The sequence below is a fragment of the Neltuma alba genome, unplaced genomic scaffold, assembly GCF_004799145.2.
Source record: "Neltuma alba isolate B1F8T4 unplaced genomic scaffold, ASM479914v2 tig00011615_pilon, whole genome shotgun sequence".
Classification (NCBI taxonomy): Eukaryota; Viridiplantae; Streptophyta; class Magnoliopsida; order Fabales; family Fabaceae; genus Neltuma; species Neltuma alba.
In genome coordinates this window covers 42,187-103,351 of record NW_021636266.1, presented here as the reverse complement: position 1 = coordinate 103,351, position 61,165 = coordinate 42,187, and the positions used below count along the sequence as shown (strand labels likewise).

Below are 61,165 nucleotides of genomic sequence, written 5' to 3'. Positions count from 1 at the left end.
TATTTTAATGTTTTTGGCAAATATTACATCTTCCCGAAAATTTTTGAAGCAAAATAATTTAAGAAGAAAAAACACGATCATGCCTCTGTGTGAAATCATTTATGGCATAAGGTTTGAAGTGAAAATTGCGTCTCAGGAGGTCAAAAAAATTATATAATGTTCTTATTAATACCCAAAAAAATTATTTTTTCCAACAAGAAGAAGCAATAACAATAAAAACCACCAGGCAGGTTGCTTTCTTTGTCAAAACTGCAAGACGAAGGAAGGACTCTAGTCTGTCCTTGCAAGGGAAAGTCCCGGTAGCCATGTCCCGAGCTTTCTTGGTCAATGCATTTGAAAGTGAAATAGATACAATTTAATATGTTAATGATAAAGGATATTTCTAATTTTATTATAAGTTAATATTAGGAAAATATTTCAGCAAATTTTTTTACATTTATTATGTTAATTTTTTTATTAAACATAATAAAAAAATTTTTCAATTACATATAGTCATGTATCTAATTTTTTTATGAGTTTATTAAATAATAATATTTTAAAAATAGGCCAGCGTCTCTGTGGTACACTAGCATGATAGTCGTCTATTGGTGGCCTTTATCAGAGTTCAATCCCGCCTGCCTTGCCTACTTTGAAAAAAATATTTTTAAAAACAGGACAAATAATTGACATAATAAATATAATTAAAAAACTTGGTTTCGATACTGTCCTTAATATAAAAAAATCATTTTTTTGAGTTAATACAAACTTTGATATTTTAAGTTTGTTCTTATTTAGTTTTGGTTTCTTGAATTTTTTTTATTTAAAACATTAGTTCTTATAATCTAATAAATACTTGTACTATTTTACTTCTTGAAAGACCAAAATTTATAATTTAAAATTTGAAGAACTAAAATTAAAATAAAATAAATTTAAGGAACCAAGATTATATTAATCTTAATCATTCTCCCTATTTTACATTCTCTTTCAAAATTATGTATAAATGTATAAATATTTTTTTATAAATTTTAATTAAATTATATTATTTTACTTATGATTAAATTGAATCTGACTAAACAAGTGCTGTGAGATTTTTTTAAATATAAGGTTGTGAGTTTAAATCTCTCTAAGACGCAATAAATGCGAGAAAAAAAATCAGTCATCTAACTCTAATTACTTTACTCAACCACTGTCTTAACCGGTTCAGTGACTCGCTAGAATCTTCTAAAAGTTGCAAGAGTCGGTTAAAATCCCTTCCCACCTCTCCCTCTTCGTTCCCGCTCGGTAAGTCTTCAGCGATTCTGACGGTAACGTTCTGGTGACTTTTTGGATTTCCATTTCTCCACTCCGTATTTTTATTTATATACGCCCATTTTGTGCTTATCAGTGAAAGGAAGCTGTTGGGTTAGCAAGAAACAGTGGGTAAACAAAGAAGTGTGAAGTGAAGGTACGCTTTCGGCAATCATTTTCTTTAATCTGTGTGGTTTTTGAAACCAATTCGATTTGATGAAGGCAAATCAGTCTTGGTTTGTCTGGCAGAAAAAGAGAAAGAAGATAGTTTGGGTATTTAAGGTTTTAGACCCAGCTATAGCTGGTCTAATCTCACTTCTAATTTTTTCTTCAGCGTTTTATGATGTTTTTGAACTCTGTGTTCTAAACCGCCTTTTAAATGGTTGGTTTTCCCTCCCATTTTCTCCCGTTTAAACACGTTTCACTTGACTTCTAGCAATCTTTCCTTTCAAATCCATGGGCCTGTTTGGTTGGCGAGAAAGAGTAGGCAAACATGGGAATATTGTGTTGAAGCAACTGAATATTGAACTACTTAATCTGTTATAATTTTTTCTGCCGCTATTTTAGGAAATGGAGCTTCAAGACTCACTGACCACGAACAAGCTCTTAAATGTTCTATCTCATCTTCCAGCGAAGACTTTGCTTGGTTTCAAGTGTGTTTCTAAGGAATACTGTCAATCTATTTCTACTGATCGCCTGTTCATTAAAGCTCAGATAGAGAAGACGGAGTTGGCCCTATCAGGTTTCATTTTTCAGGAGAAGATGTGGACTGATGAAGATCTGAAAGGCCAAAGTTATATAAACATTCACATTTTCGATCATCGTCATGATAATCACAACAGAAGACCAAAATCTGTAGTTCACCGCAATGTCTTTAGTTTCCTTCCTGAAGATGTTGTTGTGTTGTCTTCATGCAACGGTCTTATATGTTGTCGTAGTTGTGGCTTCATGACTTGTCCTACGAAAACAACTTTTTACATTTGCAACCCAACGAACAAACAATGGATTCCTCTGGATTGTCCTGATTTTGACAGGTTTGGAAGTTTTGCGTTGGCTTTTGACCCTTACAAAGACCACGTAGACATCTCTACAAATTCAAATTGGTAAGAGTCAAGCAAGATGCAGTTGAGAGTGATGAAGATGAGATACAGTTCCATACATACTTTGAAATATATTCGTCAGAAACAAAATCATGGAAAAGATCAAAAGCAAACTGCCTTTATAATCACGAGGTAACGGGAGAATGTCCCAGGAATTTACATTGAGGGTGTCTTATATTGGCAGGCTGATATTGGTGACTTCCTTACTTTTGATGATGTTCTCACTTTCGATGTTGATAAGGAGTCCTCTTTAGTAATTTCACCACCAACTTCATTCCCAGAATTCAAAGTCACATGTATTGGAGAATGGAAGGGGATTCTTCACTATGTCATGATAACAAAACAAGGTCTTCATGTGTGGTTTCTTGAAGACTATGATGAAGCTAAATGGGGACAGAAGGCTTGGAAGTCCTTGGAAGAGGTTGGGTGTGGAAATTCCGAGTTTAGTGACAATTTGAAGAAACTCGTTTTGCAAGGTGTAAGCTGGTGGATAGGGCTTTTATGCTTCAAAGATGGGGTGCTAATGATAATGCTGCAAGATGAAGTCTACTTTTACTACATTGAAAAAAACATTGTGTTGAAAGCTTGCAGTCATGTAGATGTGAGTTCTAAGCAGTTGCCTTGTTTAGTGTTTCCTTATTCCATGAGTTTGGTGTCTTTAAAATAATCGTGGGTGGTTTTCTTCCTTTCTCTTTTGCTAAGTGGTGTAGCAAATATAGAGTTATATAACATGTTAGAGTTCTAAGGGTATGAAAAGTGTCTCCCTTCACCTATAGTTTTGGCCTATTATAGACTATTATGGACTATTTTGGTTGATGAAACGCCTCTCAATATTTGTCATGATTATACAGAAGTGAAACAATAGCGTTTATAATATTTTCATTTTGTGATATTAGTATTGAAAAAGTGATTCATAGACGAAAATGTGACTGCATCTATTTTTAACTTTCAATCTTTATGTGAGTAGCTAATTAAAATGGTAAAAGGAGAATGTCGGTGGGATTAACTTGCATTAAAAGGAAAAAAAAAATGCTGAGGTTGAGGATGTGAGGGAAAATATCTCACGTTATATAAAATGTAGTTATTGATAATAAATAAATAAATATGAAAATGACACATGGATTCAATCTTTGGAAGCCATTAAATAACTTAATTTAGTTAATTTATTTCACTAAAGTAAGACTAAAATAAAAAATATGAAGAAAAGTTTATTAATAAAAAATATTTAGGTCAAGGTTTTATATTTTATTATAGCTTATTTTTTATGTATATTTATAATTAAATAATAATATTTTAAAAATAGAACACATGATTATTTATGATTGAAAATTTTAATATATATAAACATAAAAAATTTATGTAAGTATTGTTTTATATATATAAACATAAAAAAAATTGATGTAAGTATTGTTTTATAGTACCACGTTAGCATTCCTTCCTTTTTATTAATTCAAACTCATGATGAGAGCAAATTTATTTATTTTCTTAAATAATAATAAATAAAAAATAGCTATTAACATATAAATGTGAGCATATGAATTATATAAAAAATATTTAGTGAGGCTTATCTTAAATTTTTGTGTTTGGTATTGTGTGTTGTTTTACTCAATAAATAAAATTTTAACTAAACTAATGTAAGAATAATTTATTGATCAAAATGTAGTTTTGGTTGAGGATCAACGGATTATTATGTGATCTATGGTTTTTTTTTTTTTTTTTTTTGGGAACAGAAAGATTTAATCAATTTTTTGGATTTAATTGGAAATTTTTTAAATTATTTAATCTAATATGTACTAAAATTAATGTGAAATTGATATTTATGTACTAATTAAATTTAAATTTCCTATTTAAAATTTTTTATTTATAATTAATTTTTCTAAAAATATGATTTTCAATTATCACTTTTTATCTCTATATTTTCTCCTTTTATTTTAGTACTATTTTAGCATTGCAATGATGATATGATCAAATAGCACATTTCAAGAGTTGAGGTGAAACAAAGCTAACAAGGTTTAGGAATTTTTTCTTGGTATCAGTGAAACATGTTAGAAGTAAGTTATAAATAGAAGAAATTTACATTAGATATGTCTGATATTGGCAGGTTAATATTGGTGACATTCTCACTTTGATGATATCCTTATTTTGAATGTTGAGAACGAGTTTTTTTACTGATCTCATCACTAATTTCATCATCAGTTGTCAAAGTCACATCTAGTAAAAAATAGAAGAAATTTTTTATTATATCATAAAATAAATCAGGGTCTTTATGTAGGGCGTCTTAAATGATTTTAAAGAAGTTAAATAAGAGCAAACAGTTCAAAAATCTTTGGAGGAGATTGGGTGTGAAAATTCCAAGTTCAATAATAATTTAAAAATACTCATCTTGTGAGGTGTAAACGTTGGTGGGTAAGGATTTTAAGCTTCAAGGATGAGGTGTTATTTTGATGATGCATCACTCTCACAGCATTAAGAAAAAAATTGCAGTTGAAACTTGCAATTATGAAGACATGAGTTCCAAATAGTAACCTAAATTAGAAGAATCAAAATATTAATATCCCAACTATATTATTGACTAGTTCTTGAACAAAATATGATATATTGTTATGGTATCAGAGCCTTCTCGGCCACATGCTGTTAGAGATGTAATTATTTGATCATCTTAGTGATATCGAGCAACGTCTTGGCCATATCATGATTGTCATTAGACGTTTACTATTATACAAAATATAATGGATATCAATAGCTTAAGATTTCCAATTTCATAAATTAAGCTTGCCTCGACGATCTTGTGAGTTATGATCAAGATTGCTGGTAATAATTGCACCAATATTCTTCTACCACTCTATATTGATAATATCATGTTTCTCAATTTCGCGCATCACATTAATATACTTTCAATAAAGACAATCAGATTGAGTTTTCTCTTAGTGGTACAACAGGATGATTCGGGAGGAATAATCTTGTGAAATGAAATCTCGGTAATCAAAAGAAAGACCAAGTAAAAATATGTTTTGTGTATGTGTGAGATTAACCTACATTAGGGGGAAAAAAAAGCCAATACTATTAAGGTCAAGTGTTTAAAGAAAAAATATCTCATGTTATATAAAACTTAATTGTAGACATAAAATAAACAAATAAATAAATATGAAAATGACAAGTGAATTTAATATTTAAGAGAAACCCCCTAAAAGTAACAACTTACTTAACTAATTTATTTCAAGTTAAATATGAGATAAAATTGTTGTGTATCTGTATAATAAGATGGTATAATACATCGGGAAAAAAAAGTTGCTACGGCATTCTTTCTTTTTCTTAATTCAAATTGACAATGACTGCAAATTTATTTATTTTTTCAAATAATAATGAATAAAAAATATTATCATATAAATTCAAGCAAATTTATTTATTTTTTCAAATAATAATAAATAAAACAATATCATCATATAAATTCAAAATTATATAAAAATATCCAATAAGGTATATCTTAAATTGATAGGGAGAAAAAGCTTGAATGAAATTAATTAATAAGAAATTCAAAATTCAATTAATAATCATTCTTACAAAATTTTCTGTTGGTCTTAAACAAAATTGTGTGTTTAGTATTGATTTGTTTTAATCATTTTAATTTTAACTAGTTCCAACAAGGATCTAGGAAATAATTTCCTCCCACAGCCCTCAACAATACAAGTTCAAGGATTTTCACAAAACGCGCAGCAGAAAGAGGAGGACAAGTTCGAGCCGTTATTTCATTTTGTGATACAAAGGCAAGCATCAAGCTTAAAAGGTTAAATAAGAGGGTAGCAAAAATCACACAACACAGGAAGGACAAAACCGTGTTCCCTTCGTGCGCCTTCTTAACAAGGCCATCAGCACACTTCAACGTGATCCGTGGAAGAATGCCTCGGTAGAGTAGACCATATTTCAATTTGATGACCTATTTGAAGTAGCCCAAAGTAATTTACTTGGTGTAGTGGTTTCAGCTGGGTGTGCCGACAGTGTAGAGACTGAACTTGAGCTTCTTTTTCATGGGCAATCTTCTTTTCTATGTCCATATTGCCAAGAAACAGAACATATGAGCCCTGAGCCTTCGTACTCCACGTTGAAAAGATCTGACACACGAGTAACTCAAGGCACAAACTACTTTTGCAAGTCAATTTCGATGCAAATACGTCCAAACCTCCTCGTTCAACCTTGGTTATGCTATCCTCCATATTAGCTATGGTGTCCATATCTACTTTAATGGTAGTGCCCATCATATTTCCAAGTCTCCAGATGATCCTCTTCGTGTAGCAGTGAAGGGGTATGTATGGTATTCGCACCCAAGTGGCAATCCTACAATAAGGATGATGAAAAGGATCAAAAGAAGGGGATCATCGCTTCGCAAGAACGCTATGCTCAGAAACTACCCAAAGGCCTTCAAATAAAACACGTTTATACTTGCTTCCCCAGTTCTCATCATCACTGAACTCGACGTCACTTAAATTGCTCTTTTAGCTTATGTAGGTGCAATTTCATGGTTTACATTGAACTCCTCAGGGGGAACAAGTGGGTGTATGTCCATAAGCTTGAATTCTATTTGCTTCATGTAAGAGTTCCAACCATTATTTCAAACTAAACAAGTCAACATCAGCCAATTTCAAACCCAATTCTATGCTTTCTCACGCGACCCTCTCAAGTTCTCACTTCTCAGCTCCCAATTTCGTTGTCATTATTCATTTTTCATTCTTTCTTGCTAACCAAACAACAGACCCTTGCTAATTTGCAAAGGAGGAAAAGGAAAGCGATTATTTCTCTCATATGAAAGAAAAACTCTGCCTATATGAGGTTTAAACAAATGAAGGAGGAAATGAAAGAAATAGTTCACCGTTGAGCCACATTTGTACAATGTTCCTGTACTTTTTACTCTCCCTTGCGATTTCAAACAGCCCTTGTATATTTGAAAACCATGCAAACTCCGAGGAATGATTACATGAACTCATACGAAAAGCATTTGAAGGGAAGACAAAGAAATGGAAAAGCAAAATCATGGAAGCCGGATTAAAATGCTGTCTAGAAAACAGAGGTCGTCCAGAAACACTGACAGACACACAAGTTTGGAATACAATACGAAAATACATTAGCACAAATTAGAAAGTAAATTGTGAAATGCGAGAATTCCCTCTTCTTAAGAAAAGTTCTTCCTTCCCTCGATTCTTACAGAAAACACTCGAAAGAGTACCTAAACTGGGCACATGATAGACAGTTTGGGACAGCTGAGTTAAGTTTTAAGAGTTGAGTAAAGAAAAATGCAGTGCTGAGTTAAGTTTGATCGCTCATTTACGGCATAATCCAGAAGAAAGTGGAGTCAACTTAGGCATAGTAACTTATTTCAATCAAAAACTAATAAGTGCGTGATTGATTCAAAGCAAATTGAAATCAGACAACACAACAAAAAAAAGCTAATGCAAACATCCAAAATGGAAAAAAGAAATGCTGCTTCTTGTTCAAAAGACTTCAATTTTCCTTCTACTTTGGACCATCCTTCCCAAAATGTTATAACGATAGATTAAATCAAACATAGGAGACAGTGAAGACTCAGGTCTAAAACTATCATAACAATAAGAATATCGAAAACTAGATCGTTTGTTCATCAGGTGATTGTTGACGGCTCGAAGCACATGGCATGAAATCTGCCCTATCCTAATCAAATAGATAACCAGAAAACAGAATCAAAAGATTCCAATTTTCAACCCTCACAGTTTAAAGCAAAAACTTCATTTGGCAGAGGTTTCCTGAGGCGTTTTGGCCACAATAGAGAGGGCGTGCAATCCAGATTGAAGCTCATCCGCGAGCAAGTCGTAGACCATACGGTGCCGTTTCACGAGACTCTGGCCGTCGAATTTGGGGGAGACGATCTTCAGGTTGAAATGGGTCTCCTGCCCGGAGGTTCCTTTCATGGCAGCATGACCCGCATGCTGGTACGACACGTCTTCTACCTCCAAAACTGTGGCTTCCAGTGCTGACTGTAACTTCGTCTTTATCCTATTGGCCCTTGATAGCATCATGTTTGCTCCTCTAGAAGCCATCGCCCTTATGGAGACGTCGGAAGCAGAAGAGAGTTAAAAGATCAAGAGGTATTCCGTACAAATTTTTCAAGATAGAAGCGGAAAATCGAACGGAGATTGGAGAATCAGGGTTTGAGGGAGGGCGATTCGGATTTGTGAAAATTAAGCGAAAATCGAACGGTTTGGACGTTCGGGAATGAAAGCTAGGAAAGGGGAATTTGGAAAAGAATTTCATCATTGGAAGATTAAAAAGGAAGATGCGGTGAGCGTGGATCGAACACGCGACCTTCAGATCTTCAGTCTGACGCTCTCCCAACTGAGCTATCCCCGCGAGTTGACGTGGCGCCATCTAATTGATTACTAATTAATAAAACAAATAGTTAATTTTAGGCCCAATTATCTATTTTTTAATTTAAATGTGTAGAAAATGTTGGAACATTCTATTTCTCTTTGAAAAATTAAAATTGCATTTAGTTTTATCTTTTGTAATACTTTCATACTCCACGAACTGATTTTTAATAAATATTTCTGTCTTTAATTTTAATTGTTCGTGTTCCAATTTTTTTTTTTTAAAAATATGTTTCAATTTAAAACTGTAGGCTATCTCTCCTCTGTTGATGACCTTGCTTATTAACACTCAAGATTTACTTTATCTTAAACCCAAGTCAGAACACTAAGAGAAATCTTAACGTGCAATTAATGGCCCTTCGTCAAGTATTGTCTTACGTCTTAACACCCTGTGTATCTCCTGATTCTGTATACAGCATTAGGCTAATTAAGCATACTCATATTAAGGCACTGCATAACCGAAATATCAGGAAAAGCATGACAGGTTTTTATTACAAAGAAATTATTTATCATCAACTTTTTCCCCCCACAATCTCATCAGCACCTAAACAGTAACTGAAGATAAAGTTTTGGGGTTAAAATAATTTATTGTTTTTAATATAGATTTAATCATTAAACTTTTAATCAGAGATCCAATCATTATTTTCAATAGTTTAATAAAATAATAAATTTAATTTAAAATCTTAACCTTTTTTTGGCCGAAATTTATGAAAATAGCTAAGCGTTTGGATATCTAAGTATTTCGAAAAGACAAAAGTATGATCAAAGCACCTTAACTCATTAATGATTGACATTTAAAATCCCAAAACGAAGATGATTAGCAACAATAATAAATCTAGATGAATAAATAAAACAATCTAATCAAGACATCTTAAATTCTTAACTACTACTCTGTTTCTTATTATAAGATCCTTTTAACTAAATTACATAGTTTAAGAAAGCAGTTAAAATTAGTTAAAATTAATTAATATGTAGCAAATGTAATTTTTTTTGTCAAATATACCCCTATATATAAATGGGTAAATATAAAAAAGTAATAATGAGATAAATTAAAAAAGAAAATATATTAAGTGCATTAAACTAAAAATAAAATAGATAATAATACATTAAATATTCAGAGAAATTTAAAAGAGATATTATAAAAAGAGAGAAAGTGCTATCAACACAGACAACACACACATAATCATAAAATGGAAAAGAAAAAAAAGAATTAAAATTCTGACTTTTTTTTTTGGCTCACACCATTTTGCTGCAGGCCACTCATGCACCGGACGTCGATTCAGATTCTACAGTCCACGTTTATATTCCGTACTCCCATCCCACTAACGCCCTGCCATTCGAATTGCGGTGCCAGTGTTGTGGCGAGCCGAAGTTAACAAACTAACGACGCATTTTGGATTTCTCGTTCTCTGCTTTGAACGCTCTTCGGATGAGCTGCGCTTTAATTATTCATTGTTGAGTTCATGGTGTTTATATGCAAAAATGAGTGTGGTTGGTTAGCAGGAAAAAAGTGAGTAAAAGGGAATTAATGCAAGTGAAGTTGTGCTTTGTGGCGTTTTCTTCTTTTGATTTTTATACTTCTGATCGGAATCTCAGGAAGGTAAGGTAGTCGAGATTTAGCTCGAGAGGAAGATAGAGAAGAGGAAGAAGACAGTGTAGGAACTCAAGGATGGAACAACAGCAAAAACAGCAGGTTCAATGTCTTTCTCTAAGCTTTTTACCTTTTTCATCAATATTTCTGATTAGCACGAGCTTTAAATGGTGACCCCTGGTTTCTGGACATCTTCTTCATATTTCTCTGCGCTTTGGTTTTCCAACTTCGGGCGAGCTTTTGATGACCCCTGCTTTCCGAAATCTTTCATATCGCTCTGTGCTTTTGGTTTCCGTTTCTTCGCCTGCTCTTCAAATTTTTTTGCGTGAGCTCTTGCGATTCCTCCTTTAAGTTCTGATGTTCTTCAGATCGATGAGGTCCTGTCCGGTTTATGTGAAGAATTACTGGTATTAGAGCAGCTAAGTAGTGAGCTATTTCTTTTATTTCCTTTCTCATTTGGCCGACGCGGAAGGTTATAAGAGAAAGAGGATTGCTTGCCTTTTTCTAATTTACTAAATCTCAAGTCGATATCTGTTTGGTTTGCTAGAAAGAGTGAAAAAAGAATCATCGTAGCGAAACTGGGAGCTGAGAGCTCGAGAGGGTCGGGTGTGAAAGCATAAGGGTAATGTCTCATTATTTTGATTCTTTGTTTCCATGCATAGGGTCTGTAAAATGGAGGAATTGGGTAGTTATGAAGCTGTGTTTTTGGGTTTGTGTGATCTTCGATTAGCTGTTCTTAAGACTATTGAAAAGAAAAACTAAATAGAAGTAAAATCAAAAGTGAATAACATAGGTAAGAACAAAGCAGTAGTTTTGCCTGGAGAGGTAAATTCTCTTCAACTGGTTGAAATAATGACTAGAAGTTCTGCTTATTGAGGATTGTGGAACGAAAATATTTCGTAGATACTTGTTGGAATTAGGAAATGTTTGCTCAAGTTGGAAATTCATCTGCAACACCTGTATTAGACAGGAAAAAACTGTTTCCGGAAATTGAATTTAAGCAAATTTATTGATGCAACTCAGTGGTGAAATAAAGTTGCAATTCTTTCAAAAACTAGCACCGACTTGATTCGGCACATAGTCTAAAACGGATTTGAATTGAGCCTGCTTCAATTTTCTTTGGTGTTGTAGGATATGAAGAATTTTCATGGGTCGTTGGACATTGACAGCCTCTTTAATGTTCTATCTCGTGTTCCAGTGAAGATCTTGCTTGGTTTTAGGTGTGTTTCTGAGGAATGGTACAACATTATCTCTAACAATCGTTCCTTCATCAAAGTTCATCTGGAAGAGACAGAGCCAACATTGTCAGGCTTCATTTTTCAAGAAAAGTTCAGGTGCAGCAACGAAGACATAAAAACTATCAGTTATATGAACATTACCTCCCTTGATCGACATCATAATGAGCAGAGCACAAGGTCAAAATCCATAATTCACCACAAAATGTTCAGTTTCCTCCCTGAAGATGTTGTTGTCTTGTCTTCATGCAATGGTCTACTTTGCTGTCGCAGTTGCTGTTTCTTATCTTCTTCTACGAAGACAACTCTTTATGTTTGCAACCCCACAAACAAAGAATGGATTACCTTGGATTGTCCTGACTATAACAAACATGAAAGCATAGTGTTGACTTTTGACCCATACAAAGACCCCATAGACGTCTCCACCAACTTCCACGTGGTAAGGGTGAAGCAGTTTGAGATTGAGACCGAGAATGAGGATGAAGAAGATGAGGACAAGGTTGAATTATCGCAATACTTCACATTTGAATTATACTCATCAACAACAAAGTTATGGAAGAAATCAAATGAGATATGCCATTACGACCACGGTTCAATCAAGAAGCAAGGAATTTACATTGGGAATGTCTTGTATTGGCTCACTGATGCAGATCATATCCTCACTTTTAATCTTGACAAGGAATTATCTTTGGTAATTTCAACACCAATCCCATCAGGAGAGTTCAAGGCCATACCTGAAGCTTGTATTGGAGAGTGGAAAGGGATCCTTTGCTATGTCATGATAACAGAGAATGGTCTTCACGTGTGGTATCTTGAAGATTACTATGAGGCTAAATGGGAACTCAAGTTTTGGAAATCATTGGAAGATATTGAAAGGGAAAATCCCAAGTTCTTCTGCAATTTGAAGAACCATGTTTTGCGAAGAGCAGGTTTGCACCAAAATCCATGGATGGATCCTTTAAGCTTCAAAGACGGGGTATTGTTGATGAAGGTGTTTGTTCATGTCTACTTTTATGACATTGAGAAGAATTTGATGGCAGAAGCTTGCAAATTTCAAGACCTGAGCACTAATTCCTTACCTTGTCCCATTGTGCTCCCCTATTCCATGAGTTTGGTGCCTTTATAAACTAATCAAGGAAATGTTTCTCTTCACTCTTTCAACTTTCGTTGTCGTTCCTTAATCTAAAATTCTAGCAAGCAATGATATTATTGTGTGGTTACAATACTAGAAATTAGTTTGTCCTTGTTAGCAAAGGACTTCGAATGGGATCTTACCCAAGGGATCGGTATGGTAGCGAATTTACTATTGCAACACATCAAAATAGTTATAATTATTTCATTTATATTTTCTTAACATACAAAATATTTACTTATAGTTTTATTCGTTATTTTTTCAATATTCTTTTTTTAAAAAGTTTTTCACACAAACATTCATATTAAAATACTACCTCCGATTATTAATATTAGTAGTTTGCAGTATAATTAGATCTTATATTAATAATTAGAGGTAATAGTTGGTTAGTATATGTTAAAAACTAACTATTTTAAAATATATTACTTTGATCAGTTGCAATCAATTCAATAACAACTAGGTCATGGTTTGATAATTAAATGTTGTCGATGAATATGAGTAATACTTTAACCGGTTCAATCGTTTGTGATTTTTTGCTATGTCAACTTTTTTTCTTTTTTACCTTGTGTACTATGTCAAAATTTGAACTCATTGAGTACAATGATTTTGAACATAAGAAATCTTATAAGAAATTTTCATGGTCCGAAATATAACTCATCTTGCGAAAAGCCAATAGCTTTAGTATCTTATTTTTCATAAATGTCCTTATTAATTGTATTATAAAGAGACTATGTTAAACAAATTAAAAGAGAGACTATGAAAAAAAAAACATTAAAAGTAATTAAGATATACTAGTACATTGATTTTCATTGGAGTAATCTTGAAAAGTTGTAATAATTTTTTATCATTTTAACCATAAAAACTACTTTTAACTACGTTTACTAGTATTGTGAAATAGTTTGAAGTGTCTTGTAATAAAAATACCAGAGCAATATATCTTGTCTTTGCTAAAAAAGAAAACACACACACAGATATATAAATATATATATATATATATTTTTCCTATGCATTTCATCTGTCATGTACCTTGATATATTCCTAATCATTAATTATGTCTTCAAAAGGTCATTCAAAAAAAAAATGTCTTCAAAAGGCTTGAATTGGCTCACGCCTCTTCTGTGCTGTGCTGTTCCGCTTGCGGTTATGTTTTCACGTCTACCATTCTGAACGTAGCACCGTGGCCAACCAAATCAGGTAATAAACTAACAATGCATTTTGGATTGGATTCCCTGTTCTTTATTTTTCTTTCACCCTGTGAAATGTGAATGTTCATGAGCTGCATGGGTGATTTTTTATGGTGTTAGTTCCCTTGCATGTTATTGTGGAACCCCTAAACCCTCAAACCCGGGTAGCCTAGCATCATTTTTGAAAGTGATAGTGGTAATCATTACAAAAAACTTTGTAATTCCATTTGAGGTGATGACATGATCTTCTATATTTTCCCTTCAAGTTTTTATTTTAGCATAAAACATGTTTATCGCCTTCCTCTTTACATTTTAAATTTGATTTATGATTATGATCCTTCTTCGTTTTACATTGGCCAATTATAATGTGTATCCTTTTCCACATTCTTAGTAATCTTCTTACCATAGAGTTGAAGACTCCCACTTATATCTATGATCTGGGCGGTAGCATTTATTTTATTTAAAACCACCACTTGCAGCTTTAGTACGTAGTGTAAAATGAATTTGAACTAAATCCTCTACTATTTTTTCTGCTATTTTAGGAAATGGAGAAGCTTAATGGCTTTCTGGACAGGAAGAACCTTTTAAACATTCTATCACGTATTTCGACAAGGACCTTGCTTGGCTTTAAGTGTGTTGCTAAGAAATGGCCCAGCTTTATCTCCTACGATCGTTCCTTCATAAAAGCTCTGTTGGAGAAGACAGAGCCAACCCTGTCAGGCTTCATTTTTCAACAGTCCTTCATATGGATCACCGAAAACGTCAGAAGCGTCCATTATATAAACATCCCTCTTCTTGATCACAACAATGATGATCCCAACACACGATCAAAATCCGTAGTTCATAGTGACATGTTCAATTTCCTTCCTGAAGATGTTATAGTGCTGTCTTCATGCAATGGTCTGATCTGTTGTCTGAACTACAGTAAGATGTCTTCTTCTTCAACAAAAACAACTCTTTATATCTGCAACCCCACAAACAAACAACGGATTTCTTTGGATTGTCCTGATTATGACAAAACTGACAGCATAGTGTTGTCTTTTGACCCATACAAACGCCCCATGGATGTATCTACCAAGTTCAACTTGGTAAAAGTCAGCAGCTTCAGATTGAGGATGATTGGGAAGGAAATGAAGAAGAACCATTACACTACTTTACATTGAAATATACTCATCAGAAACTAAATCATGGAAAAAATCAAATGAGATTTGTCGCTGTGATGACAGTTTAATCCAAGGAACTTACAATGGGGGTATCATATACTGGTTAACTGATTCTGATCAACTTCTTACTTTGGATCTTGAGAATGAGCTATCTTTGTTGATTTCAACGCCAATTCCAGCCCCGAAATTGAGAGTTACACCCGCAGCTTGTATTGGAGAATGGAAGGGAGTGCTTCACTATGTGATGATAACCGAGCAAGGTATTCATGTGTGGCATCTTAAAGATGACCATGAGACTAAATGGGAATCAAAGTTCTGGAAATCATTGGAAGAGATCGAAGGGGAGAATTCTAAGTTCTTCTGCAATTTGAGGCATTCGGTTTTGCAAAGAGCAGGTATACTTCAAAGGCCATGGATGGATCCTTTAAGTTTCAAGGATGGGGTTTTATTGATGAAGGTGGGTGATAATATTTACTTTTATAACATTGAGAAGAACATCGTGGTTGAATCCTGCAATCTTCGTGACCTGACTAAGTCCTTACCTTGTCCAAGGCCTAGTGTGTTTCCTTATTCCATGAGTTTAGTACCTTTAGAATAATCATAGGAGTGGTCCTTTTTAACTCTCTCTATTATATTTCACGAAATCAGATGGAACAAACATGTCAAATATGTTCACAATGGTGTAACAGTTATCTGTTAGTAACTGACACTTGAACATCTAAATTCTTGAACTAGGTTTTTCTTGGGTGTGTGGGGGCCGTAGGGCCTTGTTTTTCTATGGTAAACTATTTTGTTTGGGCAGGCCTCAAAGAAGATTGCATATTTGGTGGGGTCAAATGGGAGTGGGAATATGAAAACTTTTGTTAGAATCCATTTTTGTCAATGTTGCATTTTACACAATGCTTCTTCCCTCCTATTTCTTACATCATGGTTATTGGCACCAGCATCTGAACCCTAAACATAATAATCGTCTAATCATTACTGTCTTACCTTGGATACCGACTTTGATAATCCTCTTGCTTTGCCTTTTATGAGCAACCTATGCTTTCTGAATATGTTACTAGATTAAAATGGTTTTTTCAATGTTATGTAAATATATTTCTTGCACAGATTGATAATCATAAATTCTTATACTTTCACTGATAATATTTTTTCTTCCCATATATTTTGAGCTGTTATATTTTTTGAATTATCTTTTTTATGATACTGCTATGTGGATAGTGTTTTCTGTCATATCCTTATTCAATATTACATGAACACTGAGCATATAGGGAATTATGCTCTTATGGATATTTTAATTGTAAAAATTTTGATATTGATATATTTAAGAAATTGCTTTATTTTCACCTTAAAATAAATTTATTTCTAAATTTTGGAGAGAAAGACAAAAATATTTGTAGCGGCTAATTTGAATACTTCGGAATATTTTTTAAATAATACTACTTCTGATCTTAGTTATAAGATCTCGTTTGATTAAAAAATTTCATAATATATGAAATTTTTAATCAAATACATAAAAATTGTGAAAATAAAAAAATTAGTTGACGACCCAGATTAAAGCTGTTGCCGTGTGGGGCCTACCCTGGATGAACACTTCATGTTGCAAATACCTTGCTTGAAAATACGTCTTTTATCTATGATATTTTTCTTAAGGGTAACGTTAGGACAAATAAATATCCTCTCAAGTCTTTTTAATAATAATAATAATAATAATAATAATAATAATAATAATAATAATAATAATTCCGGTCCAAAAAAAATAACAATAGTAGCAGTAGTTACGGGTATTTCCCTCTGCAAGTTGCAAAGTATCATTCGCCGATGACTTGAAGCGCGAACTTGTCCCACATCGGAGCTGTCATAGAATCGTAATATGCTAGAAGGTTCTGGATCCAAATAATTTCATCTCATGAAAAATCATATTTATTTTAAGGAAAATCACTTCCAGGCCCACACAACAATAACAAAAGGGATCTTAACTTAATATTATGATGTTTTTTAAATTCTTCCTATTATTTGTACATATTAAGTATAAATAATTAAAGACAAAAACCTAGTCCAAAATTTAATATTATCTCCGGTCCTAATTATAAGATTTTGTTTATAATCTACAAATTGGATCTTATAATTAAGACCAGAATTAGTATATCAAATATAAAGAAGCGAACTTTTTTCTTAACTTAATATTCTTAATCTCCATGTATGAAACAATAATGACTAACTAACTTTGATTAAAAGTTGTTCATTGATTTGCAAAAATTAAGTTGAATTTTTAAGATGGACAGATTACAAAATTACAGAGTTGAAGAGCAGAGACAAATCCCAAGATATTTATTAAAAGCAGAGTAACTAATCTGCATTTGTCCCTAATAATCAGCCCAGTGTCAAATAATAAATAGGAGTTAATATTTCTAGATGGATATGTGACTTTTGCAGAGGCTAGAGTCAACTACAATTATTTATGGTTCATGTGGATTGATAATGATTGATGGGAGAGTTCAAAATATTAACCAAGAAAAAAAAGTAAGTAAAAAATTGAAAAAAAAAATATTTGAGTAGTTTTTTAGAATACTTCTTTGATCTTATTTATATGGTGGAGAAAGAAAATATTTTTAGTCCTATTTATAAGGATATTAAGAGAAATTTTTTATATGGATGTACAACTTTACCTTTCATTTATTATTATGTTGACTTTGTTTATATAAGGTATAATATATATTAAATAGGGATAAAGTTAAAAATTTATTAGATTTTAAATGAGAGTTAGTGAAATTTAAAATTTTTTTAATCTATATAAAACATGTTGAAAATGACTTATAAATAGAATTAGAAGAATATTAATTACTGTATTAGGACACCAAATTTTCAAAAAAAGAATCAAGATTTTGGTTGAAAATTGAAATCGACATTTTTTTTTAGTTGACAACACAGATCCATGCCCACCAGCCATCAATCCATCATCACCACTAACTGGCATCTTTGTAGTAGGGGTGTTCAAGAAGGATCCGTCCCGATCGGCCCGTTCCGATCCTGGTCTTATTGGGACGGGATGGGACATGGGACGGGGTCGTCCCGTCCCGGTCCCGTCTCGATCCTTTTTTTTTATAATTTTTTTATCCCATTTATATAATATTATTTTTTTCATATTTTTTTAAGATTTGAGACTATTGTATGGAACTATGGATATATTTATTTAGAGTTTTTATATTTGTTAATGATTTGAGATTATTGATGATTAGAATTTTTAGTAAGTTTTTATTGTGTTAAAAGCTTTTATTTAGAGTTTTTAATGATTATTATATGTAATATTTTGAGTTTTTGTTTAAGAGTGTCCAAACAAATAAAAAAGAAAATAAAAAGATGTTTTTATAAGGTTTAAGCTCAAAAAAACAAAATTAAAAAAATCAGATTTTATTTAAAAAATTTTTAAAAAAAAAAATTAAAAAAAAAAGAGGTTCGGGACGTCCCGGTCCCGTCCCGTCCCGACCGGGATCGGGACAACCCCGAGACGGGTCGGGACACGGGACAGAAAATCTGTCCCGTTACTGTTCATCGGGACGGAACCGGGACGAGCCTGTCCCGATCCCGATCCGTCCCATGAACAGCCCTACTTTGTAGTATTCATTTTTCATTTCTTCATATTCATTTTCTTATATTTTTACTTTACTTTAATCATTTTATCTCTAAACTTTAATTTTTCTGTACTTATTTTTTAAAATTTTTTTAGTATTCACATTTAATTTTTTCTTGTTAAAAAGGTGTTACCGGAAAAATATGCATTTGAAACAGAATACTTCAGCATGAAGTGTATATAATTAAATGTTGCAAATATAACAGAAAAGTACCCATTAAATTTTAAAATGACCATCGGTGATTTTATCATGTCAAGAGCTTTGCAAGAATAACCAATACATTTGCACCAAATCACCAATACCAAACTTTACTTATTTGTTATTTTGAAATTTAACATGTATTTTATGGTTATTTTCCTAAAAGTTTTTTTGGCCAAATTAAATTCGTAGAATAAGCCAAATATGGATTTCATGTAGTGCAGAATAAAAAAGGATTTTACGTCCAGATAATGGCTTGATTTTATTTTGATTGAGGTTTTTTTTTTTGTCTTATAATTTTTGCTAAATTTCGCTCACCGCAATTTTATGGCTCCGAATGAAAGATCTTTTTTCCCCCATTTGTGGAAGATATGATCCCAAATGCGTAATATATTCCCTGTTCTAGATAATTAAGTTATGAAAAAAAAATAACGTAGTTAAATTAATTGTTTAAAAAATGTGTGCTTTTTTACCAAAAATACCTTTTTAATAATTTGTATTGAAAATTACTTCATTAATAAACATTTCTTTTTAATATATCCAACAATAAGAATAGCTTAAAAAATTATAAATTTAAAAGAGAGTAGATAACATTTAGAATCACGCATGACAAATATAGAGTGGGAGATAATATATTGATCTAATTTATAAAGAGTTAAGTAAAATCCTATCAAAACACGAGCTCTCCACATTAATAAGGATGAAGATTCAAATCTTGTTAACAGAATTTTATTATTCGATAATTTTATTGTTTACTTTAATTAATTATACACACATATAGATTTAGTCTTATCATTATCGTCATCATTAATTTTATAATTTAAAAATAAACTCAATGGATAATCGATAATAATATTATTCATATCATCAATAAAGAAAAACAGATAGATATAATTTTAATTTTAAAAAATATATAAATAATTATCCAAATTTTCATTTTTTTTGCTGTATTTACCTCTTCTCCCAAATTTTAGTTAATGACATAAAAAATTAATTTCGAAAAATAAAATAAAATAGAAAAATCTCACTGCACACATTGACAATCGAACACTTATTTAAGTTAATAAATTTTAAACAGAATTTATAAAAATTAAATAAGAGCACAAACATTTAAATGTAAAGATAAAATACAATACATTGATTTTCTTTGATTCTGCTTACCGTACAGAGTCCAGACTTGTGACGGAAAAAGTGTAATTGTCAAATAAATGAGTCACCGCCCAGTCGCACACCTACCAATAGCGGCGCGTGAAAATCGGCGCGTGGGATCAGTTAACCATCTCTGTACCATCCCCCGTCTGTTTTTATTTTCACATTTTACGGCTAAGCTATCCTCTCACGCAGTTGCGCTACGGTCTTCCTCTCTCTCCCCTTCCTTTCTCTTGACACGGGTAATATGTCGTCCGCCGGCGGCGACGGTGGAGGGAGCGGCGGCGGGATTGCTTTCAGCGGTTCTTCTCAACTCTATTTTTGCCATGAGTGCAACGCCACCGTATCCATTAGGACTTCATCTTCCTCTGATCTCGCTTGTCCCAATTGCAACGGCGGCTTCATTGAGGAAGTCGATAATCCCGCCCCTAATTTTTCTAATCCCTTCTTTTCGTTTACTTCTGAGTTTGGCGGCGGCGGTGCCGGCTTTCCTCTAGTATTTTCCACCACTTCCACCGGCGGCGGTAGTGGTGCTGGTGCACCGATAATCGACGATCTCTCTACTCTCTTTGGTGGTGGACCTAATCGATCGTCTCCGTTCGGGGAAACTGATGCGTTCAACCCTTTTGTTTTTCTTCAGAACTATCTTCAAACCCTGAGAGCCGGCGGTGCTAATGTTCAATTTGTGATAGAGAACTCTGGAGACCCCGGTGGAACCTTCCGTCTGCCCGCGAATCTCAATTTTGGTGATTATTTTTTTGGACCTGGCCTCGAGCAATTGATTCAACAGCTTGCGGAGAACGATCCTAACCGACACGGGACGCCTCCAGCTTCGAAATCTGCCATTGAGGGCCTTCCTACGATTAAGATTTCAGAAGAGTTGCTGGCTTCGGAATCATCGCAGTGTGCCGTTTGTAAAGATACATTTGAGCTCGAGGAAGAGGCGAAGCAGATGCCATGTAAACATATATATCATTCAGATTGCATTTTGCCTTGGTTGGAATTGCATAATTCTTGCCCTGTTTGCCGTTACGAGTTACCAACGGATGATCCTGACTACGAACAACGAGCTGGTGGGACATCTACACAGGAGAATCGAAATCAATCTGCAGGGGAAGGTGAGTCCGCTGGTTCTTCTGAAGGAGGTAATGGGGGCAGCGGTGACGGTGGTAGTGCAACATCTGGAGAAGACACACCGAGAGAACGCAGGTTTAGGGTTTCTTTGCCTTGGCCTTTTAGGCAACTAGCTTCCATAGCCGAGACTAGCAGTACTGGGAATGCCAACGTCAGCGGAAATAATAGCGGGGAATCAAATTCCGGAAGAAGTGGAAACCAGAATTTTGAGTCGGAGACCAGACAAGAAGATCTCGATTAAGACCTGCGAGTAATTTTTCTGTAAGTTTGAAACCTTCTGTTGTTCTTTGGTTTTGAATTCCTTTTCTTTTGTTAGATTGGTTGAAACTTATGCTTGTGTGTATTTCCATGTACAACGATCTTTGTTTTGCCGTCACAACTCACAAGTAATATGATCGAGAAGTACTGAGGTGCAGCTTAATTTTGGAATCTTCTTGTTATTACCCTTGCTTTCCATTTTTTTACTTACTGTTTGATTGTTCTTTAGCCACTGAAACCTCCCACTGAAACTTCCTGAGCAAATTAACTAGCTGACTAACTGTGTTTGATTAGAAACTTATTGGCTGTCATTGTTTACTTAGCTAGAGGTTATGGGCATTAGAGGAGCTCACTTTTAAGAAATAATTGATCTTTTTGGTTGGAGGCATCTTATTGTCTTTTTTATGCTTTACTGGCGGTGAATTGGCAGTAGCGGGTTGATCATGGTGAATCTTTTGGGTGGGGGTACACATTGATCCAAGCCGGAGGAAAATATTTTGGCACGTGTGGTCAGATGTTTGCATGGATGGTGGTTTTCATCCAATTTTAAAGGAAAAATACCAGCTCAACAAGAGCAGCTGTTTGTCTGGTCATTTTTTGGCTTATCTTGCATCTGACTTATCAAAGGATGTGAGTTTGGTTGGTTTTATTCAACATGCATAGCCCACAAGAAGATGAAGATGAATGTAAAAGGAGTTTATATCGTGTCATTAACTCTGAGTTTGATGAACAGCAATATTGTCAGTGGCATATAACGGGAAGCCCCGAAACTGCCACCCCATTTTGCTGGTGACTGTTGATGAATATTAGTTAACTGCAATTGCAGCAAACTTTATTTTTTATTTATTTTCTTTGAACCTTGTTCAGAACTTTTGTAAAGTTGGGTTGCTAACTTGCACATCTGACTGCAACTTTGATGTGTCCTAACTAATGGCCCGTGAGTTTTGAGATGTTAGAGTGAGAGGAAGTGGTTGCATACATTGGTTTTTTTTATTTTTTGGGTGTGTGTTTTTTTTTTTGGGGGGGGGGGGTGGGGTTGTTGGAGGCCAGAAGGAAGAGAAGCAAGCAGCCAGTGGGAGAATGCGTTGGGATGCCCTACCATCTCAAATGGTGGAACATTGTGTTCCTTGTGGGTTTTCTTGCATTTTTATTGCTGTTTGTGCCTTAATCCGTTAGACTTAACTCTGGCTGGATTGTTCTCTTTTGAATAATGCATTTCTGGAGCTGATCCCATCATTATGCATCATAGCGGTACAATTCGAGAGAGGGGGAAAACAAAATGGGGATTCAGCTGGAAGAAACACATAAGAAGATTTGCAATGTGGAGAATGGAGAGGAAGCTGGAAAGCTGTTCAACACATGCAGACAATATAATAGAAAAGATGAAGCATATGGAAGGATCGATCAAGGAAATACAAGAACAAATCAGAGATATAAAGGAAGAGTTGAGGATAGAGAAAGCAGAACAGTCGAAACAGAGGAAGAAAAAGAAAAAGAGCATGATCAAGAATAAGTTGAATTAAAAATCTTGGGGGAGCAATTACCTCAAGTGATTTGAGTGAAAGAAAAAGAGGCAAGAGAGACTTGCAAGAAACCTACTGGATCGAAGGTTTGAGAGTAATCCTGAAGAGAATTGCTAGGAGCATGTGTGTTTTGTTCTGTTCTTATTTTCCAGATACCTGTAGCTGATCCAGCTTAGACTTACATTCTGTCTGGATTTTACTCCTGTGACTAATACATTTCTGGAGCTGATCCCATCAAACTTAAATTGGGGAATCATACAGAGTTCTACAGTAAGCTTTAACAGCTCTCTTTTTTATCAACTCGTGCTTTGTGAAATAAGGTGCATGGCATGACGTGTATGACTTGGTACAAATTCTGAATCAATCAGGCATCATTCAATTTTGTTGACTTTTCATAGCAAATTGGCCGTTTCTGATATTTGAAGTTGATAAAATGTCAATATTATAGGCCCAGCTAAGATTCTTCAAGAGGTTTTTAATCTTGCCCGATTGCTTATTTTCACTTCAGCTCAAAGATCTGCAGACTTAGTTGTAGATGCTACTATATTTTCCTCTTTGCATTTTGCCTTTTAGCTTTCATAGAAGTATTTTCACCCAACTGCTATGAATCTCAACTAAGAAGAGAATTTGATGAGTTGGAAGGAACATTAGATTTGGGATTTTTTGTTTGGAAACCTCAAAATTTATCCAAAATTTTTATTTAGCGCGCACAAACACACACTTATCGTGGATGGTGGTTTTGATTGACACACAAGCTGAGCGCGTAGCCTAACCTACTTCATTGTACTTGGATGAGTTCCTTCGCATCTATAATAGTTATTATGAACTATTTTTGCATTTGTATTGATTTGTATGATGGTAAGTTTTATAGATATGTTGGCTTCCATGAAGGACAGTTTTATAAATTAGAGTGGGCCCTTGCAATTATATGGAGCAAATTCACGGCTTATGAACAGTGTGGTTTTTATAACTTATAGATATGTCGTTGTCAGCCTTTTTTTTTACCTATATATTTGATTTCATTATAGAAGCCATCTTGGTAGTTTATGTGTCTAACTGGGATGTATGTTGCCAAATTATATTTCGAGCATCTTATTGGTAAATGTGTTGGAAATTGGAATTTATGGTAGCAGGACTTAGGTGTTGAAGAAGAATGCTCTCCAGCCCTTTCTACCTTCCTTTTATTTGTGAGCTTCTGGAGATAAAGTTGCATAAGAACATGAAAAACTCACCTATTGTCTGGATAAAACTAGAAGATAGTCCTTAAAGTTTACTTGGATTGCTTCTAGAATAAATCTAGGGGGGTTACTGTGGTTCTTTGGGTTATTATGTTTTGTCTCAGACTAATGAGCTTGCTAATTGATGCTTAAGAAAGAGATTTTTGTATATTGAGCACCGGATTACAAGATGATTGTATCGATAATAAGCTGCACTATGGCATATAATTTGAAGTTTTTTCCCCCCCTGTTGGACCAACTTGAAAGTTATTCATGCTCGAAAAGGGAATTTGCTAACCCAGATTGCTATTTTCTTTTTATTCATGGTTGGTAGATTGCTGCCCCAACTTCCCTTGTATCAATTATTTCATTAACAATGATACCTATATTTCTCAGTTTTTCCGTATTATTAGCCCGTTCTAGTTTTATAATCATTAGGACTCTCATTTTCAACACTGATTACTGAAACGATATGCCCGATATTCTCAAACCGTTTTCCTCCCTTTTTCTGGACCTTTTGATGTATACCAGCTATACGGTGAATATATGTTTTATGATATACTCCTTTGGTCCTATTTATAAGGTAGAGAAGGTTTTTTTTTTTTTTCTTTTTCTATGTGTATAAGTCACTTCATTAAATTTTCAGTATGAATGTATTATTTTGTCTTTCATTTATTATGGTGTAGGTAGTTATCTCTTTTGAGATGTGTATATATTAAATATGGGTAAAGTTGAAAAATTGTTATATTTTAATGGAGAGTTAATGTATTTTAAGGTTTTTTTTTTTTTTGTCTGTGTGAAATATGTTAGAAGTATCTTATAAATAGGACCAGAGGATTAATTGCTTAAGGGAAGGCTATGATCTCGAGATGATTTTCACTTGGTTCTTCTCTTTTGGCAGGTTTACAGTGTTTCAAATCTGCATCATTGTTCAATAGGAAGGATGTGAAATGTCCATTGCTAGTGGTTAGTGAGAGTTGCGAACATCATATTTCATCTTGAGAAACATAGGTAACTTGCTATCATCATCTTGACAGGTAGAATTATTTATAAATTCATCTTCTTATTGGATTATGATGAAACTTCTTATTTTCTGGGATTTCTATCGTTTGCTTCATTCGAACTCCTATTGTCTTTCGTCTGCCTTCTCTCATGCTATATTGCTCGTAGTGGGGGACTGGGTTATATACTCGTATTCCAACACAACAAAGAGTCTATATATAAATGTTGTCCCTTTGCAATTTCTTATGCATGTCCATTTATGTTTAATGACGTTGATAATATGAAAAAGTCTGCCAGTATTATTCTACGCGGATTTGAATTTGACGAAGGATCTTATATCATCATCACTGAAATCTGCTGTTACCTGTTAAAATTAGGTTAGTTTTATGGCTTTAATATCCAGGACCAAGAACGTACTTCTCTTATATAATAATTATTTAAAAAAAAAAAAGGGAATAACAGATGATCTGGAATACAGAGTCACTCGAGTTTTCGCTTTTTCACGGATGCTTCCAGGTGCTCTACAAATAAACAAAGGAATCTTTACCCTTAAAATGCGGCAACTGATCTCTCACCAAACGCCAAAAACAGGCCAACCTTGCCGCTTTATGCGCGTTTCCTCCAAGGTTTTATATATGTATATATATACACGTATTTATATGTATGTATGTATTGACCAAAACCAAGGATTTATATGAAGCAACGCGCATTCCTATAATACTTGACTTCCCTGAATTTCAATTAAAAATTATAGATTATAGTTTATAGTATGTACGTGATCATTTAATTGGATGTAAGAGTTCAGTTTGGTTCAATTTAAAAAAAAAATGCATTTTTGGTCTTTAAATTCTAAAATTGTTTGTTTTAAATAATATTTTTTTTATAGTAATTATGATTATTTTAAAACTTAAATTTAATATGTTAGTATTTGAGAATTTTTTTATTAATATTTAAGATTTTAATATGAGATTAAAAAACTAAAAAAATATACTCCTTGAGTTTTACATATGAAACTTATTTTGTAGACACTGAATTAAAATTTTATATAAAATTAAAAAGGCCAAATGTATGCTTTAATCAAAATAATATGAAAACACTGCTGAAAAAAGTTATCGGTGATCGTTGTATTATTTTTTAATTAATTAAAGTGGGTCAATGGGTGCGCAATAAATCGGCAATGGGCCAGGTTAATTTCCCCCCATATGTTTCATGCTGTGGTTGATGCCAGTGAGTGTTGTCGCAAGGGAATAACTACTAAACACCTGATCTTGTAATTGGACAATTGCCAACAAAGCATGTTTAAATTTTAAATAAAAAATCAAAATTTAACATATTTTGTTGGCATTTAAGTATAAAGTGAATATTTAAATATGTTGAGTTAACATTTTTAATCAAATGAGACCATTTGTCTTAGAAGTAAGAGACTAATAATATTTAAATTATTTTACAATTTTTTTCTTTTTCTTTTTGTTAAATTTACTTTTGAGGTCATCAAATCTCTTTGTTCGGGCGTTTGCCCCACTGTGTACAGAAGATGTCACTTGGCTTGGTGCAGAGAAAAAAATTTAAGTCATTTATTTTTTTAATTGGAAATTATTAAAGAAGAGAATACTGTATTTAATTGGAAGCCCCATAAATCCTAAAACTATTTATAGAGCCCTAAAAAAAAACATCTTATGTTCCATTAATTATTGGACTCACACCATAAGATCACGAGGAAGAAGATCATGGAGGCTGTCCTGCAATTAGAAGCGCACACAAAAATTGTTGTTGTTCCTCGAACTGCATTATATTGTGAATATTGAAGAGCATAGAGACAAGGTTGCTAGGCCAACAATGTTTTAATTAAGTCAACCTACTTAAAAATGCACTACTTTTTATTAATAAGATGTTAAAATATCACTTATTTTATGTAGAATCTAATGATAAAAAGAACATAAGAATAAAAACATTTAGAAAGTGAGGAAAAACTTGGGGCGAACGGAGGGAACAGTTGGGAGAGGACTGATCAAAACCCGCAGTACAGCCTCAAGGGAGGGGAAGTGAAGTTTCCGTATATGCCATTGCAAGCCTCCAAAATGCTATATATGGAGGCAACCAGTGATTATAGAAACATGAAGGCCTATTGCGTGGATTAGGACCCAATGGGCGATGTTCTGCCAGTTCTCCTCTGTTATTCCATTTTGATAATCCTTCGTCTTCATCTTTTGTACAACAAATTATAACATATTCATTGCCTTCTTTGCAGAACAGTAATGGCAGAAGGCGATCAACGCCACTGATCTTGGGGCGACACGATATGGAGATCAACTTAGTCCAACATTCTGCAGATCTCATCACCCATACTTGTATTTCATCAAATATTGCAGCAGTCAAAGAAATATGCAACCTTCATTATGCACTCACAGATCTGCACTTTCCAAAAAGTTTGAATGTTCGATGGGGAGATGTGCTTTTCTTATATCCTTTGTTGTTATATCAAACGCAATAAGTTCTGCCGGAAAAGATTTCCCACAACGATAAGCTATGAAATGAATAGCACCGTTCCAGAATGTACCAAGGTTTGGAACTGATTTTCTATAAGAGTAGTAGCATTTGAGATCAATTTTTTCCCAGGAATTGGTTCTCAGAGAAAGAACCTCAAAAAACTCACGCCACCTGCTAGTAACGTAGTAGGAGAGATCAATATCTAAGAAGCACTTTTTTTTTGTAAAACGAGACAAACTTTTCTATAAAAACACTTTTGAAATCATAGTTTGGTTTCTATCCAAACAACCCAGCAGCCATAGATTCATTATAACAAAAGACAGACGGAATTACATATTCGCATTCAGGAGGCAGTGTGATCTGTTTGTAAGTGCCAGTGATCACAGGATTCCACAGAAACAGACATTTTTCTTGCTTTTTTCCTATCTGAAGAAGTAAAAGGCCTCGACAAGAACCCACGATACGAACATCGACGTCGGGTTCGAGGGGAGGGAAATCGAGGTTTATGGTGGCAGAATCATCCTGAAGAGATGCGTTCATATCAATGGATTTCAATTGAGGAGAAGTTGTGAGAAGGATTCGACTGGGGTATTGGGAATAATTAGAGAGTTGGAAATGCAACTTGGCGAAATTAGAGTTCGAGATTCTTGAACGCCATGACTTGGACACACAAGAGAATTGATGGGCATGCGTAGAAGGATTTCCAGTATCACTTCTTCAGGAAGCTCCTCCATACATGCCGATCCAGCGAAGAACACACACAAGATCATTTGTTTAGTTTGTTTACTGAAAAAGATCCATCTGGGATAATATTTCGATCCTCTATAACAAATTTGGATACTGGATCGATCTTGAGAGATATTGAGAAATCTGCTTTTGTTGCCTGATTTTTCTCTTGTTCTCTATTTTAATCACTAATTTTTTTTAAACGCATATTAACGTTGCACGTATGTAGGGACTCTGGTTGGTTTGAACTGAAGATTGATTTTGTAACTGAGTACTCTTCTGATTCTTAATATAAAACCTAATTGTTAAATTGATTTTTATCACAAATAAAAGGCTTATTTATTATATTTATCAATTTTTCCTAAATTATCACTATGAATACTCTCTCAACCATAATCAAGTAAAGGATGAAGAAAGAATATTAAGAAAGATGATTATGGTATTTAAAAAAAAACATGTTATATTTTTTATAATTAACTAACTTATCTAATTTTTTTAATCAAATCAAATTAGTTAAATAGGTCTTATATTAAGGCTCGGTATAATTCTCTGTTAAATTATTATTTAAAAATATTTGGAATGATGCTTCAATCTGCTGGGGAGAGATTATTTGGATTCTGTCACTGCATGCAATATATAGTTATTTTTAAAAAAAAATGAAAAAGAAAAAAGGGAATTACAGAATCATCCAGAATGTAGAATCACTCTTTTGCCAGTTCCACGGTTGTGTCCTGAATGATGCTGTACCAACAAAACATTTTGAGTGTCACTCGTGTATCTATTTATGCGCATGTATCGATTGATACTAACCGTAGGAATCCAACCTATGGTATTTGACTTCGCTAAATTGAAATTCAATTATGCTGATATTTGAATATAATAAAAAAATTATATGAAACAAATTATTTTTATTAATTGAAGAATGGATATATATCTCAACAGGTTCAAGTGTCCATAACATTTTTTAATTTAAATAAAGAATAATAATGTAAAGGCTGACCCATTTTAACATGACTTTAGCAACTTTATCTATTATTAATCATGGTTTATTGTTACCAATCAAGAAATGTACAATAAAAGTATAAGATAAACCAGACGCAACCCATACAAACCAAACTAGGAAAAAAAAAAAAACCGATAACGTTTAATTAATCTCTTAACAATCCAAATTTTAGCTTATTTATTTTTGGCTAAAACTTGATAATTTTAGCTTACTTTTATATATGCTGTCATGTTTTCGGTATATTAATAATAACTACACTAGTCTGGCCAGCGAAATTGTATGCGTAAGAGGTATATTTTTTCTGAATAAATCATACTACTATTTCAAACATAAATATTAAGTAATCATTTTTAACATTATATATTCCCTTTATTTACCTGCTTTATGCATTTTATTTTCTGTGGTTGTTTTCAACATATTTTCAATTATCAGGTAAAAAAAAAACGTATTTTCAATTATTAGACCGTCTATTCATTATTGAGATGTTTATATATTGCCTGCATGGAAAGTTTTCCATATCCACAGTGAGATTTGAGTTTATATCTTTGTGAATTATGAGTTAACTCTTCGTTAACTAGATTAATATGTTTGAGCGAAATTAAACTGATTTAATGTAAAAATTCATTTTAGTTAAACATTTTTTCCTCGTAAACTGATTGTGTATTTATTATTTTCTATCAAGTCCAATTTTGCTTAACATATGTTTTTAAGATGTTATGGACATTGACCAAACTAATCAATCCAAGGTTCGCTGCAAACACCATATTGATTTTTGTTTGCTAAATGAATTTATCTAAAATAATCCAAATAATAGTCTGTCAAAAACATTTGTTTTAAAAAATTTAATTTTTTAAAAATCATAACCAAGCATTTGCATGAAGCTATATTTATAAATATTTTTATATAAATTGAGGCAAAATTCTACTTACATTTTTTCTTTCTATTATACTAATTCCGATTCTAAATATAAAAACTGGATGACTAATTTAAATGGATTAAGAAAATAAGTTAAGTTAGTTATTTGTAGTAAATAAGTGTTGTCTTTCTTAAAATATTCTTGCTAATCAAGTGTATTGGCTAGATCTATTATTATTAGAAATACTACAATAGGAAAAAAATGTATAAATATGAGAGACAAAATAAATTGAAATCTGATATTTAAAATCAAAATAAAAATAAATAGGGTTTTATATTAAGAAGGGAAGGTAATACTAGTAAATTACAATTAAAAAGGTTGCTTTTAGAGAGTGATCCTGTCATTCCAATTAAGAAACATTGTTTTGTTTCCGCCCAGCAAACTGATTGGTGTCGGTGGGTCCCTAAATTTGAGGGACGCAGTTTTGTTAGGCCGTGTGTCGGTGCAGTGGCCCAGTCGTGGTCTCTCACCGCGTTAACCCAATATTTTATTAATTTAGTTTAATTAAGCTGTGACCCAACTCGTGCCCTTTCCAGCTTTAAAAAAATGTTTAAAAAAAAACTGGGGGAAAGAAGACACATGATCTCATAATTGGTAGCCGAATCCTGTCCGTAGAAAGAATCCTCACACTCCTCAATGTGTCTGCCCAACTCATTTGACTTTTCTCCCCAAATCCCCCATTTTTAAACCATTTCCTTAGTTGGTACTATAATTTGTTAATTAATACTCTTTCACTCTTTAATATAAAATCTATTTAACTAATTTGATTAGATTAAAAAAGTTAGGTTAGTTAGTTAATTATAAAAAATATGACATGTTTTTTCTAAAACATCATAATTATCTTTCTTACTATCTTTCTTTCCTCTTCTACTTGATTATGATTGAAGGAGTATCTATATAAGTAATTTAGAAAAAATTGATAAATATTAAAAATAGATCTTATATTTAAAATCAAAATCAACTCAACGATTAGGTTCTATATTAAGAACTGAAAGAGTACTAAACAGATCATATAATTAACCTAATGCTAGTGATATTTGAATGATTATGAAATTATATTCTTACCCATTTTCTTCTTTTCAACGTGCAGATTGAATAAAATGGTGGGTTCAGTCATATGGTGATCACTTCTATTATAGTTTAAGGCTTTGTTTAGGAAAATTTATAAAAAAAATTTTAATCATAATTTATGAAATATTAGGTAAAAAAATATAAAAAAAGTTTTGACTCGATTTATACAAAAGTACTTGTGAATCGTGATCTAAATAGGCCCTACCATGATAATTAGGTAAAATTTCATAAGAGTAAGGATATACAATTTTAGGAAAAATAACTCATATAATATTAGTATTTGAATGATCAACATGTTAATTTAATAAATCATAATGCTGCCTGTAGTTAAATTATTATAAAGATGATATATTTGTTTACAAAATTTAATGATATTTTATATTTATTCATAAATTAACATTTTTTTTACCAGATTTATAAATTAACATTGAATCTATAGAATTTTACTTAATTTTATCGTTCAATGCTTTTTTTTTTAAATTTACAAATTACAAATATTATAAAATTTATGGCTACATGTTTCTTCACAGGGAAAACGCGCAGGAGCAAGAAGAATCCAACGCAATGCATATAATTGAAGGGAATGGGGGCACAATAAGAATAAAGTCAAATTCTTGTTGAAGTTTTATAGAAGAAGGCCTCTCTTCTCCTTCATCAAAATATCACAGTATTCATTCATTGATTCATTCTCTCGTCTTTTTACTCTAGTTTTCTATATCGAAAGCCAAATCTTTCTTTGCCCTAATTTCTGTATTCGAAAAGTTTTCCCTCTCTGGCGTTGTGGCCAATTCGTTTCGCTTTCCCTCACCGGTTCCTTTACACGACTGTGCATGTGAGATTCCCGGTTTCTCCTCGCAGATCTCGGTGTCGGTGTCTGCGGTAGAGGCAGTGGCGATTGGGATTCTGCGAAAGAAGGCTTAGGTGGTCGTCGATTGGCGAACATGTCTCCGTCTAATTATTTACAGAATGGAAGTGGTTGTGGAGGTAATGGACGCAATTGGATTGAGCACCCGGTTTCCAAATTGGACACTCTGGCAGGCGTGGCCATCAAGTACGGCGTCGAGGTACAAAATCGTCTTACGTATTCTTTTTCGGTATTCTCCTGGCGATTTTTGAAGGCCCTTGTAGCTAATTTTCTTTGTTCTTTGACACGAAGAGGTTGTTTGTGAATTTTAATCTTTACCGGTTGCAATTAGTGAAATGATTTGTTCAAAGCCTTACTGAAAGCGAGGAGAATTATTCTGTGTTTATTATATCATATCACTATTCAAAAATGACATCTTTGTTTTTTAATCTAATTATGTGGAACAATTGAAGTTATGCGGTTTGTTTCCTTTGTAATGAGCTGGGATGGATGAACCAATCTGATTCCGCCACTTTCTCCCAGTACTTGATGATGCTGATAGAGAAAGACAGCAAAAGGTCGACATGGGTCTTGAATTTTTAAAAGAACTCAACTGATAATTTGTCCCGATGTGCTGTTGTCCACTTCTATGACATACTTGGTAATGGATGCAACCGGTTGTGGAAGGGAAAATGAAAATAGGAAAGAAGGGTTTTCACTTGTAATCAGTTGTGTGGGAGGGAGAAAACGGAAATGGGGATGAAGATTGATCCTCCTCTCTTTTATATCTGGCTTTCACGATGGGAGGAACAGAGTCCCATTCATCTTGAATATATGCTGTCTGGCGATTTTTTTTTTTTCTTCTTTTTAGCTGTCAAATAGTCTTCTATGCTTCATTAGTTCAGAAGTATAGGTGATGCTTCCCTTTCAGATAAGATATAGGATGGAACTGTTCATACATTAATGTGGGAAGTCTGAAAATCACTTGCACACTTTCACTGATGTCAACATCTTATTTTTACTAATATTCAGAATACTCACCTTGTGTTGTTTGGGTTAGACTGGTCATATATTTTTAAATGGACATATGCATTATCTAGTGTATTTGATTACTTAATGTCACTGATTGGGGAGAATATGCGCGCACGCATTTTTCTTAGAGTTATAAATGTTGATGATGTTATTGGTACGTGAGGTGCTTTGCTTTTCCCTCTATTATCAGATTTACCGTGATTATTTTAACGGTAAGACGGTCCTAATATATTTGATGTATCTAATGAGTGAGATGTGTAGTTGCTTTCTAGGTTGATAATCAGGTAATGATTTATCTTCCTTTTGATGGCAACTCTTTGTAATGATTTAGGTGGCTGATGTCAAAAGGATGAATGGACTAGCCACGGATCTTCAAATGTTTGCACTGAAGACTCTGCGAATACCATTACCAGGAAGGCACCCACCCTCTCATAGTCCGCCCAATGGATCTGCCAATTCCGGGTACAAATATACTTTGAATTTCGTACATTTTTTCCTTTGATGTGCAGTGGAAAATCTTTTGTTGCCAAATTTTTGGCAGTGCCCACTATGGTTATTGGTTTTGTAAGAAATCATTCTATCCTTATTTTTCAATTTAGCTCTAGTTTAGTATCCATTCATCGTAATCTACTCCTTTGAGAACTTGTGAGGCAAATTCATCTTTCTCACTTTTTATTTAACTTTTACAAAGAAGTTTAAAAATTAATTTGTATTTTTACAGTTCAGGGATCGTGTTGGCATTTCACCAGCCAGATTTTCTTTGTATTTTGGATTGTAATCAATATCAACACTGGGTGCTAAAATGCTTAATGTAGGGTAGAAAAAATGGTGGGCCATCATGTTTTCTGTGGTGGTGTACTGATCTCAGGAACTATAAAAGAATTTTACTATGGCTTTCCACAAGTTTGTTCTTTGCCTACCGGCATCCTGAACAATATTACATTGCTCTAGGTGTAATTTGATACGCTTCTACAAATTTTATTTACGATTTGCTATTTGCTTTCCATATTCTAGGACGAGGAAAAATTCATTTTCTTCTTGAATTTTGCTTATGGTAATGGAATGGTTCATCAGATAGCTATGTCCTTTTTAGTTTAAGATAGCATAAAATCAATTATCAACTCACTGTACTGAAATCTATTCTGAACCTTGGAAATTCATTTTACTGATTTTGTTTTTCTCTTTTTGTGAAAATTTTGCTGAAATTTTATTGCAGACGTTACAGTCCTGAAAAGAGACGTCCTCATTCAGGTCAATCTAGCACACAGGAACCTTTCCAGTCCTTAAGGCTGAAAGCACCCCGACAGAGGACTGCTTCAGCTATGGCTTCTCTACAGGCATACTATGGACTTGAATCTTCAAATCCAAAGGGTCGAAATGAAGAAACGGAATTGGCAGTTTATAGATCTGCTAGTGGAGATGAGCTTAGAGATGACTGGCTCCCCAAAGCCTCACCAATTTCAGAGATGCCATCAAACCAAAATCACAGGTCAAGAAATTTTGAATATGATTTACTGAATGGGGATGGAAGAGCGACTCAGTATTATGCAGAGATTGAGGATGGGGGAGGTGATAAATCTGATGAGAAATCTGTCCGTAGACGTCAGAAGGCTGAAGTTGATAATGGTGCTGATACTCCTGACAGGCTTTTAAAACAAGAAACTAGTGGTGGAAGCAGTGCCTTTTCTTCCGCAGGAAAGAGTTTGGCCACGAGGCCGAAATCAGCCAGTCGGGCAGTGTTGTTTCCTGAGACTGAGTCGGGATGGTTGGATTCTATTCCAATGGGTCTTGGGGAGTCTATAATAACTGATGTGCTTTCTGGAGTGCGTAAATCATTAAGTGCATCAAGCCTCAAAGATCAGGAAAAGAGTAACTCAGGCACAGTCTGGCCAACTGGAAGATGGACTTTGAAACCAGACTTGCAAGCTCTCTCAAGTGCAGCCATTGCTAGTCCCATTTTCAATGGCTTGCCTATCCCAATATCCGGGCGCAGGAACAAAGCTGCCCGTGACTAGGACAACTCATTTCCATCCTTGTATGCAATCTATTTTTTGACACCACAAACGTTAATAGCTAACAGATTAAATGTTCTGGGCTACCAAGCCTGAGCATAAAGGAAAGAGAAAAACACACAGTTAGGATATTTATTTCAGGCGCGGAAGAACAAGGTGCCAATGACCTCCCATAAAGTGATGCTGCCGAGGCTGCTGCTGGGAAAACTTGGCAAATGAAGGACTCTTTACTGTTTTGTATCAAGTGTAAAATAGCATAATGGTAGCTTCACCTTGGGTTAAGAGTTCATTTACGGGTTGAAGAGTTTCGTATTCTCCAGGTCATACTTCTCTTATCGCGGCATTCTTGTTGAATTGTTCTGTATGTATTAAGGTTTTTATTTTTATTTTTCTTTAGGAGACCTTTTATGTAAGCATTGCACATTATGATAATTGAGCTGTAACATTTTGATATTTGTGTGAGTGTGGGGGTGCGTGCGCGCGGCCTATTTGGTGAATCCGACTAATTATTCCACCGGCATTGATCATGGTTATTTGTGAACAATGAATTCAGGTTTGAATGAGATCTAGTGGGGTATTTTTAATAAAAAATAAAAGTAGGTTGATCAAGTGTGAAAAATGTTAGCTTTATCTAGTACATTATTTACTATCTTCAAATGCCGAAGTTTAAAATGGTATTTCTGCTTCTCTGGTTTCATTCGTTTCAGATTAGTACTCCTTATGTCCTTGAGGATGTAACTGTGGAGTTTAATTGGTTATATATGTAAAAATTATTTTACATGTTTATTATTTTTTTTTCAAATTAACCCTATTAATATTCTTCTAATAATAATACATTAGAAGAATAAGAAAATTAAGTAAGATGTTGAAGGTATTTTAGGAAAAAAAACATCATTAACTAATTTAACTTTTTTAATCTACTTAATTGTTTTAAGTCTTGATTAAGGATGAGGAATAGTGTATTAGGATTTCAAACATGCGCAGTGAGGCTCAGACCAGATTTTGATCCGAACTTGAAGATCTTGATCCATTGACGCAAAGTTGCAATACGGCTTTAGGTCATTGATGATACTATTTTTCAATATGCTAGAAGTACTTCCAAAAAATGAAATATCTAACATCATTTTATCCTCCACTTATGAACACCCAAAAAAAAGAAAAAGAAGAAGAAAGCAAAAAAGGCCATCAAATGACGTAACGTCATTCTAGTTTGATTCCAGCGGAAACAATTTGGCTGTGTAAGATGCTTATCTCCACGTTGAAGTAATGAAACCGGTTTTAGCCACTCAATTCATTCAACATACATTGAATTTCCTTACGTGAGATTGCCCTTCTGGAATCAAATAGGTTAAATTGAGCAACATAGAAATGACTCCACAGAATTAGAAGAACTGAATTCAACATATGCATGAAAAAGTGAAGTTAGGATTCCACTACATTACCTGAACTGAATTCTACAAATGCAGATGAAAGGGAAAAAAAAAAAAAGGTCTATGACATATAAATAGCCAGCAGTATTTGGGCTCTCATGCTTACTAAAATGCTACAAGTTCCCGCAGAGAAAAGTACATTTGACTTTTTCCATCCTTTTTTTGCCCCCCCTTTGGGAGAGGAATCGTAGGCAAGACTTACCACCTGTTTTTAGGTGGTTTTACTTTATAAATACGAACTATCCAGTTCTGTGTAGTGAATGCCTCTTCCAAATACTCCAGCTTTATGTCTTTGTTTCCAATTTCAACTCCTCTTGCACGATCATACCTGCCAATCCAAGAAGCATAAATATAAAACAGGATTTACATAACAGAGAGCACGCCATGAAGAATGTTTGAGTTGAAAAGGTCTATGAAGAACACTTTGCGGCTAGGGATTACATTACATTGTTTCAGGATGCACAAAGTTATGAACTTTCAGATAGTTTAATATAAGGCTGAAGTTTGGATATTACTAGCATAATCAACAGTACTTAGGTGGTGTTTGGGTAACCTCAGAAGTACTTTTCTACAAATCGAGACAAACTTCTTCACATATTTATTTCGTATACCATAAAAAATACTTTTAAAACTATAGTTTTGTTTCTACCCAAACACCCTCCCAACTACACGCAATGGATTGTCCTGCATCATTTATCCCCATCAGAAACTGCGTAGTCCATTATCCCTCATTTACACGTGATTATGGGGTGCCTCATTAGTTAGGGCCCAAAATTTGTGGAGTCAGATATTAAAATAGCAACGGTGATAACAAAGGTATAGCATTTACCCAGGTGGTCTGCCATATTCTGTTGTCAGCTCCCCAAAGCGATAATAACACAGCTTGTACCTGACAAAGATAGACCAACTTGGTTATATATGATTTTTTTTCAATAAAAGTTAATTCCAACGGAGAGTAGACTTGCGTGCATCCAGAATTTATAAATACATCGAGGCAAGACCATGTGGCAGTGCCAAGAAACTTACATTAGACAGTTCAACATCTTGGGAGCAGCCCCTTTATCTACACGATACTCTCCATTGACCAGGTAATCAGGTTCCTTTATTACAGGGAAAACACCACCACCAATCCTCACCATCCACAGAAATCTACACAAATCATGAATTACGAGTATAATATAAGTGCCAGAAGCAATATAACTGGAAAGAAAAACAATATGAACCCAAATGAAATCAACCAGAAAACGAACTCAATTGTAAACAGGAGATGTTGATATCAAGAACGGAAGTAATTCACCAAAAAAGGAAAACAACAAAAGTAATAAAGCATAACTAGATAATCTTAATAGATGAAGAAAAGCAATTGACATGTTAAAAATGCATTATCCAATCTCAGCACAAGTCAGTGATTGGACAATCCACATACAATTGTGCATGCTCTAAAGAAACAACCACCTGAAGAACCAAGTATTATAAAAGCCACACAAAGTGCAAAGATATATACACAGGTGTTTGTAATTTTAAAACATAACTAACTGAATATGAACAAGCTTAATGATGGAAGGTCTGCAAAAATTTTAGAATATAAAAAGTTTGAAACCCAGCAGTCATAAGTTTGTAAAGAGACTAAAAAGCATGACAAGAGAACAAGGCATTCTGAGAAGTCACATAAATTCCTGAAGTTGGAATGATGACAACAGGAATAGGTAAGGGGTCACGCTACTTAAATAACTCTTGCATTCACATCTGGATACAAGTGGCTCCATCTGAGATCAGGTTGCACAACTTACATTCTATGCCAAACACAAATGGTGCCAACAGTATCATGTCAACAGTTGTGACTGTAAGAGAAGTCTAAATAGAATTTTTCACAAAAGAAATTGCTAGATCGACATGCATGAAGCAAAGTATATAAAATGGATGAAAATTCCAAATATAAAACATTGTCTCAGAAGGTCTTACTTATTTATATCATCAGAAGAATAACCAGTAACACCACCAAAGACAACTAAAACATAACCCACATCAAGTGATCGCATTATCTCATAAGCCTCGTCCTCGTAAGAAGACATCGCACGCCCAACAGTTGCTATATGTGTGTTGTTCCAGGTGTTGTTGTCAACAATGACCGTTCTATTTCCCATGGCAGTGATTTGGTAACCATAATCCCACCATGACATCACCTTAGCATCTGGAGGAGTATTCTGACGAAGCCAGAAGTATGCTTCACGATAATCATCAAATATGACCCTGTTACCATGGGCCCCCCTTGCAGCCAAGACAATTGAGGGAGATGAGTAAGCCTCTGATGTGACCCAGGTACAGTGAGTGGCATATCTGCTGAGCAGATAGAAGGCACCAAGAAGTAACACAATGGCGCCATTTCTTTGGAAAGGCTGGGAGTGATCAACCAAACCCTGTTTTTAAGAAATTGCAATAATTTGTCACATCATCACATCAATTTAAAGAAAATTTCACCCAAAAAAATAAAAGCTGTTTTTAGCACAGGTTGAGATACTTTCTGACCATCAGTACAGTTTAAGATACAGAAACACCATTATATCAGTGACCGCTATCATGCAAGTTGTGCACGTGTAATGTTCAATGATATCAAAACAAGAGAAAAGTGCAGCTAGATTATACTTCAAGGACAAAAAAAGGGGGGTGGGGATAAAAAGAATATAATTTTGCACAAAATGATTGCATCTATCCGGTGCAACAATTAACTCCACAGCCCAATAAAATCCCTTTTCCAGCCTGTAAATCTGTCATAATTATGAGAAAGGAGCAAGCACCAATGGGTTGGGAGAAAGTGATGATAAGAAACATTAACAAACAGCATTAACATTAATCTGACACCCCAAGAAAGCATTACCAAGAACTGCTAGTCTGTTCTCATCAAAATAAAATGCATTTCAACCATAGGCAAACTTAGGTTAGTAGATGGGGGGGAAAAGAAATAGATCAAAGCATTGAAATGCAATTTGTTTTGAAACCCTTCATTCTACCAGTTTCTCAGAAGTATCTTACCTTGGAAGAACCTTTTACAGTACTAGTTCCTTTGCTAGAACCACTCTGAACAGCTTTGCTTTTGGCCCTTACAAGCTGAGCCAAATTCTTCACAGTGGCAGAAACTGCAATAGCACTAATGAGGCATACTGCAGGTGTAGCAACAAGAATCAATCGAACCATCACACCAGCAAAATACATGCTTGTAAGACCATACATAACTATGAAAATTGTTGCATCCGACAGCCGCTTGAAGCAAAAGTAGAGCCCAGCAGGAAAGAAAAAGAGGAGGACGTGGTAATCAAACATAAAAGATGACCAAGCAGTTGGCTGATGCTCAGAGACTGATGCAATGATTGGAATATGATCCTTAGCGTAGGTTGGATCTAGCAAGGAGTAGAACCTGCCTGTCCATGGAGAAATATAACCAGATGCTGTGCCCACTCCCAAAGCAATGACACCAACACTAACTGCAGTAGTTACTGTGATCCTCAAAAATGCCTGAAACAATTTAGCATCGGCAAGAGAATGCCTTACCCAATCCAGGAAGTAAAATACCTGCAAAGACAATACATGTTAGGGCTTGAAATTCCGCATCCTAAAGCAATTGCATAAATATTGACAATGTCTAGACATTTATTAATGCCAATATCTACATTAAAAAAAACCTTGAAAATGTATGGTGCTAAATAGAAACCTTTTTCATTAGTATGCCAATATAAACTCAAAAAAAAAGGGAAAGGGTACGCATCAAATGCAAAGCCAATGAATCTTAGTGAATTCATGTTAAGTCAAATGACTCAGATGAGAAGAGAACACAGGAAGGCAAAGGCACCCAAAAATAAATCACATTATTGAATCTTACCCAACTAACTAAAGCTATAGATTCCCTAGAAGTACCGTTTGCTAATATATTTTAACATTCTAGATGCTAAACACATTAAAGAAATTCTCTACCATGCCACGAGTTATTCAACAAGGCAATGAAAAAACAAAAAGGAACAAAAAGGAAACCTGAATCAAGAAAAAGACGCCCATAGCAGCCATATGTTCTCCAGATTGCACGTGCTGAAATCCAACAAATCGAATTTGCATTGCAAGCAACATTCCCAAAATATACATGCAGTTATAAGCAACATACAGTCTCATTGAATACCTTCCCGTGATCAAAAGAACCAGCACATATAGTGGGATTAGATTAATGATAAACACGTAACCACCCCAAGCAGAAACCATGTAGAAGTATCCAAAAGCGGAAGCTAAAGACCACGCAAGCGACCCTGTATTCACCGCCTTCACGAACAAGTAAAATGTTAACAACAAGGCGAAAATGGCAACACCCTCATTATCATATGATCCAGCCACCGATCTAGAAATGTACCCAGGACAAATAGCAATCAATGCCGCAGCAACAAGACCAGCACCCGAATCCCAAATCTCTTTACCAAAGAAATAAGCAACCAAGGTAGTGTTCGATGCGAAAAACGGTGCTGTTAACACACAGACCTCGCGGATGTGAACCGCAAACCTCAGAAATCGCAAAACCCAGTAAATTAAAGCAGCAGTGACCATGAGACCCGGGTAAAGAGTGCCTCCAATGATACGACCCAGAGGATACCAACTCTCAGAATCAAACCAGTTCCAGAACTCATAGAAACCCTTCTCAGTCAAGAAAACTGTGGTCCGGTAATTAAAGTAAGGATCAAACTCATGGATCATGGACTCGTACCGCAGAACACTGAACAGCCGAGTGATGAAAGCCAAGACATAGACGAGCATTAGGATGGAAACCCGGATCAGCAGCTCCTGCTGCTTGGTTTTCAGCTTAAAGCTCTTCAAAGAAAAGATATTCGACAGATCGGCCTTGAGTGCCGACGCCTGCATTGCTGCTGGACTGCTCTGGTTCGATCCAGATTTCACAGTCCCGTTTAAGGGTTCAGATTTCCCGGCCATAATTGGAATAAGAAATCAAGTAGGGATCTATGTTAATTGGAGATGTGGGATTACCATCCAGGATTTTCCATGCAAATTTTCTCGGGAAAATGGTGAGTCAACAGTGAGATGGGTTGTGGACGTAGACCAGTGGCGCAAAACCCTAGAACTAACTGGGATTAGATTAAAGTCAAGTTTTTGGCTGGCTAAATGGGAGAGCCGATTAACGATGATCCAAGACGACTCGTTAGCCAATTGCTGTAAAGTCAATTCTTTTGTAGCTAAGTTTGTTTGCGGATATTATTAACATTGTGCGATCAATTTCTGTAAATAAAACTGCAAATGTTTAGAAGTTAAAAATGAGAAAATCACAAAAAAAACCCATCAAAATTAAAAAATTATAAATAGGGATCTGGTACAACATTAGTATATGTTCTGACAACAATTTTTGTAAAGGAGTCCTTATATGTAATTTTATAATGATTTTTTTCTTAAAAAATTGAGTTTATTGTCTTAAATAACAATGTATACACATTTTACACATATAAGTAAAATTTTGTCTGTGTATAATATTATTGTTTATCGTTTTGGGAGCTAAGAAACTAGACTAATCTAATTTAACTGGTATGTATAACAAATTAAGCTGAAACAAGCTTTTTTCAAATTTCTTTCGGATCGAATTCCTGACCTTGATTAAGCTAAAAAAACCCCAACAAGTCGATCTAAGTGTTTGATGATAAGACAACTTTGTACACCAATAATCAATATAAAATGATGGATTTTTTAAAATTCATAATTTGAATTAGGACAATACTTAAATCAAATTCATTACATTTAATATGTCAACTTCTCTAATTACACAATTATATATCTTATCTTTTCATGTGAATTTAGGATTAAATGATTATATGAAAAAAGGACACATTAAAAAAATATGATTGAAGAATTCACTAAGTTTTTTTTTTTGGAATTATTATTGTTGTCATGCCTAAACAGAGGCTCCAAATTATACTACTGAATGACCCATCTTTGCAGCAAAAAACCAATTTGAAAGTCTGAAATTCACAGCAAAGTGAATCAGTGAAACAATCATCTGCTCACCGTTTTCAAAGGTCACAAAAGAAATACAATAAGAATCTTGAATTACTTTTATTTCACTTCAATGAATTCGTCTCCGGATAAAAATGTGGAAGAGTGATCCAATGATATATCAATGGAAATCAAACGTTCTCAGCTTTTTGACACAGAAAGCCAACTAGGAAGCTTTGAACTTGTTATAAGGTTGACTGGTGTCAAATTTCTCAAACTATTGAACCAAGCCCCTCTGCTTGAAAACATCAAGAATGGCAGCTCCAATTTTAGCAGGCGACTCCACTACGGTGACCCCAGCTTCTCTCAGAGTCTTGATTTTGTCCTGAGCAGTACCTTTGCCACCTGACACAATGGCTGCACCAGCAAAACCAAACAAAATTGAGAGGGTCCGATTAGTATAATCACAGTGCACTAATTAACTCAATTTTGAAAATTGCTCCCTCCAGTCCTATATATTGGTCATCATCTTGAAAAAATTAATGGTCTTATATATTGGTCGGTCACTTTACATAAAAATGGAGGGCATCAATTAACTTTTTCCAAAATTACCCCTATTTCCAACTTTCTAGACTCTCCTTTTTCAAATTCATGATTTTGAATAGGGAAAAACTAAAAAATATTTTTCATTTTCAGAGCATTTTAAAGATATAACTATTTTATTTAGTTTCCGTGAGATCGCTAGAAGTGACCTATATTTAAGACCAGAGGGAGTGCTGGTTTTCTTTCTTTTTAAATAATGTCAATGTCAGCGGCCCACAAATAATTTACTACTCAGCAACCAATTCGAATGGATTACATTTACAAAAGCAGCACATACAATGTATTTAACAACGGATAGGAGAAAACAAAAGATTGGATGTAAAGATAGAAGAGCATCCTACACAAAGTTATATTTCTGTGTTACTCTCTCTCTCTCTCTCTCTCTCTCTGTTTATATTTGTGTTACTCTCTCTCTCTCAGTGTGTGTCTGTGTGAATATATACACATGCATAAATCTAAAAAGCACAATTTCATTCAATAACAATAATAATGATGAGAACAAGTGTTCAGCATTAATTAGTATTTGACAAAAATAACTGCAGAACTACATTCAAGAACAGAAGAACAGTTTTTCAACGGGAGAGCATCTTTGGCCTTTGGCAACTGTTTCATAAACTTGTTCGATTTTTCATAGATATAATTCAATACTCTAATTTAATTATGATGAATAACTCAATCTCTGGCATTTCGTGACTTCAAATTTTTGTTTTGTGTCATGATTTTCATTTGCATATTGATGTTTTATAGCTTGATGCAACCAATATCATAGAATTAATAATAAATAATTATTAGTCGAACATGTCCCACTAAAAACTTGATCATCACCTGTTTTAGTATCGACTTGGGCCAAGAAAACAATTTGAGATAGACAAACAAAAAGGAAGAAAATGAATTGGCTGAAGGAGCATAGTCACAACTTTATCATGACAATCAACAACCTAAAATAGATTTTTCATCTGATCATCTGATGCCATGAGATTCAAAACTTGATAAAAGATCTTACCTCCAGCATGGCCCATACGACGGCCAGGGGGAGCCGTTAATCCAGCAATAAATGCAACAATAGGCTTCTCAGTCCCACTTTCCTGTAGTTCATTCGAAATCTTCAAAGTTATTTTCAGAACCCATGGACAGAGAACATGGCAACTATGTGAACATAAGCACTAATGCTTAATCTGAAGAAGTGAGGTATCAAGCATGCCTAGTGTCGAAAAACACCAAATGAGCATTTGACGTTTTATACACCAAGAAAGAAGAGGGATCTACATTCACAATATATTTCATCTTTTGTTGGCTGTTTGTCAACTACAACCCTCCTTTAGGCAGCTCGACATCATTTAAGTTACAATAAACATTTACAAAAATAAAATTGCATTAAAAGCTATAGTGTATGAATAGATTAAGTAATTTTAACCATTTAAAAAGACCTGATACGGAGGCACGCATTTCAAAATGCCCCAAGCCAAAGGCAGGAATTTGAAGTTATCTTTAGAAAGTGCATTTGAATAACCATCCAAGTGAGTCAGATGCAATATATATGTATTTTGTCCACCATTTTTTCCAATGTGTATAGCTTTAGCCATCCAACCATAGTTTTAAATATCTAAAACTAATAGTCTGATTTCCCTTATTTAACATTTGCTAGATCATATATAACGCACTTCAGTCTTCACCTCAGTAAAGAGTATCAGAAGATCTCGAGATACAATGAGGAATTGTGTCCAAGTATTGTTTAACATGAACAAACCGATATATAAAAACAGGAAACCATGCATGAACAAGAGAATTAAAGAAAATGACTAGGTTTATGGATTGGAATATACATGATGCACGTTATTAAGAAGTAAAAACAGTTTATTGATTTTAAAACAGAAGAAAAATCAGTGGCGTATGAGTTAATCTAATTATAATATAATAGCGACAACACAAGTAGCACCCAGCTAATGTTTTAGTGCAGCCTCTGCTGGCGAGCAAAATATGAAGTAAAACCTTTCTCCACACACATTAAGTAATACGAATAATAGACTTATGCTCCTTTCTACAAAACAGGGAGATAAATTTTAATTTTGCAGATGCTTATAAGAATTTAAAGAACAGAAATCCATGCACAAACAAAAAAATAGAAAGCAGACCTTAATTAGTGCAGCAGCATCTTCTTCTGCAGTTCCCCCTATCTCTCCTATGAGAATGATGCCTAAATTCCACAAAGAAACAACAAACATAAACAAAGAATACAAGTATGATGAATAAGAAAGCAAACAAATACAAACAAGTTATAGTAATATGATAACCCGCACAGGATCATATCATGAATCATGAAATCCTACTTCATGAAAACACAAAACAACATAGAACCACTCTGAAAAAAAAAACTACCCTCTAACACCACCCTACTTTGAAAGAAATCCAGCAGGATGGATAAGGCCCTACATTACTAGATAAAATCAGATTGATCTTCCCTACTTCCTCTTTTCCCAGCTCCCATGAGGTCAATATTCAACTTTCAGACATCATATCTTTCTATCAACTTTTGACGTCACTGTCAAACTTTCACCCAATACTTAACAACCCTTTGGCCGATCACCTCAAAGAACCAGTAATGTTACAACAACAACAACAAGCCTCATCCCAGGTTCATAAAAAATTTGTCTATCTTGTTTGATGTTTCTAGGAAACAAGTACTTCGATAAGAATTATAAATTGTACACAGCACCAAGGTTCTGACTCCACCAAAAAGGACAGGCTAGCACAAAAAATAAGTCACCAAAATACCAACACAGATAGGAGGGTAGGAGCATCTTACAATGTTACACATCCAATTAAGGTACCCTACTTTATTCTTTTCTTCTCTTTTTTATTTTTTTTTTTCTTTGGACAGAGGAGAAATGAGTTTAACTTTACAACAGAGTTTAAGGATTCTAAACCATAACTGATTTACATGAAAGACACGAAATAAGATATGAGGTACCTTCAGACTGGGGATCTGCTAGGAATCGCTCCACGCAATCAACAAAGTTTGTTCCATTAAAAGGATCTCCACCTATGCCCACACAAGTGGATTGTCCAAGTCCAACAGCAGTTGTTTGGAAAACCTGAAGAGATAGATTTCATTGTTATATACATATATACACACACACATGCGTTTTATCACCATCACTGTAGTCTTCAAGAGCTCAAAACGGGAGCTCACCGCTTCATATGTCAAGGTGCCAGAACGAGAAACAATTCCTACACGACCAGGTTTATGAATGTAACCTGGCATGATTCCAATTTTACATTCACCAGGCTTGATGATACCAGGGCAGTTTGGGCCAATCAGACGAGTCTTGGACTGTCTATTAAGAGCAGCTTTCACTCGTACCTGAAAATTGAAAATATGAACTTCAAGTTTGTTTAAACGCAGCAGAATGGCGGGTTGCAATAATACTGTTTTCAATGGCTTTATTACATAATCATTGTTCGCAAAGAGATATATGATCAAGGTATGCATTATCAATCATGAATAGATTGACTACTACACAAAATTATGTGCAGCAATTGAAATAGTCCAAAAACTGGATCCTAGAAATGATAGGATAAAAGCACCTGATAGGAATATTTACTCCCTCCGAACTTTATTATAAGAAACAACTATCAAAATCATGCAGTTCAAAATGTTAGTTAAATTCAGTTAAAAGAAATAAACGTGTAAGACATAGACATTTTTTTTTCAATTATACCCTCATTTGTAAGAAGAGTACCCGAGAGACAATGAGTGAAAATTTATTGCATAGAGATAATAAGTGGCATATCTTTAATGGGGGTACAAGTGAAAAGAGTAGTTTAAAATTTTAGACAAAAAGGGTTTATTTCTTATATTTAGGGACACCACTATGGGAGAAATTGTTTCTTATAAAAAGGAAAGGAGGGAGTAGAGAGTGACATGAGTGGAGTGGTTTAAAATAAGCAGGCAAAGAAAGTTGAACATTTAAATGTAAGTTATTGAGTCCCAATGCCATGAAAAATACAAACCCAAACATATTCTGTAGTACAGACTGAATTACCATATCATGCTGAGGAATCCCTTCAGTGATACAGACAACAAGATCTAACTCCGCTTCCATTGCCTCCAAAATTGCAGCTGCAGCAAATGGTGGAGGAACATAGATGACTGAAGCATTTGCCTTTGTTTCAGCTTTTGCTTCAGCAACAGTGTTAAACACAGGAAGTCCTAGGTGTTCACTTCCACCCTTCTTTGGTGTTACACCACCCACCTATTTGAGCAAAATAACATTAAAATGAAAATACCCTATACTCAACAATCAAACAAAAAGAGTCACCTAAATAGACATGCTAGAGAGCTATCAAACAGAAACATAATACATGCACACATCAATTATAAATCCATGTGTACCAACAGTTGTTGATACAGGAACCTAAATTAAATGTATGCAGAAATGGCCTCAAGTCTTATAAAAAAAAAAAAAGTCCCTCCAATATGATAAAAAATCTCCCGCACAAGGTTTGATAGCAATGACACTTTGTGCTTCTTTTCTTGTCAGAAAAAGCCGTCCATATGACGTGTTACTCTTCTATTATGCTCGCATCCTAAAAATCTAAACGGATTGTTTCTTACCTGTTGGTCGAAAATGACCTTCAGCCAGCATGACGGAAAATCCAATGGTCTAATAATAAGTTCAGGTGGGCTCCACCAGTTCACCCGCATGAGAGAGTAATTTCTAATCAAGAGAGTTTCAAAATTTTAAATTCATAGGTAAAGCAAATTTTTTAGTTTCTATTGCGTAAACCTATGTTGTAATTGGCTAGCTCGAAAAGGTCCCAGAATATCAGTTGTCATGTCCTTACATGTATATACCCAACGATCAGGCTCCCATGCCCGGAATCACGACTCGCTACCAACGATTATCCCAATTGTATATAAACATATATTCAATCAAAGCCCAATCCAAGAACCTGTTTAGAAAAGGGTAGCTTCAATATCAATAAGAGCTCATCCATTTGACATCATGTTTGTCCCCCTAAGCAATGGCACGGAAACTAAGTAAATAGATAGAAGAGCGATTAGATCTTAATATACATATATATAATCAAATGTCCCATAGAATTCAACGTCCTGCTGAGCAGACATGACCAAGAGGCAACAAATCGTTCGCAGAATTAAATTCCAGTGAACGAAATAGTTAGAGTTGACCAGACACATGCAAACAGGAAATACAGATCCCGGAAAAGGTACCATCTTGGTTCCGTATTCGATGGCTTGCTCGGTGTGGAAAGTGCCATTCTTGCCGGTGATGCCTTGGCAGATGACGCGTGTGGTCTTGTCAACAAAAACGGCGGGAGAGGGTGGCGCCGACGTCAAATGACGGATCTGAGTGGAAGAAGAAGGAAGTGACGGCGATGAAGATGATTTGGTGCGTGATGCAATCGAGCTGATCAACTTCGCTACAGCTCGGCGACCCATGATCCACCCTGATATGCTATGCTCTTTTCTCTATTACCCGGTTCCCACTCTTGGCTTGCTGCTGGTACACCCGGTCCCAGACTCCCAGGTCAGGACCTGAAGCCATTCCTCGCTCCCTTTTTTCACCCGAGTTTTTCAAAAACAATTTTTAATTTTTTTTTATAGAAAATCAGTATTTTTTGTGTGTAAAAATTTGTATGATTCTTCTTACTAATGAATTTTTCAGTAAACTTTTTCCTTTTTTTTTCTTTTGTGACATTTATTTATATTTATTTACCTTTTTAACTGGTATTTATTTACTTTCTTGGATGATGAAGTAAGGTTACATCACATTTTTCCCACAAATAATATTAGGTTGAGTCTAGGAATTAATTTATGATAATATGATAAATAAAGTATCAAATTTCTATTAATAAAAGTGCCTAAATTAGTACTTTATATAGTGTTTTTGTTAGAATTACTTTTAATAAAAGAATACTTATGTCTAACAGGGAAAAAAAAAAGATTAGAGCCAAGCTTAGATTAGGTTTTTCTTTTTTAAGCAGAAAGATTTGTGTGAGAATAGAGATTAAAGAAAAAAGATATATTATCTTCAAAAGTAAAGACAAGGAAAGAATAAGATGTAAACAGTGATTGTGCAATAATTGTTCGCAAGATAGAAGAAACTTAACCTTTTAAATATTTTTGAAGTTCCTACCATCTGATAAATTTGTAAATGATTCTCTTAAAATTTTGAACTATAGAAAAATAATTTTTAAATTTTTTATAAACCCGTTTAACTTTGTAAAATTTGTGTGATGATCTTTTGTCACTTGTTTCACAGAAGCAATTAACATATTAATACGTGTTAGATTCAGGGGGTGTTTGGATGGAAACCAAATCATAATTTTAGAAGTGTTTTTACAGTTTACGAAGTAAATATGTAGAAGAGTTTGTTTCGTTTTATAAAAAAATGCTTCTGATAAGTACTTTTAAAAGTTGTCAAACACTCTCTCAATGCACGAAAAGGGATAATAGAGATTGTATTGAAAAGAGTGGGAGGAAAGAGGTTTATATAAACAGGAGGAAAGAAATTTTAATTATTCCTCCAAACTCTCTCAATTCGGATGGGATGAAAAGTTTAGTCCTCTTCATTTTTTTTTTCAACCAACAAAATTACAAAGACAAATCTGTAAAGGGATCTATCCATATTTAACTATAGGTTTAATAAGTTAATTAAAGAGTGAAAATTCAATTTTGTTCCTGAATTTTATTTTGATTTCTTAAAATCAAGAGTGACACAATATCTCTTGTAATGAGGTCTTTTGTGACTTCAGAATAATTTAATAATTTCAAATAATTTTTTTGTATTTAATTTTTTTGGATAAGACCTTATTACAATTTTCTCTTATATTTATTTTCTCGTATAGAGCATTCTTTTAAAGTGTTTTGCACCCATATTTTTAAAGAGCTTAATTATGCTTATTTTTTTGTGGGCAAAAAAATATGCTCAAATCAAATTTTCGTGTCCTTTTTTATCAGGGGAAAAAAGCATCCATTTCATAGACTGGTGCTAAAAACATGACACTGGACATAATAAGAACTTTTTATTTAGTCTATTTTAGACAAGAATTTAACCTTATCGTTAAACAGCAAATTAGCACAGATTTGGCCAATATACATACAACATCAATAGAATAAAATATAAATATATTCACACCAAAGGAATACACACACGCGGACAGAGGTATAAAACTTTTTTACTAAAAAAATGGCAATGATTTTGTCAAAATTAATTAATTTCATTTATTCCTTATATGCATATCATAAATATATTTTTAAATATTAAAAAAAATTAAATTTATAGAAAAATACTATTTGACGAAGCAATTACTTATTTTAGAACATGAATAAGATTCACTAGCATGTGAAATACTTGATGCACTGTAGGAAAAACAAATCATAATGTACCGTACGGAGTTTCCATTATAAAAAATGCAAGAAGCTCTGGTCTTAATTTAAGGCTTAAAGATAAATTTTCTCCAGCATCAAATACAAATATCTACTTGATGCAGGAAATGCTCCGAGACTAAGCTTCATTCCAGCATTTCCCGTTCAACTCTAACAATATTAGTAAGATACAGTCTCACATCCCTTTAATTTACGGTTGTACTCCAAAAATAAGTTCAGACATGGAGTTTCTTGGTTGTAAAACCCTAATCAACATTTTATGATGTCCATAATATATGTCAAACATATGGCTTGAACACAGTCAAAATAAATACCACAGAAAATAAGTTCAGACATTAAGTTTCTTAGTTGTAAAACAACCTTGCAAACTTTGTATGATACTTCATGTAGGCGAGTTGCAGCTTGCAATCTGAATTGAGGACGGGTTTTTGGAGTTAGTTTACCCTCACGGGATCGCGATCCTTTGCCTAGCCATTGTAGCAAGTGTGTCGCCCAAGACATGAGGGGCATGATGCAAGAAATTGTCAACTCACTTTATGAAATACAAGAAAACTATATTATAGCTGCAAGTCAAATCACTCAAATTCTAATTCAAGAGCAGAACCTCAGATGCACCCCAAAACTCATAAATCAAATTCTGAATGAACAAACAACGAAGGAAGAAGGAACAAAGTTAGCTCAAAAAAGAAATTATTCACTAGAAACAAATGCATAGTCATCCGAATATATGGCATGAACAATGTTTCTTCAATACCATTTAGCTCATTGAGCCATCCAACAATTTTAATTGGAAAGAAACATGAATTTGGTAGCCTTCAGACAAATTTTAACGTTTATACAAGTGTAGCATATATTACGACAATTGTATCAACCTTATTTTATCATTTCACAAGACCGCCACCAACCATTTCCTGAAGAAGCTTTTCAGCCTTCTCATTCTCGTTGTTTTCCAAAAGAGCTAGAAGAAGTGTCTTGAATGATACAGAATCAGGTAGACAGCCATTCCCCTCATTATTGGAAGCAAGGCCATAGCTTCATCAAACAAGCCTTTTTCACAGAGCCCATTGATTATAATGTTATATGTATAGACATCTAGACTATAGCCATTGACCAAAAGGTGCTGAAAAATCTCTCGAGCATCATTTAGTCTACCTCCTTTACACAAGCCATCGATAAGTATACTGCTACCTCCGGTCTTAATTATAAGAGCCAGTTAACTAATTTGAGGAGATTAAAGAAGTAAGTTGAGTTAGTTATTTGTCCTAAATAGGTATTGTCTTTCATAAAATATCTTTACTAATCAAGTGTATTGATTAGAGCTACCATTGTTAGAAGGGCTATTTTGAAAAAAAAAATATAAATATGAGAGACAAAGTAGATTGGGGTCTTATATTTAGAATCAAAATAAAAATCAAACAGGATCTAATATTAAGGACCGGAGGTAGTATATGTGTAAGCATCTGCTTGAATTCTGTCGGCGACAATTTGCTCAAATAGAATAATCCCCTGATCAAGATTTTGATTTTTGCAAAATGCATCTAACAAAATATTACAAGTCACTATATTAGGGGCTTGACCATTTTCTTGCATCTCATGAAAAAGATCTCGCACCTCAGACATTCTACCGGATTTGCACAAGCCATCAATAACAGAATCATAAGTTCTCACACTAGGAACCAAGCTTTTGCGACGCATTTCTCTCAAGAGTTCTAAAGCTAAATCAATTATTTTAATCTCACAAAATCCATTGATCATTACTCCCTCCGTCTCTTATTATAAGGTCTAATTTTTTGAATAGATTTGTCCCTTTTTATAAAATTATTTTTGAATTTGTCTGAGCATTTAATGTAGTATTACCTATTTTACTCTTAATTTAATGTATTTAATACATTCTCTTTCTTCATTTATCTCACTATTACTCTCTCACATTTATCCATATATATATAGGGATATATTTGGGGGGAAAACTGTATTTGCTACATATTAATTATTTTTAAATAATTTTAACTATTTTTTTTAAATCACATAATTTAGTTAAAATGATCTCATAATAAGGGACGGAGTAATATATTATAACTAACTATATCAGCCACTACACCACTTTGAACCATCTTATTGAATACTTCTTTCGACTCACTAACATTATTCATCAGAAAGTATCCATCCATTAAAGAATTGTAAGTTACAACATTTGGTCTCTCACCACATTTCATGTGTGAGCTTCAATGATCCTCCTTTCTTTACAAAATGCATCAATCAATACATTAAATGTATATACATTAGGTTTGATGCTTTTCAATTCCATTTCATGGAGCAATTGGGTAGTTTTTTTTCCACTGCCCAATGCTACAATAACCATGGATTAGAGAGGTACATGTAACAAGCGACGGCAGAATTCCTTGATCAATTATTGTTGAATAAAATTCATCGCCTCAATGACATGACCAAGTTTGCAAAAGCCATCAATGATAGTGCTATGTCCGACTACATCAGATTGAATTCCCTTCCTCTCCATCATTTGGACCAATTTAACAGCAGACCTTATTTTCCCTATTTTACATAGTCCCTTGATCAAGGTGCCGTAACTAATTTCATCAAATTGAAATCCTTTAGCCGTTAAGTCATCATAAAAGTACAGTGCTTCCCCAACCTTATTATTAATTCAGAGTCCTTTTAATAGAGTAGTCAAGGTTGTTACATTTGGTCGAAGATCCATTTTGAGAATCCTTCCCAATATTGAGAAAGCAGAATACAGGAGTGTTTGGTAACCTCCAAACCATGGTTTCAGAAGCTCTTTTTCACAAAACAAAACAAATTCCTCTACATATTTACTTTGTAAATCGTAAAAACACTTCTAAAACCATGATTTGGTTTCTATCCAAACACCCCATACATCTGACTCGCGTGGCAGTAACAATTGATCGAGATGTTCAGTGTAATTAAAGAAGGTGTAAAGCCCTCGAACTCAGCTTGTGTAGACAATGAGATCGCAATTCGATAGTGTTTAGCCTTGGCAATTGATCAAAATGCTTGTTAATTTGGATGATAGAAGGCAGGGGACGCATATGTAGCAAGCGATTGAACAAAGCGACACTGTCGTCGATGTTAATTGATGAAATGATAATTAATATGTATCTCATTTATCTAAATTTGGGCTCTCTTCATTAATCTTTGTCCCATTTATTATTTGCTTTACTATAAATTATGACGTAGGCTTGGGCACCCTTCCCAAGTGCATTATTTGCTTTACTACTCTAAAGGCAAAAATGCTCCTTAATCCTTTCATCCTGTACAAAATTTTATTTTAATAATTTTAGAGTGTTTAGATGAAAACCCATCTCTAATTTTAAAAGTGATTTTACGGTATACAAATTACAAAGTAATTCAAATGCCTCCTTAATTCTAAAATTTTATTTTAATAATTTTAGAGTGTTTAGATGAAAACCCATCTTTAATTTTAAAAGTGATTTTACGGTATACAAATTATAAAGTAATTCAAATGCCTTCTTAATTCTAAAACTGCTAGTTTTATCAAGAAAAACAATGACATTAAAATTTTTTTCCACCAAAAAAATGACATTAAAATTTTAGATGTCAATAAAATATTCACAAATGCTCCTACATGAAGTTTAATATTCTTTTAAAATAACAATAATTGACACAAAATTATCATTTGAAATTAACTTTGTTAGAATTAAATGACTAAAAAATACTTTACAATAAAATAAACCTTTTCCGCATTAAATACAACTACTCTATTTGATGCTGGAAGTGCTCTTAAGCTGAGATTCCTTTCAGCATTTCCCGTTCAGAGTTAACGATCAGCACCATAGTATGAATAATAATTAACTGCATATTAGAACAAGAACCATCGGAATAAAGGATCAAATCCCTTTAATTTTATTCAGTTTGAAATAAGTACCAAAAAAAAAAACAAGAAGAGGACGAGGAGGAGGATATTTATCCAGTTTGCCAAAAGAAACAAACATTTGGAAACCATTCAAGCGAGTTCAACTGTAAAGTAAGATACAAACACATCCCTTTAGCTTGTACTCCAAAAATAAGTTCAGACATTGAGTTTCTTGGTTGTAAAATAGCCTTAAAAATTTTGCATGCTGTCCACAATACACTGCAAGAAATTATCAATTCGCTTTGTGAAATATAAGAAAGGTATATTATAGCTCCAAGTCAGATCGTTCAAATTTTAATTCAATGGAAGAACCTGAGATGCACTCCAAAGTTCATAAATCAACTTCTGAATGAACGAACAATGAAGGAAAAAGGAACAAAGTTATGCTGACAACAAAAATTATTCACTAGAAACAGATGCATGTTCATTCAAAACAAATGGCTTGAATGAGATTTCTTCAACACGTTTTAGGTCGTTGGAACATCCAAAGATTTTAATAGGAAAGAAATATGAATTGGAAGGCCCTCAGATAAATTTCAACTGTTACATATCAAGTGTAGCAAATATTATCACTACTGTGTCAACCTTACTTCATCATTTTACAAAACCATCACCAATCATTTCTTCAAGAAGCATTTCGGCCTTCTCATTCTCATTGTTTTCCAAAAGAGCTTTAATAAGCGTTTTATATGTTACTGAATCAGGAAGACATCCATTTGCCCTCATTTTGGAAAGCAAGGCCATAGCTTCAACCAACAACCCTCCTCTACAAAGCCCACTGATCATAAAGGTATACGCATAGACATTTAGATGATAGCCACTGATTAAAAGCATTGAAAAATCTTTTGAGCATCATCTAGTTTACCACCTTTACACAAGCCATGAATGAGAATGGTGTATGTGTATACATTAGGTGGAATTCTCCGCGCAATCATTAGCCTAAATAATGCAAACCCCTGATCAAAATTTTGACTTTTGCAAAACTACCATATTATTTTTATATTTATTAAATGAAATAGTTTTTCTATGTATATTTTTTAAATTATGATAATGAATTTGTGATTTATTTTTTTTAAGTTCTAATTGATATATGAACTTTTGTTTAAAACGCAAAGGATGACTTGGGTCATACGTGTTTGGATATGCTGGTTGCCAATCACCTATGAATTCCGAAAGGAAAATAGCAAACTTTTATTTAAAAAGTAATTTATTAATTATGATCTAATTGTTAATGATTATGAGCTGACATGCTGGTAATATATTATTCGTATGCCGATAACCAGGATTTAGAAAAGGCAGAAAGCACTTTGAGCAGTCATATACTGATTTTTTTTTTTTTTGGGTAAAAGATGAGGGACAGCTTAATTTAATTAATTAAAATTGACAATAACAATAATAACAACAATAACAAACCTTATTGAGGTCGGGTACATAGACCACACAAGCCAAACTAATTAAAACAGAATGGGGACTAAATCCCATACAATCACTAAGCATAATAGCCAGCAACTGAGTTGGACAATAATCTAATAAAGCCGTAAAAGAAAGCCCAAGCTTCGGCCAGCGCATCAGCAAGATTGTTGTGTATTCTTGAAGTATGACATAATTTCACATCCCAATTAACCATCATCATCTCACAAATCGGGAGGAACACCGAGCTGCAGTTGGTATAGGAGCTTTAGCTACTCAATAATTCAATCAAAATCTTTGAATCTGATTCAATGATTACTTTTCTAAAACCAAAATCCCAGGCCAATTTGAGACCATTATAGATCGCCATTCCTCTGCTTCCAGGACATCACAGTTTCCAAGGAGTTGCGTGAAGCCCACAATCGAGGATCTTTGACAATCTCTAATAACCCCGCCACATCCAGCCATATTAACTTTGACTCAATCTTGTGGAGGAGGGAGCCATATGTAAATATCAGCATCACGGGGGGGCAAAACGTGTGCTCCCTTGATTTCATTCTGTTGAGCAAAGGATTTCCAAGTAGTCAATATAATAGAAGCAGGATTATTTGGCAATCGAAAATCATCATTGAAGTAGAACCTGTTCCTCCATAGCCATAAGTGCCAAACCGACACACCCCAAATAATATCCCAAGAGACATTCAAATTACATATTGGAACAAGAAACATTGGAATAAAAAATCAAATCCGCCGCCTTTAAGTATTACTTTACAGTTGAAGAGGCAGTCTGCTTCTTTCTTCATCAACAAGTGCCAAAAGTTGTGACATCCTTGGAGGCAACTGCAACAGACATGTGCGCGCGCGTGTGTGATCAATAATATCTGATAATCTCCAATGTTCTCCAAATAAATTGGAAAAAAAAAAAAAAAAACTCACTTCCTTTCACTAGGGGTGTTCAAGGCCAGCCCGTCCCGGTCGGCCCGTTCCGGTCCCGGTCTTATTGGGACGGGACGGATCCGTCCCGAAATTTTTCGGGACGGGACAAAAAAGGGACCGGGACGGGACGGGACTCGGGACGGGGTCGTCCCGTCCCGGTCGCGTCCCGGTTCCTTTTTTTAAAAAAAAAAAAATTAATTTTTTAAATTTTTTATATAATATCATTTTTTTCATATTTTTTAAGATTTGAGACTATTGTATGGAATTATGGATATATTTATTTAGAGTTTTTATATTTGTTAATGATTTGAGATTATTGATGATTAGAATTTTTAGCAAGTTTTTATTGTGTTAAAAGCTTTTGTTTAGAGTTTTTAATAACTATTATATGTAATATTTTGAGCTTTTGTTTAAGAGTGCCCAAACAAATAAAAAAGATGTTTTTATAAGGTTTAAGCTCAAAAAAATATAATTAAAAAAATCATATTTTTTAAAAAAAATTAAAAAAAATTAAAAAAAATAAAAAAAATAAAAAATAACAATTTCGGGACGTCCCGGTCCCGTCCCGGATCCGTCCCGTCCCGACCGGGACCGGGACAACCCCGGGACGGGCCGGGACACGGGACAGAAAATCTGTCCCGTTACTGTTCACCGGGACGGGCCTGTCCCGGTCCCGATCCGTCCCGTGAACACCCCTACCTTTCACAATGAAGTCAAATAAATACCTAATCCATTTGGAAGAAGGTGACAACCAGCCACATTAGGTTCATGGGCCTCAAGGGTCTTCAAGGACAAAACCATAAAGTTATAAGAGTTTCAACAACACTATTTCTGGAAACTACAATTACACCAGCAATTAAACCAGCAATTGCCTAAAGTTAGAAACACAAAGAATAAAAAACACAAAAGGTAAAGATGCCAACAAAATTATTTTCTCTTACATGTCAACTTATATACTCAAGGAGATTCAAGGACCATGAATCACATATTCATGATAGTTAAACTCACCTCCAAGAGGTGTCCCAGAGGCCTTTGAAATAAGACCCAAAAGTTCTTTAAAAAAAAAAAAAAGAATAGAGAGAGAGGATATTAATTCAGTTTGCCAAAAGAAACAAACGTGGAAACCATTCAATCAAGTTCAGCTCAAACATTAGTATGTTACATACACATATCCCTTTAATTTAAGCTAGTACTCCAAAAATAAGTTCAGGCATTGAATTTCTTGGTTGTAAAACAGCCTAATTGTCCCCCGATGTACAGTAAGGAATTAACTCACTTTATGGAATACAAGAAAACTATATTATAGTTGCAAAGTCAGATCACTCAAATTCTACTCCAAAAGCAGAACCTGAGATGCACCCCAAGGTCAATAAATCAAATTCTAGATGAATGAACTATGAAGGAAGAAGGAATAAAGTCATGCTCTAAGCAAAAATTATTCACTAGAAAACACAGTCAGAAATTAAAATGTCAAACATATGGCTTGATCGAGATTAACCCTTTTATGAGAACAGAATCAAACAAGCCCCGAGATCCTTGGTTGTAAAACAGCCAAATTAACTTTTTATGATGTCCACAATATAGTGCAGGGAATTATCAACTCACTTTATGAAATACAAGAAAATTATATTATAGCTGCAAATCCGATTTCAAATTCTAATCCAAGAGAACCTGAGATGCACCACAAGGTTCATAAATCAAATTCTGAATTGAAGAAGGAACAAAGTCATCTCTAAACAAAAATTATTCACTACAAACAAACGCATAGTCAGAACAAATATGTCAAACATATGGCTTGAAGAAGATTTCTTCAACGCCATTAAGGTCATTGAACCATCCAACAACTTTAATTGGGAAGAAACAAGAATTTGTTAGCCCACAAAGACAAATTTCAACATTTCTACAAATCTAGCATATATTAGGACGATTGTATCAACCTTAATTTCTCATTTTACAAGACCACCACCAATCATTTCATGAAGAACCTTTTCAGCCTTATCATTCTCTCTCTTCTCCAAAAGAGCTTGAATAAGAGTTCTATATGTTACCGAATTAGGGAGACATCCATTGGCTCTCATTTTTGAAAGCAAGGACATAGCATCATCAAACAAGCCTTTGCTACAAAGCCCACTAATCATAATGTTATACGTGTAGAAATCTGGATGATAGCCACTCGTCAAAAGGTATTGAAAAATCTTTCGAGCGTCATGTAGTCTACCTCCTTTACACAAGCCATCAACAAGTATATTGTATGTGTATGCATTAGGCTGAATTCTGAGGGCAACCATTTTCCTAAATAATGCAATCCCCTGATCAAGATTTCGACTTTTGCAAAATGCATCTAACAAAATACTATAGGTCACTGTATCTGGGGCATGACCACTTTCTTGCATCTCATAAACAAGATCTCGCACATCTGACATTCTCCCGGATTTGCACAAGCCATCAATAAGAGAATTATATGTTGTCACATCAGGAACCAAGCTTTTGCAACGCATTTCTCTTAAGAAATCTAAAGCTACATTGACCATTTTAATCTTACAAAATCCGTTGATGAGTATATTATAACTAACTATATTAGGTACTACACCGCTTTGAACCATCTTACTGAATACTTCCTTTGACTCACTTACGTTATTCATCAGACAGTACCCATTCATTAGAGAACCGTAAGCTATAACATCTGATCTCATACCAAATTTCATCATCTTAGCAAACACAGTGAGAGCTTCAACGATCCTCCTTTCTTTACAAAATGCATCAATCAATACAGAAAATGTATAAACATTAGGTTTGAGGCTCTTCCATTCCATTTCACGGAGCAAATGGTTAGCTTCTTTCCACTGTCCTATGCTGCAAAAGCCATGGATTAGGGACGTATAAGTAATAATAGATGGCAGAATTCCTTGATCAATCATTGTTGAATAAAACTCATGCGCTTCAATGACAAGTCCACATTTGCAAAGGCCATCAATGATAATGTTATAGATGACTACATCAGATTTAATTCCCTTCCTCTCCATCATGCGGAACAATTTAACAGCAGACCTTATTTTCCCTATTTTACACAGTCCTTTGATCAGGGTTCCATAACTACGTTCATTGAATTGAAATCCTCTAGCCGTTAAGTCGTCATAAAAGTCTAGTGCTTCCCCGACATAGTTATTAATGCAGAGTCCTTTTAATAAAGTATTCAACGTTATGGTACCTGGTCGAAGATCCATCTTGAGAATCCTTCCCAATATGGAAAAAGCAGAATAAATCTGACCCACATGGCAGTAACAATTGATCAAGACGTTCAGTGTACATAAATCAGGTATGAATCCCTCGAACTCCGCTTGAGCAAACAACGAGATCGCAATTCGATATTGTTTAGCCTTGGCAACTGAGCCTAAAATCTTATTAATTTTGGTTATGGAAGGTGGGGGATGCATATGGAGTAAGCGATGAAGTGAGGCAACGCTGTCGTCGATGTTATTTGCACGTGAGGGTTGGGAATGAGCCAAGAACTTGGGATTGAGGGAATGATAGAGAGAGGGAAGCGTAAGAGACGCAAAAGACGGAGGAAAGTGAGCAATTTTGGGCAATGCATACCTTGAAATTGGACACAATAGATGAAGACAATGCATGATTGTGGAGATGGGGCATGAAGACAGCGAATTTCAAGAGGGGCAAGTCGAAGGAGACGCGGAGAAGTGGGTTCCTAGGAGCTCTTCACCCGTGGGACATCTGCCTAATAAAAAAAAAAAATTAACTCTTGATGGGGCTTTTTTATCCAGACACGACAAACAATAAAAGTATTTACTCAGATGCTATAAGATCAAAAATATTTACTCAGATATTACACTTGAAATCGTTCAGACAGTGAACGAGTTTAAATTTGTACAGAAGTTATTCAAGCCAAAAACGACTTCAGTGGGACCCACATCCAAAATATGAAAGTTGTTCTTAGTCTGAACAACTTCAGTGGGACCCACATCACAAAATGGAAGTTGTTTTTGGTCTGAACAACTTCAGTGGGACCTACTATTTGTCTTACACTCCATACATAAATCCACCACAATACCAAGCATGCAATCTAGAAGATGATTCGCATGTACAATAAATGTGACAAGTGAACTGTCGATTCTCAACTCAGTTAACATGTGCAGAGTTGTATGCCAATATAGGTGACTTGGAAGATGTTGGTCATATTGAATCACAACTAATGGACAAAAATGCTGGAAAT

At 34.3% G+C, this 61,165-nt stretch overlaps 6 protein-coding genes, 1 long non-coding RNA gene and 1 other non-coding gene across 14 annotated transcripts; 2 read left to right on the top strand and 6 right to left on the bottom strand.

Annotated features, from left to right (window-relative positions):
- Nucleotides 1–605: 605 nt before the first annotated feature.
- Nucleotides 606–20,306, bottom strand: LOC114715852 (uncharacterized). Its single transcript, XR_003737573.1, has 3 exons — nt 20,234–20,306; nt 1,238–1,245; nt 606–618 (listed from the first exon to the last, which is right to left on the bottom strand). It is a non-coding gene; the product is annotated as an uncharacterized LOC114715852 (long non-coding RNA).
- Nucleotides 7,741–8,616, bottom strand: LOC114715851 (protein BOLA1, chloroplastic-like). Its single transcript, XM_028900759.1, has one exon. It carries the CDS (start codon nt 8,429–8,431, stop codon nt 8,120–8,122), a length of 312 nt encoding a protein of 103 aa, XP_028756592.1. The 5' UTR covers nt 8,432–8,616; the 3' UTR covers nt 7,741–8,119.
- Nucleotides 8,669–8,741, bottom strand: TRNAF-GAA (transfer RNA phenylalanine (anticodon GAA)). The gene has a single exon. It is a non-coding gene; the product is annotated as a tRNA-Phe (tRNA).
- LOC114715850 (E3 ubiquitin-protein ligase RING1-like) lies at nt 20,232–25,480 on the top strand. 3 transcript variants are annotated; one of them, XR_003737572.1, is made up of 3 exons: nt 20,232–21,437; nt 22,684–23,227; nt 25,076–25,230. XR_003737572.1 is itself a non-coding variant. In XM_028900758.1 (2 exons), exon 1 carries the CDS (start codon nt 20,290–20,292, stop codon nt 21,415–21,417), a length of 1,128 nt encoding a protein of 375 aa, XP_028756591.1. In that variant the 5' UTR covers nt 20,232–20,289; the 3' UTR covers nt 21,418–21,437; nt 24,300–24,742. The 3 variants fall into 3 exon arrangements, 2 of the variants coding, with proteins under 2 accessions (XP_028756591.1, XP_028756590.1); XM_028900758.1 differs by lacking the exons at nt 22,684–23,227; nt 25,076–25,230 and adding an exon at nt 24,300–24,742; XM_028900757.1 differs by lacking the exon at nt 22,684–23,227 and having other exon boundaries at nt 20,234–21,437; nt 25,076–25,480.
- A 6,498-nt stretch (nt 25,481–31,978) lies between these two features.
- LOC114715842 (uncharacterized) lies at nt 31,979–35,729 on the top strand. Of its 2 annotated transcripts, XM_028900742.1 has the most exons (4): nt 31,979–32,046; nt 32,238–32,443; nt 33,587–33,717; nt 34,472–35,729. In XM_028900742.1, exons 2-4 carry the CDS (start codon nt 32,321–32,323, stop codon nt 35,268–35,270), a joined length of 1,053 nt encoding a protein of 350 aa, XP_028756575.1. In that variant the 5' UTR covers nt 31,979–32,046; nt 32,238–32,320; the 3' UTR covers nt 35,271–35,729. The 2 variants fall into 2 exon arrangements, with proteins under 2 accessions (XP_028756575.1, XP_028756574.1); XM_028900741.1 differs by having other exon boundaries at nt 32,003–32,443.
- Nucleotides 35,730–36,631: 902 nt separating this feature from the next.
- LOC114715848 (dolichyl-diphosphooligosaccharide--protein glycosyltransferase subunit STT3B) lies at nt 36,632–44,701 on the bottom strand. 2 transcript variants are annotated; one of them, XM_028900755.1, is made up of 7 exons: nt 44,698–44,701; nt 40,721–41,515; nt 39,728–40,264; nt 38,660–39,114; nt 37,724–37,846; nt 37,527–37,586; nt 36,632–37,025 (listed from the first exon to the last, which is right to left on the bottom strand). In XM_028900755.1, exons 2-7 carry the CDS (start codon nt 41,483–41,485, stop codon nt 36,896–36,898), a joined length of 2,070 nt encoding a protein of 689 aa, XP_028756588.1. In that variant the 5' UTR covers nt 41,486–41,515; nt 44,698–44,701; the 3' UTR covers nt 36,632–36,895. The 2 variants fall into 2 exon arrangements, with proteins under 2 accessions (XP_028756588.1, XP_028756587.1); XM_028900754.1 differs by lacking the exon at nt 44,698–44,701 and having other exon boundaries at nt 40,721–41,839.
- LOC114715849 (succinate--CoA ligase [ADP-forming] subunit alpha-2, mitochondrial-like) lies at nt 42,667–48,825 on the bottom strand. The gene is made up of 7 exons (XM_028900756.1): nt 48,504–48,825; nt 47,314–47,523; nt 46,461–46,631; nt 46,239–46,362; nt 45,403–45,464; nt 44,274–44,355; nt 42,667–43,084 (listed from the first exon to the last, which is right to left on the bottom strand). Exons 1-7 carry the CDS (start codon nt 48,729–48,731, stop codon nt 42,945–42,947), a joined length of 1,017 nt encoding a protein of 338 aa, XP_028756589.1. The 5' UTR covers nt 48,732–48,825; the 3' UTR covers nt 42,667–42,944.
- Nucleotides 48,826–55,956: 7,131 nt separating this feature from the next.
- On the bottom strand, nt 55,957–60,625 carry LOC114715847 (pentatricopeptide repeat-containing protein At1g62930, chloroplastic). Of its 3 annotated transcripts, none has more exons than XM_028900752.1 (3): nt 57,663–60,625; nt 56,769–56,841; nt 55,957–56,559 (listed from the first exon to the last, which is right to left on the bottom strand). In XM_028900752.1, exon 1 carries the CDS (start codon nt 60,564–60,566, stop codon nt 58,884–58,886), a length of 1,683 nt encoding a protein of 560 aa, XP_028756585.1. In that variant the 5' UTR covers nt 60,567–60,625; the 3' UTR covers nt 55,957–56,559; nt 56,769–56,841; nt 57,663–58,883. The 3 variants fall into 3 exon arrangements, with proteins under 3 accessions (XP_028756585.1, XP_028756586.1, XP_028756584.1); XM_028900753.1 differs by having other exon boundaries at nt 55,957–56,841; nt 57,663–59,790; nt 60,146–60,303; XM_028900751.1 differs by having other exon boundaries at nt 55,957–56,841.
- Between the last annotated feature and the right edge of the window lie 540 nt (nt 60,626–61,165).

Excerpts from the sequence above, each read along its gene's own strand:
- LOC114715847 (XM_028900751.1), bottom strand. The coding sequence starts at position 60,566 with ATGCATTGTCTTCATCTATTGTGTCCAATTTCAAGGTATGCATTGCCC.
- LOC114715849 (XM_028900756.1), bottom strand. The coding sequence starts at position 48,731 with ATGGGTCGCCGAGCTGTAGCGAAGTTGATCAGCTCGATTGCATCACGC. Across the intron at positions 44,356-45,402 it reads ATGCTGCTGCACTAATTAAG|GAAAGTGGGACTGAGAAGCC; the intron begins GTCTGCTTTCTA and ends AATGAACTACAG. Across the intron at positions 43,085-44,273 it reads TCGTATGGGCCATGCTGGAG|CCATTGTGTCAGGTGGCAAA; the intron begins GTAAGATCTTTT and ends TTGCTGGTGCAG.
- LOC114715851 (XM_028900759.1), bottom strand. The coding sequence starts at position 8,431 with ATGGCTTCTAGAGGAGCAAACATGATGCTATCAAGGGCCAATAGGATA.
- LOC114715850 (XM_028900757.1), top strand. The coding sequence starts at position 20,290 with ATGTCGTCCGCCGGCGGCGACGGTGGAGGGAGCGGCGGCGGGATTGCT.
- LOC114715848 (XM_028900754.1), bottom strand. The coding sequence starts at position 41,659 with ATGGCCGGGAAATCTGAACCCTTAAACGGGACTGTGAAATCTGGATCG. Across the intron at positions 39,115-39,727 it reads CTGTAAAAGGTTCTTCCAAG|GGTTTGGTTGATCACTCCCA; the intron begins GTAAGATACTTC and ends TCTTAAAAACAG. Across the intron at positions 37,847-38,659 it reads TCTTCTGATGATATAAATAA|ATTTCTGTGGATGGTGAGGA; the intron begins GTAAGACCTTCT and ends TGATTTGTGTAG.
- LOC114715842 (XM_028900742.1), top strand. The coding sequence starts at position 32,321 with ATGTCTCCGTCTAATTATTTACAGAATGGAAGTGGTTGTGGAGGTAAT. Across the intron at positions 32,444-33,586 it reads CCATCAAGTACGGCGTCGAG|GTGGCTGATGTCAAAAGGAT; the intron begins GTACAAAATCGT and ends GTAATGATTTAG. Across the intron at positions 33,718-34,471 it reads AATGGATCTGCCAATTCCGG|ACGTTACAGTCCTGAAAAGA; the intron begins GTACAAATATAC and ends ATTTTATTGCAG.